The sequence below is a fragment of the Cyprinus carpio genome, chromosome A24, assembly GCF_018340385.1.
Source record: "Cyprinus carpio isolate SPL01 chromosome A24, ASM1834038v1, whole genome shotgun sequence".
Classification (NCBI taxonomy): domain Eukaryota; kingdom Metazoa; phylum Chordata; class Actinopteri; order Cypriniformes; family Cyprinidae; genus Cyprinus; species Cyprinus carpio.
Genome location: NC_056595.1, coordinates 11,059,811 through 11,131,899, shown reverse-complemented (window position 1 = coordinate 11,131,899; position 72,089 = coordinate 11,059,811). Strand labels below are relative to the sequence as shown.

Genomic DNA, 72,089 nt, shown 5'->3' with positions numbered 1-72,089 from the left:
GTTGAAAAGTTCAGTTTATTTCTGAGTCACAGTTCAAACTGTCCATTTCAACAATTCTTTTGCACCATCACTCAAAAATGATCATGTGTAGCATTTTTCATATATTAAAATGTCTTATTTAAATATATTTATTATTACTATACAGAATATTATTATTTTGGTGAAAATGTATTTAAATAACTTTTTTTATTTTATTAGAAACCAGCATGTAAATATGCTAGAAAATCTATCATTTTAAATATATATGTTAATTTTACGTTAAGCATCTGGAATCTACTTGAGTAAAAGAGTTTGAGTTGTTTGATGACTTTTAAGCCATTTCAGAGTAAATACACAAAATATTAAGAAAACTGTTATATATCGTCATTCATAACACATAGACACACACACACACACACACACACATGTTACAATATTATATATATATGTGTGTGTGTGTGTGTGTGTGTGTATGTATGTATTAAGCAACACTGAAACTTGAGTAACTGCTGCTGAAAATTCAGCTTTGCATTTGAAAATGTATTAAAATAGAAAACTTTTTTTTTACTTTTTTAAATAAATGTAACATTTTAAATTCTAATATTTCACAATATTACTGTTTTTACTGTTTCAAATTAAATGATTGGTGAGCATAAGAGGTTCTTTCAAAAAACACAACCACAAACTTTTGAATGTAAATATGTATATCTATATTGTTTTTACTATATTGCTCAGCCTAACATGGAACATGGAAGCAACAGAAAGAAGACAGAAGAAGAGATCAGAATGTGAATGAATGACTACAAACAGCAGAGAGAGTGTGTGGTAATATGGTTATAGGCAGAGTGAAGAGTGATGTCAGCAGGAAGTGATGTCGTGTTACAGGGGCCAGAGTTGGGGGGGGTGGTTAAAGAGGGAGACGGCGAGGACAAAGACAGACAGTCCTGTAGTGTCGGCTCAGATCTCGCCGCAGTGGCGACCTCCATTCCAAACTGGGGAGGGATTACATAACCACATGGAAAAACCATCCAAAGGACGAAAACAGGCTGGCCTCTGTGTTGCCAAAGGAGCTTGTTCAACCCTCTCTCACAGCCTTATAACACAGCTGATGGATCCAATTTATGTAAACTGCAGTTTAACAGAGTTCTTAGAGACCGATCTCAGAAGTTACATACAAAAGTTATACACAGAACACATGTTTAATAAAGGCTTTGTTACCCCTGAAACTGTGTTTACAATAAAGATCAACATAAAGTTTTCAATTCAAGTAGCAGTTACCCCATGCAAAATGAGCCAACACAATGAGACTTTTTGCCCGTCAAATTTTGCTCATGTGAACACCCCTTATATATACCCAATATATACAGTATGTTTTATTTATTCATTCTTCGCTTAGGGGTAAAAATAGGTATGAAATACCTGAGAAACGGTATACCTGTTGTGAACATCTGCTTGGAGCATTACTTAGATGAATATGAAAATGTGTACAACATGCTTTTCTCTCAATAACACAATTGATGGAAGTGTAGATGTTTTCTGGTCACTTAGCTGGTCATAGCAATGTGGATGTTTGCACCAGCTCTGCAGTTCCAGTCACGTCATGTTTAGTTATATAGCACTTTATACAATAAATTACTTTAAAGCAAGAAGCTGTACAGTATTAAACATGACAAAACATTGTCACTGTTAAACTAGAATTACAAATTCAGTTTCTGCTATCAAGCAGCTCTTCAGTGTGTTCATGCTTCTATTCAAGTCTGACGATGACAAAGAAAATGAATTCTGAGAGCACAGCTACGAATTCATCATGGACCAATGATATTTTGAAGATGTTTATGAGCCAGAGTGGACTTTTTCCATTTAGTTTTCTTTGGAAAGCTGTTTGGAACTCCTGAAATTGTAACAGTCAGTCTGAACAAATAGAATAGTAATGGCACACCTTTCCTCAAGAAGCTACAGGATTCGCGCCATCATTAATGTCCATATAGCCCAAAGCATTTTTAGTTAGGTTTGTTTAAAGTTTGAAAAAAAAATAATAGTGCAAGTACTACTCTTCACTACATAAACAAAGAGAGTTTAACAAGACAGGAAGATATTCAAGTGACGCACCAATACACTCTAAATGTGCCAAGTAAAGCAGGTCACTTGATAAACAGTGTCTGCCAAGAGGACAAAGTGTAATATCCACTACTTAGAAGGTCTATTAGTGATTACTGGTTTCATTTGTGGGTTGTGATAATTATATAATAATTATATTATATATTATATTAATTATAATATTAGATAATTATATAATAGCTTACTATTTCAGTCCTATACCCTAAACCCTAACTGCATCATATACCTTTGTCTAAGACCAACCCTGAAGCCGAGACAGACCTTGACTGTGTTGTTAGTGTGTGGTCTACCTCCCTCAGTCAGACTTGTGCTGTCACTGCCAAAGGAGCACCATGTGAACCTGGAGAAGGATGGGCCAGGCCAGGGGAACCAATTTATTTTTTCTGCTTACATTCAACTGCTTACTTTTACTGTAATAGAATGCTTATGAAAGAGCCTTAAATGTATTAGACATGGTTTTGCTCTTGCAGTCAACTTGCACGTACACACCCAGTTGTTTAATATTGCATACATTGAATATTGCATATTAAAATGTGTTGTACATACCAATCTGAGCCGACCTGTGCACCACACCTTAGCAATGTTAGGCAACTTTGCAAAGTCTCTGCATACATTTGTCAGGTGACAATACAAATTAAAAATGAAAAAGCTAGCCTGTTCAAGTTCATGCTATATGTTCTGCAGAAATAGTATACCCTGGGCTGGAGACAAAACATGCTTTGTTAATACCTTATAAGAAATCTGGAACCATTGCAGAATGCTTTCAACCATTTCTTGCGATATTTGTTAGGAAGATTTTTTTTTAAGAAATTAAAATGTTAATCAGCCTATTGAGATGCTATTGGAATAATATTTTAAGAAAGGGTGGTCCTATTATATAAAACAATTAAGGTGTATTTGGAGCAATGTGGCTGCACACAATCTCTTTGTGAAATACAGACAAAAGGAACCCAGTCTGAGCAAACTCATTGCAGCTGTTTTCTTAAGAACAATGGGTGCATGCATGAATTAAGGCCAGTTAAAAGATACAAAAGTACTTTTAACAATCTATAATATAGACCAGATGATATGTAATGAATTATAAATGTAACTCATCAAATAGATGATTAGCAGACATAAGATAACATAAAATGCAAACTAATAAGAGAAACTAAAATCAAAATACTGCTACAAGAAAAACTTATTTTATATTTGGCAGGTGGGAATATAAAATTGTTCTTTGTTTCTATTCAAGCAGATTGACATACATTAGATTAATTACAAGATGCATTCCTAGTTACATATTGTGAATAGGCATTATAAAACCATTAACGTCAGCATATATGTAATATATCTAATACCATGCACATATGCCCTATTGTTAAAGCATCAATTTTATGCTTCAGTAATAAGATGAACACATGTGTTCTTCTAAAATAAAATCAAATTATAACGCAAGGTAAGGGGGAAATAATGCAACACCTACCCCTTTACTCCAGATGTGAATAATTTGTTACTGATATTCCATTTCAGGTTTGGAGTATTTCTTTGGGCACTTCGTCTCGAGCCCTTTTCCATGTGCTCAGAGCACGCGCTCCGCGGCACGCGCTGCGTACAGTCACATACAGTTCATGACGTCATATTGCCCTAATACAGCGGCGTCGGGAAAAATCACAGCTTTGTTTAGTCTGCATGGAAATAGATTCGTGCAAAAGCCAATCAATGCATTTAATCGCGCTCAGCACTGAGCATTTTGAGTAGAGATAAAGCATGCAAAATGTTTAAATGCAAGAATTGTCGTTTGAATTGGCAAAACAAATAATAATCACATATCTGTCTATCTATTAAGTTATGCACATATGCATGACCTATTTTACCATGCACATATGCCCTATTTTCAAAGCATCAGTTACAACGCAGGGTAATGTAAAATAATACCAGAATCCGATTTCTGTTCGTGATTTAGGCTAAAGTTTACAAAATGTTAAATACAATAACTGACAACTAATCTAACTTTCGATCTAAAGTCGATCTATTTTTTATTTATTTGCATATATATATATATAGTAATTACAATAACTGACAACTAATCTAACTTTCGATCTTTTTTTATTTATTTGCAATTTATTACATGATGTGTCGATTAACCAATCTAATTAATCATAAATTAAATTTGGCTGTGAAAATACCCACAAAAGATAATTTAAAGGTATTATTGTGCTAAATGAGAAAGTATCAAGTAGGCATTAAAGATTACACATAAATGTTTAGCCTACAAGATGATACTTACATCTCTGTTCATGCAATGATGTGTGACATTGAATCAAGTGATGTGTGGGGTCCCATACTTGGAATTTGTGCTCTGCATTTAACCCATCAAAGTGCGCACACACAGCAGTGAGTAGTGAACACACACACACATCATGAACACACACCCAAAGCAGTGGGCAGACCTGCTCAAGGGTCTCAACTCAGTAGTGGTATAGAGGGTGGAAGAAAGTGCTGCTCATTCACTCCACCGATTTCTAACAATTTCTGCTGGACCTGAGACTCGAACCCACAACCTTTGGGTTACAAGTCCGACACTCTAACCATTGTTAGAGTTGTGTGTGCCTCTGTATGGTGCTGTGAACCCAGACATGTCTGCTTTGGCTTTCCGGCGTTTTGTGGGACTTTCCCCAACAGGTACAATGCAGCGATCATATTTATCCTCACCATGGTTATACTCCCGGGATGTTTTTTGATTCACTCGCGCGAATAAAAACATAGAGCAAGTGATGCTAAAAACATACCACAAGTAATCTACAGCGAAGGACACTATGGGCATATTCGCCTCACGTTTGGTGTGAACACACCATAAGAGTCGTTCATTCATTCGATTCGTTCAAACGGCTGATTCATTCAGGAATTAAGTAAATGGCTCTCTCAATGAATGTGACATTGAATCATTGGTTCAGAAGATTCGTTCAAAACGCAAATTCATTCAGAAACTACTGCTGCGTTCCAATGTGCCTACTTTTACTACGCCCTTAAAGTATGTATTTTTTTTGGTGAAGAAAAAGTACACACTTTTGAGTGTATAGTAGAAGAGTATGCAAGCTTTGGGACATACTATAACGTCATACAGTTTCGTCTTTAACGGACGTTCTGTCGCATAGTTACAGCAACCTGTCACTGTAAACTGGCCTGTCAATCATCTTGTCAGTTAACATCATCCACATTTAATTTCACATACCATATCGGAGAGAAAAGAAGTAGCACGTTGATCTGCGAGCCATGGGTCTTCACGCAGAGAACTCTGCTAATATTTTCTGCATAATGATGCATTTAAAAGTTAACGAACAAACAGATGTTCATAAAAGTTAATTGCTATTGCAGATGAAATATATAACACAGATAACATTAAATAAATATTTTTTACCAGGTTAAATGTTGATTATTAGTAACTCAAACCCATTTATCTAAATCTCTCTACTTAACGGTCAGTCACGTGCATCCACCATGTTATGCTTTTTATTCACATTTCTTTTTTTCGAATCATTTGTCAAAGCACAATGGATTGTGAGTAATATTAACCATTAGAGTGTGCACGGATCCACTCTTCGAAAATAGACCTGAAATAGTAGACCATCCGGGGTCTTTTGGCATACTTTTTTCAACATTCTATGCTTTGGGACACACTAATGGACCCTTTTCACAAGACTATGACGCGTTTTTAACGGTCATCAGCAACATAATCCCCTGAAGTTTTTCATATTTGTATTATTTTTATAAATTGTATGTACATTTATAACACTATTCTTTGTATTATATTACCTTTGCATCAAATGACAAAAAAACTAGTTTACGCTAATGCGAGGGTGTTTCTAATGCATGCAGCGTCTATGGGATGGATGATAAATCTGACATTGTTCTCTCTTCTGACTGCCATTATCAGTCTCTCTGAAAGTTTTTTTCCCTTTTATTGAAAGTCAGGAAAACACTATTGTGGAGTTTTTCGTTTGCTATTTGAGCAAATGGGAATGCAAAAAATATATTTGTGGTACTCTCCCATTCACCTCTTCAAGTTAACCCAACTATGACGACTTCCACTGCTGAGAAACACGAAAATGTGAAAAAAGGTCCATTCACATACTATTTAGTATATATAGTATGAACACTGGGATGCAAGGTAAAACACCGCCCGCCGTGCTGCTCGTAGATTCAAAACAGGCTTTATAGCTAATATTTTCGTTGACAAAATTGAGCAAAAAACAGACAATACTATGTTAACAATATAACACAATATTAACATCTTATTTACTAAACTGTTGTAAAAAATCACATTTAAACTCTTGATATTCAGGGACAAATACAGCAGACAGACACGTTGCTCTCACTGCTCATGTGATATCGCTTATGATACATACATACACATATTATATATATATATATATATATATATATATATATATATATATATACCTGATGCTGCACCGATTTCTGAGTGATTTGCAGCTAGGTAAACACAACAGATGCTCTATGAGCAACATGAGCCCTGCATCTAGACTAGATTGAGAACTGTGAGTCATCGCTTGTAAAATCTTTGGTGAATCACCTTAAAGTGGATTCTCTTGCTGTCAAAATCCCCTTTGTGGGTTTTCCAGCAGCGGTCCTCACAGTAACTTTAATAAGCCACTGTTGGTTATTATTTCAATGCCAAATATGAAGGAGTTCAACTTTCATCTAGATGGGCGGGGATGCAGTTGAGCCTTTTTGTCTTTTGTAAGCTTTTCTATACTGATATCATGAGAGAAAATGAAAAAAACAAACAGGTGAAAACTTAAACTGAAATTAACTGGGAAAATCCCTGAAATAAGTACCAGTTTTGTCACTGAAAAAGTAACAGTATCATGCTTGCTGGACTAACAAGCAAAATATCAGATTTCTCTGAATATTCCCCAAAATTCTTTCTAAAGTGTCTAATCTATATGTGTGAGGAGCTCAGTGCAAAGAAACCAAAAGAGACCAGAGTCAAGGTCAGAAAGAATTTCATTGATGATTAAGTGAAAACATGAGGAAAACCATATGAAACAGAATATGGTTTATGAGAACATGTAGCTGATACAGATCCAAAAATACCTTTCTTAGGAAATATTAATTCATTATATACAAAAACATACAAAAATTTTTTTACTTCAGGGTTGTGCAGCCCTATTTTTTCTAATTTTATTAATAAAAATAAATGACTTAAATACAAATTATTTTAACCACCTTAAATTTTAAACTGTGGCAGTTTCAAACATGAAAAAAACTGGCAGTATTCAAAAGGAAAAAAAATGCATTGGACATGCAACATCAACTATATACAGCATCAGTCTTTAACTTGCATAAAAAAGCAGGGGGAGGGGGTTTCTTAAAAAGTTTTTCACTTTGACTCTTGTGTCACAGATCCATTAATGTGAACTTCGCAGCAGCTGCAGCCTGTGTTTTAACTGTTCGCTCTTTCGCCTCAGCTGTTCTTTGATGGACAGCAGCCTTTGCTCATCCAACTGCATGCTGTGGATGCACTCTGTCGCCTTTTTTAGGATAACCACTTTAGCGGCTTTCTCATTATTTGCAACATCAGGGATCTCATCCCGTAATGCAAAAAGCTGAGTTTGAGTTCATTTCTGCGTTGGCGCTCCAGCACATTGTGAGTCCTGCGTTTGTCATTGTCCTCAGAATCCGATGTCCGGGGACTCGTGCACTTGCGTTGTTTCACATGCCTGCTGCTGTTGTTGCTGCTTGCCTCCAGTCGTAGCCTCTTGACAGCCGGTTGGTCATGCCGTGTGGAGGGGTGGGCAGCGTAGTTTGTGGGGTGGGTGGAGACGTGACAGCGCTTCAACACGAGGGGACTGGGGTACCTTGAATCTGACACTGCCGTCTCGTTCTTTTTCTGTCGCTTTTTTTTTCCACAGTCACCACATCAATTTCTTCCTCTTCCTCTTCCTCCTCCTCCCCTCTTCCTCCTCCTCCTCTTCTTCTTCTGCAATTGAATTAAAACCAGAAAAATAATTAACTTAGAACATCAGGTCATTTAAAACCTCATACAACAGCGCAGTGGGAATTTAATGGAATTTGACAATTGGCTTTCCACAAAGGGTGGGATGTGGGGGGGGGGGGTGTCTCTGCATTCCAGTCCCCGCCTACTTTCCTTATCGGCTGATATTTGAACACTGCAGTTTTTCCTACAGATCTGACTTGGGTCTAGCAGATGGGAGGTGGAGGGATCTTATACAACTACCACTTGCACCAATCATTGCATCAAGTGTATGAGGATAAAGTCCCGTGACTGGCACACCCCCTCACCGGTGACAAGTAAAGGTCACTTAAATAAAGCAAGAACTTGCACATGTAGTAACTAGATAAATCAAGATTATGCATGTCATAAATAACAAGATAATGCATAACATACCAGAATCACTGCCACTGCTGCTGGAGCTGTTAGGTGGAGTGTCCAGGACAGGCATGGGTTCGGATGGAGCAACCTTGCTAGATTTGCCAGACTCCGGGAGGGGATACGGGAAGACCACAGAAGGGTCGATGCATTCTGATGCAGAGGTGCTCACATCCTGCAAATAACTTGCATTGAGTCGATTTGAGCTGCTGTCAGACATCAGTTCCTTCCTAGCAGCGTGCAGGGACGCTAATCTCTCAGAAACCACTTTCTCCAACTTGGCAGCAGCGGAAAAGCCGCTCCACATGCAGTCCTGGATAATGATGGACTTGATGAAGGACTGGGAATAGTCCGCGTCGCAAATGAAGCTCTGATTGACCACGTCGTCTCCCAGAAACTCGCTGACCATCTCCAGCTGCTCGGCAGTGGAGAGCGACTGTCTCCGGCTCGGAGAGAGGGGCGGTGTGGGCAGCAGCTCGAATTTTCCAAATGTCCTCGCTGGGAGCTGGAGGTTGAGTCTGTCCTTGCTGATGGTGATAGAAATCTTCATCGTCGTTGTCGAAGTAGAAGTAGGGCTGGATGGAGTCGTAGTCGTAATCGTAGTTTTTATATGCCAAACTCGCACTCACCGGCATTGTGACACTTGTGAAAAAATACACATCGGAATTATTATCGTGCATATGCAACGTCTAACTAAACATCACAACGCTTTACCTAAAATGCACATATTTAGACTATGCATAACATGCATGGGGTGGATAAAATAGCTAAATAAAGGAACTAAGTTATATGACAGTATGTGTAAAAACGGAGCGATTAAACCTCAAAGCGGGGTTGCTATCAAAACATTAAAAAACAGCCCTGCTTCTAGTGTATTCTTTGAACGTGCAACATGCAAACTCCCATTTAACAACAAAGATATTTGCATTCATATTAAGGCTAAAAGATGCATGCAGCATCAAATGTCGGATCCTTACCGTGTATTTAACAAATGCAGTTTCAGAATGATTTTGTTCGAGACGCAATGCAATGAAAAGAGAGCAAAAAAATAAGGAACAAAACGTAAGATCCAATAGTTTACTCCGGTCTTTTGCAGCATAAGTGGAATCAGAGTCCTGGCCAAATAGAAAGTGATGGAAACCGTAATCGACGCTACGCACTCGAGCACCCCTCTGGTGCTGGACAGACTGATAGCCTGGGTGTCAGTGGCAGGATGAATAAGTTCTGTAGCTCCCGCGAGCTGAAGCAGCGCCCACTGACTTTATGACTGCGCCACTAACGTTTCCCGCCAAACGAAAACACCGTTGTTTGCGTATTAAATGTCACCGCCAGGCTCACACATAAGAACTAAAAACACAACGACGTATTTGAAAACTATAATTAGTCTTTAGTGACTTAGAGGACATGTTACATCTATTTTTGAATTCGATAAATGTGGAACTATTTTTTCTCGCGGAAGCATAAGCTGGTGGGCGGGGATTTGACGTCATTGTGACGGCTTACTTTTTTGAAAAAAGGATGAATTTTCATTTTAGTAAACACCGATACAACAAAATCAGACCGTTCCTGTTTATTTCTGTCTTATTCTGTTTAAATAGGACAAAGATAAGCAAATTAGGTTAAAAGAAATCACCCTTTTGTTGTTTTAAATAGAAATAACATTGTGCAAAGCACTGAGCACTCTCTTAATGTGAAATTAGATATCTTGTTTGTTTGTTTGTTTGTTTGTTTGTTTGTTTGTTTTTATTTCATTTATTTGTTTATTTTTTATCTTATATTTTGTGTGCTGACTAGAAAGTGTTTCTAGAATTTGTATGACTGTGACAAAGCATATAAAAAAAAAACTAGTGACAGCATTGATTATAGAAACCATGTTCATAGAAATCAATAAGTTTATAAGAATGCAGACATGTAGGCTATGGAGTATGTTGTTGCAACAAAACAATCAAGAAATGTAACCATCATCAACTACCACCTCAGCATGTCACAAAATGCAAGTTATCCAGAGCAGTGTCTCTCAACCAGGGGCCCGGGATCCACTAGGGGGCCTCCGCAAACATCCAAGGATGTTGCACAATGAATTAAATTATTAAGTTATATCATAAGAATATAAAACAATCCATAACTGTCATAGAAAATGTGTGTCCTTTTAGACAAAAAGTTAAAAACCAATGCACTAGATACAGCACGAGTGAAATTTGTTTTAAATAAATGAAGTAACTGAAATAAAATTAAGTCAGTAATAGGAAATAACTTCTGGGTTTATGCCTAACAATTATAAAGGTAAATAATGCAAAGGATAAAATGCAAGACTTTGGTGATTTCTAGGTTATACATTCAGACTGATTTATGAAAAATTTAAATAAATGATAGGATTTATAAAACCATGATCATGATATTTATTTTACAAGCCATGATCATTTAGGGAAAAAATACAGATGTTTTCACTTCTAACATCAGCGAAACTAATTTAATATTAAAAAGTTTTAGTTTGGTATTGTGATCTGTGAATAGAATTACCAGGAGGCTATAATCGGGCTACTGAAGGTGCTTCGGATTTTAAAGACCCCACAACAGGACGCTTGGTATAATACGTTGGTATGTGGCGCCCCTCTGCTGTCAAGTACTATTATGAACACGGTGCTCAATTTAATAATTAAATAAATAAATAGTCTCCTTTTGTTTATATAGCGCTTTATTCAATGCAGATCGTGTCAACGCAGCTTTACAGTGTTAAACAGGAAAATAATGTTTCAATGTTGCAAACAAAATTCAATTTTTGCTGTAAAGGAGCTCTAAAAAGAGGATAATAGTAAACGGTCCGTTTTTCAATTAAAGTCAGTGCATTGTTGAGTCAGTTCAGTTTAATAACTGTGTCAAGTTAATCAATTATGGACTGATTTCAATTCATCTATAAAGCAGCTGTGTAGAAAACAGTGATGTCGTCATCCAGCTAATTTTAGTTTTCATTTAATGGTCTCTGTGCAGTCAAGTCAATAATATTACCAAATGTTAAGTAATATTAAGTACCCAAATAAGCAAGCCAAAAGGCACCCAAACTCCATTAGTGACAGAAATTGAGAAAAAAAAAACCTTGGCAGAAACAAGGGCCAGGTCTTGTCTGGTTCCTGTGGTCTTTGCTGAGGATTTGTGCCAATGACCATCTAGTTGATAAATATATACAATCTATAAATACTCTTTTGTTGTTGTTGTTTTTTCTGAAATATTGTTAATATTCATTGCTTAAAATTTGAAGGAATATTAGCTGTAGGTATAGCTACCACTGATCCAATAACATGTGTGACAATATAACCAAGGCATTTTTAACAAAAACCTTTATTTTGTGAAAAAACACAGTGATCAAAATTAGAGAACAGTAACCACTGTAGCACGAAAGATGATTACAACTAAAACTTTAGAGGGTTATAGCTGTCAGAAATGATTAGGAAATGTAGAGGCCCTCGCTTTGAACGACTTCAGCACATCTGCAGCCACTGGACATCACTAGTTTCTTACATTGTGCTGGTGTGATCTAGGTCCACTTTTCTTCCAGTCTCTTCCATAGTTCGGTAACTCTAATGAGTTTCTTAGCCATAACTTTGTCACCCAAAGAATTTTCCAGAGATTTTCAGTTGGGTTTAGATCAGGACTCTGAGCTGGCCATTTCATTATTTCAATATTCTTGACTTCAAGGAACTGCTTTATCCGTTTTGCAGTGTGACCTAAGTACCTGTATAAGAGGCCCAACTCCTGCTGCAGAAACATCCCCCAAACAATGACCCTTTCTCCTCCATATTTCATGGGCTTCAGTCTTTCCCCAGTTTGATGCCGAACAAAATGTTTCCTATCAGATCCAAATAAATTAATCTTGCTCTCCTCACTAAAGTGAACTGTGGATCAGTCCTCCTCTCTCCACACAACATGCTCCTCAGCAAATGTGAGCCTAGCCTTTTGATTATTTCTGCTAATGAGTGCTGGGTCACTGCAGAACGCGCTTTCAGTCCGACTTCTCTTAAACGTGCTGAGACATATCCATACCCTGTTCATTGCTGATCCAGCTGCAGTGTTGAACCTGCATTATTCTGTCCTCTTGTGCACTTGTCTAACATGAACAATCAGCCCTTTGGGGCGACTTGAATTAGTGTCATTGTAAAGCTGCAATATATGAAATCACAGATTTGGAACGACCAACTTCTCTTGCAATGACTGACAAGATCATACCTTTGGCCTTCATCTGGACCACCTTCTGTTGCACGCTTTTAGTCACCTTAAAGCAGCCTGCAATCTTGCATTCTCAGTGAAAAATGGAGGAATGCTTCAAGTTAAATAGGTTTTGTCATATAATTAAGGAAATCAGCACCAGGTGCCAGATTAACACCAATAACTTGGAGGTATCTGTAAGTGTTCTTTTATTTTGATCAGAGTGGGAGGGCTGAGCTCTTGTGCCTCCGTTGGTAAAAAAAAAAAAAAAAATAGCCAATCAGTATCGAGTGTTGACTTTCAGTGCTGAGGAGTGTTGAGAAAAGAAAACCTCGTAGAGTAGGCTAGCCTCCCTTCTGGTATACCAACCAATCATCATAGGCACATAAATTACGTGCTATTAGTTTATACACTGCGGGGATAATGTACCAAGTGCTTATGATAAGTTTACCAAGCTGTCATTCAAACGGTATATATACAAATTAAAAATAAAGGGAGAACATGCCTAAGCTGGATATAGGCTACAGCAGTCGGCCTGATTAAATAGCACAACAGGCAGCTCTCTTTTAACACAGACTTTTAAGAAAGGATGGATGTTTGCTTCAAGTGACAGACCAGGTAAGTGAAGTTATATTATCTTGCTTTATGTGTGTTGTTTTGAAGCCATTTTGAAGTGGTTAAGCAAATACTAATAATAATAATAATCGGCAGGGACCCCCCAGACCAATACAATTGGTCAAACAAAAAGTGTGCCTCCTCTATTTTAAAACCCACGAGCCGCTACTGTTAAAGAGATGTGCGAATTCCAGTGGTGGGCCATCATGGCCAGCAAGGCCTTCTCTCCTGACCTTCTCTCCTTCTCTCTAATTGGAATTATTACTAGTAAAAATGTATTTAGAGAGCTCTCTAATTGGCATTGTTACTAGTACAAATTTTACTGTAGAGCTCTCTTATTGAATAGTTACTAGTAAAAATGTACGAGTAACGCTTGGAATATTTTAAGCTAAAACAGCTTGACATACCAATTGAGTCCTATGCACAATGTGACTTTGCTGCAGCCTGGAATTTAACTGCTGGTTCGACTGGCCAGAGGAGAACTGGCTCCCCTACTGAGCCTGGTTTCTCCCAAAGTTTTTTTTTCCATTCTGTCACCGATGGAGTTCAGGTTCCTTGCTGCTGTCACCTCTTGGCTTGCTTAGTCGGGGACACTTCATTTCCAGCGATATCGTTGACTTGATTGCACAGATACTTCACATGCTACCCTTGGGGGATATCAACAGCTTTCACTGTTATGCTGATGATACTCAGCTCTATATTTCTTTGCGGCATGACAAAACATACCAATTCGCAAAACTAACAGAATGCATAGTTGATATAAAAAACTGGATGACTAGTAATTTCCTACTGCTAAATTCTAAAAAAAAAAAAAAAAAAAAAAAGATGTGTTAATTATCAGACCAAAAACCTCTGTGTGTAATAATCTAGAACACTGTCTAACACTTGATGGCTGTGCTGTTCATTCTTCATCATCAGTTAGCAACCTAGATGTGCTATTTGATAGCAACCTTTCCTTTGAAAGTCGCGTTTCTAGCATTTGTAAAACCGCATCTTTCCATCTTAAAAATACATCTAAATCACGACCTATGCTCTCAGTGTCAAATGCAGAAGCGTTTAGATTATTGTAATTATTTTATTGGGTGGTTGTTCTGCGCACTTGATAAACAACAACTCCAGCTAGTCCAAAATGCAGCAGCTAGAGTTCTTACTAGAATCAGGAAGTATGACCATATCAGCCCGGTTCTGTCAACTCTGATCTCAAAACTCTGGCCATTTGATACTACCTAGAATATCAAAATCAACTGCAGGCGGCAAAAACTTTTTACCATTTAGTGTCCAACCTGGAACAAACTACCTAGCATTGTTTGGGAGGCACACACACTCTGTCAGTTTAAATCTAGATTAAAGACGCATTTCTTTAACCTGGCATACACATAACACACGATCACTTTTCTATAATTCAGATCCAATAAAGGATTGTTAAGCTGCATTAATTAGGTCAGCCAGATCCAGGAACACTTCCCATAAACATCCGGTGTACTTATTTCATTGTAAGAAGAATGGCATCTACGCTAATATCAGTCTGTTTTATGTTTATTCTGAGGTCACCATAGCCACCCAGATCCAGTCCGTATCCAGATCAGATGGTCACTGCAGTCACCTGGATTTAGTATCATCCAGTCCAGATGGTGGATCAGCACCTACAGATGACCTCTACAGCCCTGAATCTCAGCGGAGACCATGTCAACTAGACAAACCCTAGAAACAGATCCCCTGTGAAGACCTCATCATCCATTGACACAAGACCACGAGAACCAGATGAGTCCTCTGCTCAATCTGATGTGCGTTGCAGCCTGGAATTAAACCACACCATGCTTCATCTGGCCAGAGAAGAACTGGCCCCCAGACTGAGCCTGGTTTCTAACAAGATTTTTTGACACATAAATAAAAGTGACTTGACTTGACACATCAGTTACACACCTGATCCAACATTTTTAGTAATATCAATGGTTTCTTAATGAGGCATACTCTTATTTAAGATACATTGGCTTAATTAACATACTTGCAAATGCTCCTGTAACAAGGGCACTATATACTGCATTAATTCACTTCTATGATCTAGTCTTTCTCAGTGAAAATATTTAGGCTACTGACAACCTTACTTCTAGAACATCTAGGCTGTGTTTGTTTACACTGAAGATGGCAGGTTGATTTATAGTTGTCTAGTTGCCCCCGGTCTGTCTCTCCACATACTGTAACTTCCAGCAGATGGAAGCAGAGATTAAAAAAATATATACACGTGACTTTCCATTGTAACTTAATATATCATTTCCGTTGACATTTTATTCTAACAGCATGTGTTAAGACAAAGACAAACTGATGTTCCATAAGAAACAATGAATCAATCCTCATCATTATTGTTTCCACCCCAGTAGACTGACGCGAACAGCTGGAGAAGGAAGAAGAGTTTGATGTTGTGAAGCCCCACGTGTTCTGTGTTCTGCACGAGAATAAATAGCACACACGGGCGAACAGACACAGCCGAAAGGACTTCAGCCTGTTAGACACCAAAATGCTGAATTTCAGCGGTTTCCTGCATCAGCACCTCGTGACAGTGAGATTTAATTCGCGGGCGACTGACATGATGATATAGTGCGAAATGTCTGGATGACCTTCTCATCAGGAGCGCTGGGAATGACAAGGTCTCCAGTTTTTCTCCGTTTTACTTCAGGCCGCTGGAAGCCGCAAAGCATAAAGCGACTCTTCGGTACAAAGCGACACGGACGAATGCCTTAAACATTATTGTCATCATTTGGTATGATGGACTGTCTATCACGCAGTGCGTACTGGCCTCTTATTCGCTTTCTGCTGCCGCTAGCCATTACTAATATAGCCATCGACTTCGGAGAACAGGTGAGATATGATGTCTTTGAACCTGAACACTGCTATTTTGACATGCAACGCTTTTTACGGCACGAACACCAGTGTAAATAAACAATTCGGGCTTGTTTGGGTGCATGAATGTCAGGTTGAGTCCAGGGTTAGTACTGATCATAAATCTTAGGGTGGCGTGGCGTAGTGGTGAGCTAGTAGGCTCATCTAAAGGTTTTAGGTTCGAATCTTACAAGGTTTGATCCGTGACGTGCCCTTGTTCTCTTGAGCAAGGACACCTTACAATGAAAGTAGATTTTCAAAGTTGAACTGTGTTGGTGGTTTTGTTGTTTTTGTATATCTTGTACATTTGTATTATTTCGTTAATTGGTTTGTCTTTGATAATTTAGCTGAAAATATTACAATCTAGAATTTTGCAAATCTAGAATTCCCCTGAATGCAACTGGTTTCAAGTCTATTGGTCTTTTCCCTGACACTAATAGTGGAAATGGTCAACAGTTAGGCAGGGTTTTTTTTTTTTTGGTGCATATTTTAAGGTATGCATCAAAACTGACTTTAAAAACCTACCCTGAGAAATATGAACTTGTTTAAAAGTGTGACAGCTAGCCCAGGCCTCCCCTAGGTGTAAGTTGCTTTGAAGCATCAGCCAAATTATTAACCAAATTAATGTTGTCCAGATGCCGTTTGTCAAGCATCACTGCAAATAAAACTATGTTCTATCTCTGGCACTTACTGCATGGATAACAATTTGCTTTGAATTATTGATTGAATTTCCCTGAATGCAATGGGTTTTAAGTCATTTATCGAGCATGTCATCTCTCTGTGTATGAGTATTCCCTTTGCTTAACATGCTACCAAGACTGCCACTCTTTCTTAAAGTAAAACAATGTCTAAATTACAGGTTACAATCTGATTATTGAGTCAGAGGAAACTTCAAAATACGTCTGCTTAGAATAAAAGCCAGTTACAGTAGATTTCATAAGTGAAATATGGGGTCAAGACCTCCTTTTATCTTTAAGGGGACTGTTTTTTACATGCATTGATTACACAGGAAAAATTCAGGTAGCAACATACATATTGCACAAAAATTATACATGCATAGATATACGTACATACAAACTTGCATACATACGTACATTATGCGTAGCCTTTACCCCTTTCATACTACATTTAACCTGATAACATCTTTTTGAACCTGTTGTTAGGTCCATAAATGGCACAAACTGTCCTTGCACAATGTCACTACTGTTAAACCACCATGGAAATATGTGGAAAGGCATGTTAGGAGCTCTGTTATGTCTTTGTTGTTTGAATATATATATATGCCACAACTAGATGCTTTTACACTTGTCATACAGTAATTCACAGTGGGGAAAGATTCACTGTGAAGATAATCTCTGGAGTTTTTTAAGGACGACCCAGTCATTCAGTATTAGAGGATATTATTTTTATGCTATCAGGACGTTCTGCAGATATGCACTGAATGATTAGTAATCAAAGGATGGTTTATCAAGTTCATTTGGGTGCATAGCTCAACCAAGTTGGGTTTGATAAATAGTTTCAGGCGATATTTTACTTTTGCTCTTTCAGTCTGTGGTACACATTGAAGTTTGCCATGTGTCTAGGTTTGTGTCCTTTAGTGTTAGCAAAGTGACAGTCTTATTATTAAGTACTGTCGTGTTTTCATTAGAGCGAGAAGTAGACAGGGTAAGGATTAGTCTTATGTAACTAACGTGTGAGTGTATTAATAGCAGCACTTGTTATCTCTTTTGATTCTTTTGTTCTTGCTCCGCTATAGGCAGCTACACAGATAGAACTGGAGAGAAACTGGAGTTTTCCATGTAGTCTATACAAGTTGAATTTTTATATATACAGTACACTGCTCAAAAAAAAAGGGAACACTTAAATCACATATTGAATCTTCATAAACAAGGTAATCAAGTTGAAAATATTTACTTGTACACATTGTGTAATTTGTTTAAATTGTGACAATAGTCAGTGAAAGCCAAAATCATTAACCCATTGAGGGATGGATTTAAAATCACACTGAAAATCAAAGTAAAAAGTTACAGACTGATCCAACTTTCTTGAATTTAATCATGGCAACTCATAATGGTAAGTCTGTAGTGTTTATGTGCCCATGTGTCTGTATGCACTCCTGAGGATGGCTGGGCATGCTCCTGATGAGATAGTGGATTGTTTCCTGCAGGATCTCCTGCCAGACACGGATCAGGGCATCACTAAACTCCTGGACAGTCTGTCATGCTAATTAGCAGATTTGGATGCTCCAATATGTAACATCCCAGAGGTTCTCAATTGGATTCAGGTTTTAATGTGAGGGTCAGTCAATGCCTTCGTCATCCAGGAGCTGCACACTCTTGCCACATGAGGCCACATAAGATCTGACAGTGGCTCTGAGGATTTCATTCTGGCAGTTTGGTCAAAAACATGCACACAAGTGAGGGTCAGTCAATGCCTTCGTCTAGATTAAAGTCTTAATATTTAGCCATGTTATATTGCGTGTATAAAGTTAATTAATGTGGAAAAAAAGTCTGTGCCAACTAACCTTGCATTCTTCACATGGATTCAACGTGAAAAACAGCAATAAAAATGTTAAAGTTATAAAAGTCTGAAGTATGTGCCAACTAACAAAAAATTAGCCTATTGTGATAAAAGTTCATTATTTTCCATAATGTAATGATAAAAATTAAACTTTCATATATTTTAGATTCATTGCACACCAACTGAAATATTTCAGGTCTTTTATTGTTTTAATACTGATGATTTTGGCATACAGCTCATGAAAACCCAAAATCTCAAAAAATTAGCATATCATGAAAAGGTTCTCTAAACGAGCTATTAAACCTAATCATCTGAATCAACTAATTAACTCTAAACACCTGCAAAAGATTCCTGAGGCTTTTAAAAACTCACAGCCTGGTTCATTACTCAAAACCGCAATCATGGGTAAGACTGCCGACCTGACTGCTGTCCAGAAGGCCATCATTGACACCCTCAAGCGAGAGGGTAAGACTCAGAAAGAAATTTCTGAACGAATAGGCTGTTCCCAGAGTGCTGTATCAAGGCACCTCAGTGGGAAGTCTGTGGGAAGGAAAAAGTGTGGCAAAAAACGCTGCACAACGAGAAGAGGTGACCGGACCCCAAGGAAGATTGTGGAGAAGGACCGATTCCAGACCTCGGGGGAACTGCGGAAGCAGTGGACTGAGTCTGGAGTAGAAACATCCAGAGCCACCGTGCACAGGCGTGTGCAGGAAATGGGCTACAGGTGCCGCATTCCCCAGGTCAAGCCACTTTTGAACCAGAAACAGCGGCAGAAGCGCCTGTTGCTCAGTGGTCCAAAGTACTTTTTTCGGATGAAAGCAGATTTTGCATGTCATTCGGAAATCAAGGTACCAGAGTCTGGAGGAAGACTGGGGAGAAGGAAATGCCAAAATGCCTGAAGTCCAGTGTCAAGTACCCACAGTCAGTGATGGTCTGGGGTGCCATGTCAGCTGCTGGTGTTGGTCCCACTGTGTTTTATCAATGGCAGGGTCAATGCAGCTAGCTATCAGGAGATTTTGGAGCACTTCATGCTTCCATCTGCTGAAAAGCTTTATGGAGATGAAGATTTCGTTTTTCAGCACGACCTGGCACCTGCTCACAGTGCCAAAACCACTGGTAAATGGTTTCCTGGGCCTCCATAACACCTCGGCAGTGCCACAGGCTGATTGCCTCCATGCCACGCCGCATTGAAGCAGTCATTTCTGCAAAAGGATTCCCGACCAAGTATTGAGTGCATAACTGAACATAATTATTTGAAGGTTGACTTTTTTTGTATTAAAAACACTTTTCTTTTATTGGTCGGATGAAATATGCTAATTTTTTGAGATAGGAATTTTGGGTTTTCATGAGCTGTATGCCAAAATCATCAGTATTAAAACAATAAAAAGACCTGAAATATTTCAGTTGGTGTGCAATGAATCTAAAATAATTGAAAGTTTAATTTTTATCATTACATTATGGAAAATAATGAACTTTTATCACAATACGCTAATTTTTTTTGAGAAGGACCTGTATGTACATTGTTGGCTTTTCTGAGGTGAATGTTTTGTAATTGTTTTTCCAAAACATTGATTGATTGATTATATGAGACTTGATTACATTCATTTTATTAAATTGTTCTGATTATTGTCAACATGCCTGATATTCATTAATGTTTATTTAGTGCTATAACTAGTAGAAAAGAGGAAAAGGTGATTGATTCACTGCTTGAACTGAGGTGAATAAAATGATCTCATGCCACATTAAAGAGCATAAACACACATTAAGTGTTTGTAGTCTGTGATAAAATTTGACAGAATTTAAAGGCTGAGACTTTGTGTTATATGATTTTTGGGTGGCTGACGCGCTACTAATAATAAATGGATTTGAAAAACGTTAAGTATTATTTCCACAATCACATCTTCTTCCTATCCCTTTTTAATTGTCTGGTGTTATACTGTGATAAGATATTCTCTTCATTTTTTTAAACCGTCTTTTATACATGTGTACACACACAGCAATGAAATGTGCCCTTTCTCTTTCTCATGCCTAATTCAGGCACTAAACAGGGGCATCGCTTCTGTGAAAGAGGACAGGGTTGAGATGTTGGCCAGCTATGGTCTGGCATACTCGCTTATGAAGTTTTCTTCACTGGACCCATGAGCGACTTCAAAAATGTGGGACTCGTGTTTGTCAACAGTAAGAAGGAGAGAACCAAGGCGGTCCTCTGTATGGTTGTGGCTGGGGTCATTGCCATCATCCTCCACATCCTAATAGGTGTGTCTGTCTTGTGAATACAATTTCTAGATTACTAGATTTCTTCAATGGAAAGCCTTTATTAAAAATTGTCACATTTCCCCAGCTTACACAGATCTGGGCTATTACATCATAAATAAGCTCCACCATGTGGATGATTCTGTAGGAAACAAGACGAGAAAGGCATTCCTGTACCTCGCTGTATTTCCATTATTAGATGCAATGGTGAGTATGAACTTCATATTATAACTTTAATATAAGATTCAAGATCATCTTTTGGATTAGAATTCGGATAGTTTTTGCTGCATACTTTGCTTACAGACAATTGTTTAGTATTGTAGCATGTGCTATGCAAAGAAAATTATTTGTTTGATTTGTGTAAAATGCAGTAAATCTTGCCACCAGAAGTGTAAACAAGAAATGTAAAAATGGCAGCTAATTTTACTTTTTTAATTATAAAATGCAAACGGATGGTCACATTAAGTGCATTGCATTATGGTATAAAGAATTTTAAGAACTATATTCTGTATACTGCAATTGTTGGCAATTTTATTATAGTATAGTTTTTCATGTGGTATTCCATGCATGCAGATAATGCATTAGCTATGCAAAGAAAATTATTTGTTTGATTTGTGTAAAATGCTGTACTCTACTGTACACAGTGTGCATACTGCAGAATTTTTCTAAATAGGATTGTGTTAATGTTTTTTTATTCGTGAAGCACAAGTACAGCCTGCTAGTGGGATCTGCCTCCATCTCTGATGTTGTTGCACAGGTTGTAAACTCTATAAACTGTTGTATGCTAAGTTCCTGTCATCAACCCTTGTGCCACAATTGAAAAAAAAAAAAAAAAAAAAAAAAGGGTTGTATTGAATTTTTTAATTGTCAAATTTTGGTCTGATGTTCAAATGTTAAACGTTTATTAAGTCTCCTATCAGAAAAGAGGCAGAGAAAAAGCAGGAAGCAGGAGATAACGTGATCAGAGTTTATTAAATAATCTTAGTTGTGCATTTCTTGATGTTTAATTGTCCTTCTGATTAGCACAAACAAGCAAAGGAAAAATTACTGCTCCCAAACATTGTCATTGTCTTTGACCTTAAATGGACAGTTTGCCTTATTTATAACAAATTGTCTTATTTCTTTATTTATAGCCCACAAAGATATGATTAAAATAAACAATAACATCAAAACAATGGCAAATGGTACATACACTACTGTTCAAAATTTGAGGTCGGTATGATTCTTTGGAAATGTTTTTGAAAGAGGTATGTAATGATTACTAGGGGTGCATAAATAATAAAATTGAATCGTGATTACAGTTACGGATGCCACAATGACATAATCATTCAAAGCAGCAATTGATAGTTCAAAGTCAACTTATGTTATTCTACGTGCTTAAGATGTTTTTTTTTCTTTCTACAGGTTAGCCTAAAGGTTTTTCCATTGTTTAAATTTTAGTTTTAGTATAACATTATAATACCTTGCAAATTTTTACTTTTTAATTAATTTATTTATTTAAAGAAGAAACCAATCCAGTTAATGTATAGCTGACATTTGAGACTTAAAGGTGGGGTAAGTGATTTCTAGTAGCCAGTGTTGATATTTCAAATCACCAAACAAACACGCCCCTACCCCAAAAGGGTCTCGCCCCTATTTTGATAGCTCCGCGCCCCACACATACGTACGCAACCCAAGCAAGGATTATGGCGTAATCTGCTGTATTATTATCTCCTGTTTTAAACATATTATCTTACTTTTCGGACACATATTGGGAGCTGATGCTTGAAACAGACGCTCCAGGAGGAGGTTTAGACGCTCCAGAATTATAGGGTGTGGAAATGAATGTGTCTTTATCATAACTGAAGGGAAGGACAATACGAGTGCTGATGAACAAACGAGTGAACATGACACACAAGCATATTAAAGCAAAAGCCAGCATATATACGTTCTGTGAAACAAAGCACAACCAATGTTACTCATCTATCGAGAAGAAACAAAACAACCTCGGAGTCCAATCACAAGCCTTCCCGGTCCTTGAGTTCTCTCCAGCACTGGAAAGCTGATCTGAAATTTACACGGGTCCTACTTCTTGCCTTATAGTAAGCTTTATTTTTTATTCCGCAGACGTTTTTTTTATCCGCCATCTCTTTCTTTCTGTCGTCGCTCGGCTAGGCTAATGTCCGTCCTGTGCACTGAGCGCTCTCTCCTCCACATCATGAGTAGACACGCCCCTCACTGCTGATTGGCTACAAGTTTGTTTTGGTACTCGACCGACTCATTTTTTTAAAAAAGCGCTTTTGAAAAAATGCCTACCCTACTTTTAGTACTATAGAAAAGCAATAAAAGTTTTTTTAATTAGAGTGTTTTTAGCTTGTATATTTTCATATAAAAAATATATGACATGCAGTTGCTTCCAACAATGGTATAAACATTATTCAATGTAAATTGTGGTAATTGTAATTAATAATTGCAATTACAATTTCAAGAGAAAAATCGACAATTATAATTTTTGTTTCAGAGTAGGTTTAAATTTGACAAAACCAAACAATATCCCACTTGGTTTGGATCAGGTTCAGCAGGCTCACAGCGCTCGATATAAACATCCTCTGTCAACTCAGGGTTTGATCCAGAGTTTCTGTTTAACTCTGGAGCACGTGCACCTGAAAGTGTGACACGTGCAGCAAACAGCCAATCACACAGAAAATGGAAAGCGTCAGTTTGATTCATTTTTGTGAGAGTTGGCGCATTGGAATTATATGCTTATGTTTTGGAGATTTTGTTTTGTTGTTTTTTAAAAAATAATTTTTTTTGATTTTTTTATGAATGAATAAATAATGCTGCTGCAAAAGTTTGATAAGGCAACAGAAATAAAAATATCTGACTATGCAAATGAATCAACTGAATTTAAGAATTTACAGTTGATATACAGAAGAATCACCCCCTTTAAAATAATCACATTTTGTTGCTTTGCAGCCTGAAATGAAGACGGATGGTTTTTGTTTTAACATCCAAATGAAAGATATAACACCAACATGTCAGAAAGAACAAAAAACAAAAAAAACAATCACTTAGGCTGCATTCAAAAACTTGCCTCGCTGCCGTATTTGCGCACAAAGTCACCTCATGAAACTGATTTTGGACAGGCTTCTGAGGCAGCGCAATGATTTAATGCTCTACAGAAAAATATAGAAAGCTTTGGTGATAACTAAATGAAAAATTACTATAATACTGATTTCTCACTAGAAATAACATCAAAAGTGCAAAAAAGTTAGTCAGAATATACATTTACACACAAACTGACCTCCAAACGCAACTTTTCACACGCCATCTTTATTTTTAGCTCAACCGTCACCAGAATGGAACGCACAGGATTGTGGGATATCAAAGGTAGCGAAGGATACATCTATGCTGCCTTCAAAATTTGATCAGAAGAAGGTACCTCCGGAGACAGGAAGTGAAGCAGAATTTGGATTAGGACGTGCCATGATGCCTTGCATTTTAGAGCTTGCGGACCCCGAAAACTGAAAGGACTGCGCATGTGCAATAATGCATAAATATCATAATAGCGTATGACGCACAGAACGAGCGGTTCTTCCTTTTGAACAAAGTGTCATATAAATGCTTGTCATGTCATTGTAAAACTCTCCTTTCACTCTGCAAATGTGAAGTGGAGTGGGACAACCTCCCACCAGTCCTTGTTTTGGACTCTCATCCTCAGGCAGCCCATTTTGGGGGTGGGGAGGGGCTTTTTTACTGCATGATAAATATGAGCAGTGCAGCACAGCAGTTTATATGTATAATTATCCATAAATGGATAAATATTGATTCTGCTGTTTAAAACAAATAAAGAAACTGTGTAGGAGAGTGGTTATTATGTGCAAACAGTGAGAAACTCTATATTTGTACAGTGTGCGCATGTAAAAAAAAAAATATATCAATTCCGATTTGAAGCTTGTGACATGTAAACACACTCATCAACCCGATCACTTTATTTAGTGTTCATGTAAACACTACATTCAGATTTATCAATCAGAATGACTTCAGTCCGATTGAACCAAAAATTGTGCATATAAATGTAGCGACTGTCAAAAGATCTCAAAGGCTTTATCAATGCCTAGAAGCACAGTGAAGTCTATTATTAAGAGGTGGAAGGAATTTGGTACAACACAGACCCCTCCCTGGATCAGGACGTCACTCCAAACTGGATGAAAGAGCCAGGAGGAAACTGGTCAGAGAGGCGACCAAGAGGCCAACAGCAACTCTGAAGCAGTTGCAAGGAATTTATGATAAAGAGTGGTCATTGTGTGCATGTGATGACAGTATCACAAATTCTCCACAAATCTGGCTTGTATGGGAGGGCGGTTGCACTAAAAAAAAGTCATTCCTCAAAAAAAGCCACATGCAGTCAAGAATGAGCTTTGCCAACACATACCTTGAAGATTCTGAGGCAGATGAGACTAAAACTGAATTATTTGACCTCGACACCAAGCAATATATATGGCGGAAATCCCAATACAGCTCACCATCCAAATAACATCATTCATACAGTTTAAGCGGACTCGTGTATGGTTCGTGAGTGCGCACCCGAGTTCGGAAGACAGCGTTCACATCATCCAAACGAACTGAACCTGCTCAAAACCAACCCACCTTTTTGAGCCTGAAAGCTCAGAGTTTGCTCAAACTAAATGCAAACTTCCTGGGTAAAAAAAACACAAAACTGGCTTCGTGCAACAGGCCTCAAGTCTGAATTTATTTGATATAGTAAAACAGTAATATTGTGTAAAATATTGCGACTGTTTTCTATTTGAATACATTTTAAATATAATTTTTCCTTTGATAGCTAAAAAAAAAAAATAATCTTCCAAAATAATTATAATATGCTGATTTGGTGCTCAAGAAACATTACTGTTATTCATTTTATGCATTCTTGCTGAACAAAAGTATTAATTAAAAAAAAAAATGTTCTGACCAAGCTTTTGAATGGTAGTATAAATAAGTAAAAATTCAAATATGAAATTAGTTTTTAAAAATTAGTAATTGTAAAAAGAAAATAGTCATACGACAGCACAATAAGCACAACAAAAAAACAAAACAAAAAACAAAAAAAAAGATATGACATTTTAAAACATTTTAATGTAATGTAGCATAGCTTAAAGATAAAGATTATCATTATTTAAAATATTATTTAACTAACATGATTTAATTAAACTAATATTAAATAGTTTAACATATATACAATTTCTGGCACATTATGTATATGCAAATGTTGGAGTGTATTTTTTTTGTTTTTTTTTTTGCTACCTGCCAAAGGGCTATTTTGAGCACTCAGTTTGCATTGCAAATTTGCATACGCTTGTAGCAGCAACAGGGTATCTCTATTTTTAAATATTGGATGCATAAATATTTTTGCAGGTTTGTCATGCATTAAAACATGTACTTAAACTTGCCAAATATTTAATTGATTTTTTACTCTTCTGTTCGCCTACAGATAATATTGTGGCGATTTTCTTCTCCAGAGTAACCTGGCATGTTTAGAGCCTCTTCTTATTCCCATTCTGTCTCGGTATATGGGAGCTCTGGTTGCGGTTCACTATCGTGGGACTGGGTTACTACGTGTGTATGTCCATGACAACATTCCTGAATCAAGCAGCCTCGAACAGGGGGTATGTTTATCAAAAAGATTTTTGCAGACAGATCAGAAAGTTGCTTCCTATATTCAGAGTACTTTTGGTCACTTCCAGGGCGATGTCACCGTAAGGAAGATGCTTAGTTTCTGGTGGCCGCTTGCCCTCATCCTTTTGGCCACTCAGCGCATCAGCAGGCCCATTGTCAATCTGTTTGTCTCTCGGGACCTCAAAGGCAGCGCCGCATCAACTGAAGTGAGTACTCATGAATAATAGTATGCACTACAACACACAGCAGCCAGTTCTAACCAAATTGTGTGTGTTTGCTAGGCAGTAGCAGTACTCACAGCAACATATCCGGTTGGTCATATGCCCTACGGGTGGTTAACAGAACTGCGTGCTGTCTATCCAGCTTTCGATAAGGTAGGTGAAGGTTTTGACTAGCAACTGCATAGCAGCTCCCTGGCAACCATCATGAATGTCACAGCATGTTTTTTCAGACAAAAAAAAATAAATAAAAGAGTATATAAAAATGTAGGACCTATTCAATTGTCTTTCTCTTTCATGGTTGGCTACTTTCTCTCCCTCATCTCCTGGGATGCTTGAGTACAGGAAAGTCTATCCGGTTAGTGAGCTGTGTCTTCCCCAAAGTTTTGTCCATGGCATTTCACTCTCACTCCAATGATTGCTAGCTGCAATCTCTTAATTTCACTGGCTAGTTGTGCGGTTTTTCCCAGTTGCGTACACGGGTCTGCACATTCCAAGTCCCGATCCAATTTGGTGTTGTTGGGGGTCAGCAACATCCGCTTTACTAGCTTCATTCTTTGCTCCCCTTAGTCGTGAATGGAGTTATTTCTTCCCTCCGAGGATTTTTACCTGAGGGCTATCCTCGTGGTCGGCTGATCGTTGAGTTTCCGTAAACATTTCCATAACCAAGGAAGCTGCAGCAGGACTGCTGGAGTGGGAACATGTTTCGGAAAAAGTCATCACCGTCAGATTTGATTGTAGGGTCTTCAAAGTGACCATCATCCAAGCGTATGCGCCCACAGATGATGCCGAAGACAAAGAAGCCTTCTACCATCAACTCCAAGCAATTCTGCAAAAGATAAAAAAAAGAGACATCAAAATTTCATTGGAGACTTCAATGCCAAAGTTCGGTACCGAAAATACAGGGGAAAAGAAGACGTTATTAGGGAAAAGGAACGGCTGGCGGGAACTTCAAATGAAAATGGAGAACGTTTGATAGAGATGTGCCAGGCAAATGGATTGTCAATAGGAGGAACCTGGTTCCCACATAAAGACCTGGTTACCTGGATTTCCCCAAATGGATTGACCGAAAACCAGATCAACCACTTCCTTGTGAGCAAGAGGTGGAGATCCTCACTTCAAGGATTGTATGGGGCCAGGAGAAGCGACAGATATAGGATTCACACCACCTCGTTAGTGGAGTGGTAGCGAGTGATGAAAGCTAAAACTAGCTAGCAGGCTCCAAGGCCCCGGAAGTAGACGGGAGGACGAAAAACTTTAATGTGAAAAAGTTGCAAAACCCGGAGACAAGACTGAGGTTCCAAATAAAAACCTGACATGGGCGGAAGCCAAGAGAACGGCCCCCAACAGGGTCAGATGGATGGACGGGTCATTGATGCCCTATCTCTTGCTAGAGGCGAAGAAGACTGACTAACTATTCAACTTCTTTAATGTACAGTGGGTACGGAAAGTATTCAGACCCCCTTAAATTTTTCACCTCTGTTGTTATATTGCAGCCATTGCTAAATTATTTTTAACAAAATCATTTAAGTAAATTTTTTTTCCTCATTAATGTACAAAACAGCAACCCATATTGACAAGAAAAAACACAGAATGTTGACATTTTTGACACATTTATTAAAAAAAGAAACAATGAAATATAACCAGGTCAGACGTCTTCAGAACCTTTGCTCAGTAGTTTAGTCAGACGATCCCTTTTACTATAATACAGCCATGAGTCTTTTTGGGAAAGATGTGTACAGCCATGAGGTCCACACCTGGGATTTGAAAGGAAAAGTGCAAAAACAAAAAAAAACTGAAAAGTCGTGACATTCTGCCAAAGTATGGTAAACCCTATACTCGGAATTGGTGCTCTGCACTTAACCCATCCATTACCATGCAGCACCACAGCAGCAGTTTGATAGTGGAAGTTGAAACACACACCGTGAACACACACACACCGGAGCAGTGGTCAGCTATATATCCAGCGACACGGGGGAGCAATCTCTGGGTGGTGCCTTGCTCAAGGGCACTCTCAGCATGAGGGTATTGAGGGAGGAAGAGAGCCTCTGCCATTTTGGGGATCCTCTGCCATCCTCCTCCAGTGCAGTATCACATCTCCAGTTTCTGTTTCAGGGTTGGGTTGGTTAAACGTTGGTGGACTAGCCATTTTCAGGTCTCTCCAGAGATGCTCAGGTTGGGTTTTTCATAGTCATGGGTTCTGGCGGGCCATTCAAAGAACAGTCACGGAGTTGTTGTTGAAGCCCATCACTCTCTAATTATTTTAGCTTGTGTGCTTAGGGGCATTGTCTTGTTGGATGGTGAACCATCGGTGCCCCGTCTGCGTCGGTCTGGAGCACTCTGGATCGTGTTTTCGTCCAGGATATTCCCCTGTATCTGTAACTTGCCGCGCAATTCATCTTTCCCTCGATTGTGCAACCGTCTCGTCCTGTCCCTGCAGACTGAAAAAAACACCCTCACAGCATGAGCTGCCACAATCCCATGCTCCAGGTCTTTGGGACTGTATTGGACAGGTGATGAGCAGTGCTGGTTTTCTCCACACGTTACGCTTAGAATTAAGGCCCAAAAAGTTCTATCTTGGTTGTTTCCCTCATGCAGACCAGAGAATCTTATAGGAGAGGCTTCCGTCGGGCCACTCTGCACTCTGCCATTAAGCCCCGATGGTGGCGAGGGCCTGCAGTGATGGTTGACTTTCTACAACTTTCTCCCATCTCCGACTGCATCTCTGGAGCTCAGCCACAGTGATCTTTGGGTTCTTCTTTACCTCTCTCTACCAGAAGGCTTCTTCTCCACACTGAATAGCTCAGTCTTTGGCCGGACGGCCAGCTCTTAGGAAGGTTGTCTGGTCACAACACCCAATGTCATCCATTTAAGGATTTATGGAGGCCACTGTGCGTCTTAGGAACCTTAAGTGCAGCAGAAATTTTTTTTGTAACTTGGGCCAGATCTGTTGACTGCCACAATTTCTTTCTCTGAGCTCTTCAGCCAGTTCCTTTGACCTCATGGATTCTCCTTTGCTCTGACTAGCCACTGAAGCTGGTAAAGGTTTATTATAGGACAGGTATGTGGCATTCCTAGTCAAGTCCAATCAGTATAATCAAACACAGCTGGACTCAAATGAAGGTGGAAATGGACAGCCCCTGAGTAAATATATGAGTGTCACAGCAAAGGGTCTGAATACTTAGGACCATGTGATATTAAGTTTCTTTTTTTAATAATATCTGCAAAAATGTGTCAACAATTCTGTGATTTTTTGTGTCAATATGGGGGTGCTGTTGTGTGTACATTAATGAGGAAAAACAAAAAAAAAAAATGAACTTAAATGATTTTAGCCAAATGGCTGCCGATATAACAAAGATCTGAGTGAAAAATATTAAGGGGGTTCTGAATACTTTCCGTACCCACTGTATATTGTTGTCTTTTGTTGTTTGTAAGAGATTTATGTAACGACTTTAGTAACTTTTATTAGTTTGGTTAGTCCTGAGGCTTTGGAATGTTTTTAGTCACACCCTATGACTAGGTTTCACAATAAAATGCCTTCGTCCTGCAGATAGATTATTGTACCATTCAAAGACCTACAGCTGTCAGACTGACATGTGCCTGATTAAACATGTTTAGGTTTTGCCCCTTTCGGATTAGAGAACAGTATCATCTTTCTGTTGTTTAATAGGCATTCGGTTTAAATTTTATGATTCGTTGGTGAGATTGAGTGAAAGATTTAGGTTGGGGAGAACTGTTTTGTATCTTCTAAATGATGGTTTTTGCCGTCGCTTAGCACTCATGTTTTCCTAGTTAGACAAGAAAGATTAGACAACATGGGTTTCATTTTTGATGCACATTGTTTCTGTCGTGGGTGTGATAACATCTTTCTTGTTTTTCGATGGTTTGTATGGATGGTGCCAAATAGTCTGTTTTTTTTAAATCTGCATTGAATGTATTACATGCTCTTATTTTTTAATTAAATTCATATCAAAAATAGTTTTTTTTCCACACAACAGCATAACCTGTATTCATTGGAAGATAAACAATAGTATCTGTATTCTTTTTTTAACAGGAATAACCCTACTAATAAGTTAGCCAGTGGTCTGACAGTCACCAAATCACATATCCCCCCCAAAAAAGAGGTTCACGCTCTTGCTTGTTTTCTCCTCTCCTTACAAGGTAAGATCTATTAATCATTTGTTAATTAGTCAGTACCAATATACACACACACACACGCATGCACCACACACACACACACACACACACACAACAAACACAAATTATTACATACATCTACATAATATATATATCTCAGTGTAATGTATTATATTACATAAATTGATTAAAAATTAAAGTGAGGACATTTATAATGTTAAAAAAAGATTTCTATTACAAATAAATGCTGTTATTTTGAACATTCTATTCATCAAAGTATCCTGAAAAAAAAATGTTTATGGATTTCACAAATATGTTAAGCAGTACAACAGTTTCAACAGTTATGTAATAGGAATAAGTTACACTTTAATAAATAATTTTAAATTGTAATATCATTATTATTACTGTTATCGCTGTATTTTTGATTGAGTAAATGCAAGCCGCTTGGTGTACATAAGACAATTGTTTCAAAAAAACGGAAATAAAGAGTCTTACCCAAAACTTTTAGATGGTAGTGTAGGGCTTTTTTAAACCTCAAGATTTAAATCATATTAATGCTGTTTAGCTTTAGGTATTTATATCTACCCTCTTAGATTTAATAATTTACACTATCTTTTATCATTTAATAATTTACAGTATCTTTTATCCAAAAAGTGTCAGAAATTCTGCATATATATATATGTGTGTGTGTGTGTGTGTGTGTGTGTGTGTGTGTGTAGAATACATATATACATATATATGCTGAACCTGAATTACATACATGTACCCAGAGGATATTTTCATAATGTTTTTAGTTTCAATTGGTATGTCAAGTCTGAGTCTGTTCAGATCAGCCACTCAAGTTCCAACCATAAAAAAACATGGATCCTCTCCTGCACATGAAAACGGGTGTGTGCATTTTTTCACATGCCATTAAAACCAGTAAACACTGTGTTTTTCAGTTCTCACGGTTTTGGTCGTAAAAAAAACCCATGTTTCTCTTCTGTTTACTTGTCCTGCTCTGACCTCAAGACCTTCAGAAGAAAACAACAGATTAAAAATGAGTCACAATTTTATACTGCAAGTCCAGGCTGTTTGTGTCTCAAAACACCACCCAGGGTTGTTGCGAAAATAGATGTCAGGGGCGCATATAGTAAAGGTTTTATTTTATCACGGACAAAAAATGATGTAAAAATCAAAATTATAAATATGCAATCAAGATGGAAAACAAATTTCTCGCGAGAAAAAAAGAAAACTAACAAAAGCTGGTTGGGGGGACGGGGTTGCAGTTTTTGTTTTTTACCATTTTGTTTTTGATTTCTGTCACATGATTTGTATGTGGGGTTGTGTTGTAATTATGGATTTAATGGGGAGGGGGAACGGAACAAAAAAAAAAAAAAAAAATAAAAATTAAGGGAACAAAATGTTTGGTAGATCTTACACCACGGCCACTTTTGTGATGGAGATGTTAAAACCTGTGCCACCAGTGAAAAAACAGATGGTTCTCAAAAACAGCTTTGAGGGGGGTCTTTGGCAGCTTTTCCTGGGCTATTCTTGTTTCATAATGACGGACGTGATGGGGGGGACTTGATGATGACATTTAAAAAAAAACAGATCAAATAATCTTGCAGAGAATATTTTTTAACAAACCATGATCTTGCAGAGAATATTTTTTAACAAACCATGTGATTGCAAAGTGCAATTTTGAAGTGGGCGAGAGGGAAAAAAAATACAAAAATGTTGCTGCTTCAATTGCACCAGGTCTACAGGGAATTTTCCTAGAATTTATCTTTTTACAGTTTTTTACCCATTTAGTCATTTAGCAGGGAGAAGCTTTTATCCCCAAAGCGACCTTACAAATGAGGACAATAAAAAAAAGCAGTCAAAACTAACAAAAGAGCAACAATAATTTCAAAAGTCTCGGTTAGCCTAACACAGTAGCAAGGTACACACACACACACACACACACACACACACAAAACAACACACACACACATATATATATATATATATATTCTATATCTACAATATTAAGATAAAACACACACACACACCACCCACCAACCACAAACACACAACAGAAAAACAAGGTTAGTAAAATAGGGAACAGAAAAAAAACTAGAGAAAGCTAGTTTTGTTTTTTTTTAAAGAAAAAATAAAGTAGAATTAAAATAGAAATAGCAAGTACTAGAGTTAAGAGGGTCAATAACAGATGGAAACAGATGTGTTTTTTTGGTCAGGTTGTTTTGGAAACCAAACAACATGGCTGGGGACCTCAAGGGGGCTGCTCGGATTGAGTTGGTTAAGGGTCAGTTCCACCCCAGGGGGGGGAGGGAAAACAGTTAATTGAAAAAAAAAGTCTGTGAAAAGTGATTTGTTGGCTCTTTGCGATGGCACAATAATATGCCCGTTCCAGTTGCAGAAAACGCAAGGCTTACTAGAGGGCACATAAACTCTGTTAAGTAAAGAAATTTAGGTAAAATGCGGTTTTTGGGCAGAAGCAGTTGAAAAAAAATAACAAACTTATATAACACTAATAACCACCAGTGGTGGTTTTGCAGGCAAACACCATTAATGCCTTGAATTTTTTAATGTGGTGCAGCTTACTGGTAGCCAGTGCAAATTGATGAAACTGGAGGGGTGTTGACAGCGGTTTATTTTTGGATCATTTTAAAGATTTAATTCTTGCAGCGGGGGGGCAATTTGGGGATTAATTTGTAGAGGTTTTTGATAGTAGTGGCTGGGAAAGACCTGCCAAGAGAGTATTGCAATAGTCCACCCTGGGATAGAATAAGAGCAGTTGAAAAAAACCAAGGAGTTGTTGTTGACATGTTTCTGAAAGAAAGGGCCTGATCTTCCTAATGTTGGTTTAAAGCAAATCTGCAGGGCAGGGACCGGGCAGTGAAGAGTTTTAGCAATGTGGGTTCATTTCTGAGAAATTTTCAGGCTTTTCATCAATCACAACTCCAAGGTTTCTAGCTGTTTTATTCTAGCTGAGTTATGGTTGATGAGCCTAAAAGGATGGTGAAATTTTGATAAAGTGATGGGTTTGGTTGTGAAACCGCCAAGGGGCCGGTTCCGTTTCTTAAGGCGCCAGGGTTGAGTTTGAATGTGATGGTCCATCATCTTGGGGGGGGGGACCAAGGAAAAAAGGGGGTCTGTTTTTTAGGGGGGGGGGGGACATGCTGAGATGCGAGCAAGCTTTATCGTCGGATCATCAGGATGGAAATGAGAGGGTAGAGTTTGGGGAGGTGTCATCAAGGGCATGGCATAGCAGTAATATGAAAAGCTGTTTCTGAATGACAGAACCTAGTTGATGCCATGTAAACAAGGAGAAGAGAAGTGGTCCAAGAAAACTGAGCCTTGAGGCACCCCAGTAGCTAAATGTTGCGACTTGGGACACCCACACCTCTCCAAGATACCTTAAAGGACCTATCTGAGAGGGTTAAGACTCAAAACGACCAGCGTGCGGTTCCTGAGATGTCCATTTTCCAATAGGGGGTTGACAGGAAAAAAAATATGGTGATTAATCTTTAATTCTTAAAGATTTAAAACCTCTTTGATATTAAAAATACTGCCAAAACTCATAATGTTTGCCGTTTGTCTTTATAGCCCAGGTTGAGCATGCATTGATGTGCTGGTCCTTGTCACATTGCACATCCATCGTCAGTCCATTTTTTTCATTACTATTGGTTTGGGATTTTAGTATAAAAAAGGCAGCGGAAAAAATAAAAGTACTAAAGTGTTCATGGGGGTAGGGACCTGTGGTGAGGAGTGAGCAGTGAAGGCCCCAAATCAAGTGGCACATTATATGACATCAAGCCCATGGCCTTTAAACTTGGTAGATGTGGAGGATCTTTCACTGTAAACAGGCATGTCAGGCCTTTATCAGACTCTATTGTGCACAGAAAAAGAGGAATGTCCGTAGGCAGGGGGGGGGCGGTCAAAGCCTGAGACAATTACATAATCTGGTCTTTGCTGGGAATGTGAAGTGTCTCATAACAAAGACACAGTCATAAACTGACTGGCACATTTCAAGATTAAGGATAACGAGGAGGGGTGAAACTAAATGTACCACTAGATGATACTAGATATGGCATGATGATGGTGACCACACATATTATTTTTTTTTTTTTTTTAGTGGCACTACAGTAGGTTCACGATGTTTGGTTAATATTAGATATGCATTGCCATTCAAAAGTTTGAAAAATCAGTGTTTTATTTATTTATTTGTCTTACTTTATTTTTTAGTTTTAGTAAACAAAGGATGCATTAAAGCTGATCAGAAATGTGGGACCAGAAGGTGGGGGGGGGACAGTACTGTTAAACTTAAGCTCCAAAAATAAGCAAGTTATATATATAGTTAAATTTTTCACGATTAAGTTTTGTTTTTACATTATATATGGGTGTGTAACTGGGTATATGAGGTTAGTATGTATATATAAATACACACACCATACAGCATATAAATTTTTGAACAAAAAAATATTTTACTGGGGTATGTATATCTATTTTATATTCATATAATTTATATATATAAATTATATATTTAATTAATATAAACATATTTTTCTTAAATACATAATGCAGGTATTTGTATTATATTACATAATAAATATATATATTACTATATATATTATTAATATAATATATATGATTATATATATATATTACACCACACATAATAAATAAATGAAAATATAATTATATATATATATATACTATAGTAATATATATATATATATATAATAATATATATATATATATTGATGTCAAAACATTTTGACACACAAAACTTGCTTAAAATTAAGTTAAATTAGTGCACATGCCTGTGTGGGGTCTGTTTTCCAGATGTGTTTTTTCATTGTATTCTGGACCCCTCATGTTTCCCGAAAAAACGCAAATCACTGGGTAGATGTCCATTGGTGTGGATATGGGCTTTTGCAACAAGCTTTCTGGCATCATTCCAACTGAGAGTCATTTTTTTTCCTTCTTCCCTGTGCCTGGGTACCATAAAGTATTTTCTTTTCCTATGACTTTTATATTGAAATTTACAGGGTGCCATTATATTTTATGTGGGACCTTGTGGTCTGATGTTTGCTATCAGTACAGTTCGAGCTTCATCTGACGGGGGGGTGGGCTGGTTAATGACGTTGAAGGGGAGAAAAAAAACCTTTGTGCTTTTGATGGTACCTAGTTCAGTTCTGCGGGCATCGCTGTGCCTCATCACCAGACTTCTCGTGGCGGCCTTACATGAGGGTTAGTAGTATTACAGGAGGAACTATACAAATATGCTAAAATGCATGCTCTTTTAATCATCTTCTGAATGTGCTGCGCTTCTCAGTATGTGATCTGTGAAGTAATTAGCTCTCAATGCGGCATCGGAATTTTAGTAGTGAGTCTAAAAATAAACAATGTCAAATCCCTGTCGGCATTCTGTGAATTAATTAATGATTCCGCTCCTCAGCTAATGCAAGGACTTTGAATATAAGGCTGAGATTGTTCTTTTATGGGGTTTTTTGTTTATCATCGCAACACTGGGCTACAACTGTACAGCATTACAATTCAGGGTATTATTTTAAAACCAGTTTTACCATGTTGAGGGTTTTGTCTTTGTGCAGAGTGCATGGTGCCACACTGGGAGTGGGGGTCTTTAATTAGCAGGATTCATGGGGGAGTCCACCATGGTCGCAGTGGCTGCCTGTTACGTATACCGAAAACAGGTGAGGAACCATCGGACTGCAAAAGTCAACGGTTGTGCAGAAATATTACAGCTAGTGTCCAGTGCACCTTATTATTCAGTGTGAAAGTAAGCTATGTTTCTGTGGATGTGCAAAACTTCAGATTCATTAGGCTCTATAGATAGATAAACTATAAGAATAAGTGTAGTGAACTAATGTTGCTGTTTGCTGTTTACATGTTTATGATAATAACAAATCAGTTTGCGCTAGCAGCATAATGGACTGTTGTACCAGTTTAAAATATCTGGACGCAGATGATGCCGGACACCTTACACATCAAGTTTAAAAAATTCCAACTAGTGTTGTGTGAATTTAGCTACAGTATTATTTAATTCTAGAACAATTATTAAAATGGGAAACACTTTAGATTACACCACCACATTCGCTATGACTAAGAGTTTTCCCTCGGTAGACTCCTAATTTGCTGCTAATTGATAGGAAGTAAGGTAGTTGTTGTAATAATTGTGTTTAAGGTTAAGGGATCTAGAATATGGTCATGCAGAATAAGTAGTAATAACCAGCCAATATACTAGAAATATGCATGCTTATAAAGCAAACTAGTTAATAGTGAATAGTGATCCCTAATCTAAAGTGTTACCAAAACATGCCTTTTGACTTTTAAATGCTTCGTATCTATTCTGCAATATTTATCAGTCTTGCGGTCTGTTTTCAGAAGAAAACCCCAGAAGCAGAAATGGTTGTGGAGGACAACTCTTCCCCGATGACCCCGATGAATGAAGTCACCTCCAGGACAGAGTTTGATGTCATTGAAGAATGAGCAGATGGAAACAGAAGATGAATGAATCTAGGCATGGGAAGAAAAACAAGGGTGGAAGATACATGTTTTCCTTTCTTGGATTTTTGACGACAAGAGCCTAACTAGTACTAGTACTTTATTATTATATAATTATTATTTTTTTTTTTACATTTCTACAATCTCTCCATTACCCCAGTGGGACTGTCAGATTGATTGATGCTTGTTTGGGGTAGGATAAGCAGATTTGCATGTCTACATAAAATGCACTCCTGCACTTTTTTGCACTGAGGCATATTTACACAGATGTCTTCCAAAGGTTCCTGTTCTGCAGCCTGTAAACATTTTTTGCCAAAAATAGACCCTTACAGTCAGAAAATAAATAAATAAATAAATAAAATAATAAATCCTAGGAGAAAGAATGCATCAAGAATGGGCTTGAAAGATGTTTTAATAACTGTACTGTTATCTTGAATTTTTACCCTGGGAAATACCGTGTTTCCTCTTGCCTTGAGACGCACAATGAATAGTTACACTTTGAGTGTATTATAACTTGTTCAAGAGGAATTTATTTTACTGACTTGGGGCACTGAATAGATTTGATTGTAAATGTCAGTTGATTTATTTTTGTATTCACTGCACAAATTCAGGTTTTGTATACTTTGCGAATGTCATTATGGAGACATTTAGATCTGAAGATAACTTCTATATAAAAAGGCTATTTATTTTATCTTTTGTGAAAGCATGAACAGATCAATTCTGATCAGATCTGATGTGATCCAGTATTTTGTACTGGGACCACATTATAGAATTTTTTTTTTTTTTTTTCTCCAGATCTTAGAAATTTATGGTATGCTTCACTTTCAATATCTGTTTTGCAAATTACTAAATGGAATGTAGTTTTGGCAGTTTTTAGGTCCTGTTTATTTTAGGTGCTCATGTTACTCAGTGCTTGTTGTCTAACTGAATGTCAGCACATGCACATAAACCAAGCACATATGAATACATCATTGCTATTAAACAAATGTTGTGCTAAGCTGTTCTTTTAAGTATTTCTTGTTTTTGTGCATATTAAAGTGAGAGGCTGAATTGAGTCATAGAATATTTTATTCATATTTCCTCAAAAGATTTTGTCTTCCAGTTCTTGAAAAAAGGTATTATACATAACCAATACTGTATAGCATTGTATGTTTGGCAATAATGTTACTCAGTGTTAATCTGTCAGTCATAAAAAAAAAAAAAAAACTTATGGACAGAAAAAACAAAACAAAACAAAACACCAGAATAAAAACTCCAAGTACTTTCGCTTCACTCCACAATGAGCTAAATATTAAGCCATCTTGAACTCTTCTTGGCATCTATATCACCAGTATGTTACTCTGACTTCATGAGTCTAAGTCAGGGGTGCCCAAACTCAGTCCTGGAGGGACGGTGCCAGAGTTTCCTGCAGAGTTTAGCTCCCACCCTAATCAAACACTCCTGAACCAGCTAATCAAGCTAGGCATGCTAAAAAACTTCCCAGAAGGTGTGTTGAGGCAAGTTGGAGCTAAATTCTTGCAGGACACTGGCCCTCCAGGACTGAGTTTGGGCACCCCTGGTCTAAGTGCTCTAATTTTAAAACTGATAATATTGTATGTAGACCCTCATTTAAATATTATGGCCAAAAAGAAAGAAAGAAAGAAATCTAACCAGTACCTTTCCATTTAATGTTTAGAAAACTGACCAGACATATCTGACGTATCCATATTTGTAAAAAAAAAAAAAAATGCTTCAATCAGTGCCCATGGCTATTTTCTAGATGTTTTATATTTTGAAACAACATAAATTTGATGTAACGAATGAACTTACAGTGAGTAGACCACTACCTCATTTTCCCATACTATGTCCACAATACATTCTTTTGAATTAAAAATTCTCTAAAATTATTGTTGTAAACCCTTTAGTATTTTTTTTTTTACATTGACAATGTAAATCAATAACTCTTTTGTAACAGTGCATAATACAAAAAAAAAAAAATCACAGGATTATGTAAAAAGGCAGTAAGGTGTTTTTTTTTTTTTTTTTTTTTTTTTTTTTTTTTTAAACAGTGTTAATCACAGCATCTCCTGACAGTCTGATGTTAGCTCTGTGATTCATTCAGGGGAAAAACCTGAGCACTTCTGCTTGCAATTTGATCTTGGTAGATTGCTGTAAATTCCCTTCATCTTTATTCACAGGATGACCAACAGATCGTTATCAAAAAACAAACATCATGCCACTTTGTAGATCAGATTTGTCCTCTGAGGTCTCTGTTAGGTCATCGTAATATCTTCTCTGTGCTGGTGTTGAATGCTCCTCCTGACGGGGACGTTGTAATGGCGATCGTCCTCTGTGACGATACACACGCAGGGCCACTCCTGCTTGTGGTCGTCTGGGTAATGTGTCACAAATTCCTCTGTGTCAGTCATATATAGACGGAAGGCTTGAATGGTGTGCTTTAAGGCATAGCCCAATAGAAACATCTCTACCTAAAACAAACAAAGCAAATTTTGCCAGTATATATTAAACCAGGAGTCTTCAAATTGAAGAATAGAGAAACAGAGCTTTAAGTTTGTCAATGTCATCATACTTGCCTGTTCTACCCCTCCACTGAAGCCGATCTGGCTCAGGTGATTGGCCAGAAGGGTTTGGGGGTTTTCTGATGTGTCGCGGGCAAAAAGAAGCCAACAGAACACAGGCACTTCTTGATCTACCATCATGTTTTGATGAAGCTCAACAGCTTTGGCCAGCATTAGAAACTTTAGTGCTTCCAGAAGACCATACTCCTCTTCCCCACCCTGAAACACAGACTCGCACAAATCGTGCTTCTCCTCTGGGCTCTCACAGGCCACTGCTGCCTGCCACTGAATAAAAGGCAAATAAAATATACAAATGCATGAAAACGCAGAAATTATCATGATATTTTCTCTAATTAAACTAAAAAGACACTGAATTTTACTTGGTAGAGGATAATGTACATTAATTGTTGTAACTGACCAATCACTTCCAGCTGTGTAATACTGTAGTGTATATGTACTGTAATACACTACTGTTTATTTTCATTTATTTACTGTTAAATTAATATTTTTTATTATTGTCTGTCAGATGCAACCAAGTGATGTCTGAAATCTACATATAATACTAAATAATGAATCAATTTTGACTTGACTTTAAATAACAATAGGGATTGTATCAATCACAAAATCCATTTCATGAACGAAATATTCATTTTGTGAAAGTAATATGAGATTGCGTGTATTCCATTTATGAATACAACATGAAATGGAATGTACAAAATGTCCAAAAACTATTCTTGGCCAAAATGCATTTGTGATAAAGACAGACCCCTTTTCCATGAAATCAGGCACCCTTAAAAATATATAAACAAAATTTTTTAGAATTGCCGGATGTTAACTCACAATGGTGACCAATATAAATTCAGAATTGTGAGTTAGAGGCTGTAATTGCCTTCATTTTTTTTTCCATGGTAAAAACTGGCTTCCATAATAAAGTTTAATACGTTCAAAACAGCATTTATTTAAAAATAAATTATTTTTATTACAATTATTTTAAATGTCTTTCCTGTCACTTTTGATTAATTTAATAGATGACGATTAATTTCTTTAAAAAAAAAAAAAAACACTTATTCAAACTATTTTATGTCTGAATAATATATATGGAATGCACAGCAGAAAAAAAGAGATTCACCTTCTTCTTAAGGAGATCCAAATAACATTTCAGTCTCTCCACAGAACTTTCCTTCTCATTTCCTGACTTGCATTCTGATGGAAACACCCATGTAGCAATCAAATGCTCCTGAGCTTCAATCTTCTCTGGTAACTGTGAGAATAACCAGCAGCTGTTAATCTGAGCTAGAAAACAACACATACATTAGCTCCGTTTACACACATCCAAACAATCTGTTTCTAATAAGACTGATGGCTATACTACATCAAAAAAATATAGTACCTGTGTCATGATGTGTATGTTTACATCCCTTTTATGTCATACAAATGTGGTTATTTATGTCTTGTGAACTGCTCAAGTCCATGAAACTGAATATTTACTAAACATTTGTTTAAAAAAAAAAAAGTCTTCTCATATATGGCAGCTTTTTTTTTTTTTTTTTTTTTTTGCAGTGTCAAGGGAAAAGCTTTAATTATGCTCACGTTTGCTCTGGTGACATTATATGGTGACCTTCTCTGTTTCTGCATGCAACGACTGGGCAATATGCATGTAATGAAGTTTGGTATGAAATACAAGTAATGTACGTTGCTATGTTTACAGTTCATATAATCAGAACTTTAATAATGTGAAATCACACTGGATTCATTCTGACTGATGAAATTTGCATGTTAACATACCTACTGTCAGCTTATAAACCTTAGTCTGGGTAGAAGCCATATGTTATCTGATGCAAATGAACAATCAGTACTCTTTCTCCATGTTACTAGCTGTTTATTTGTCAACTAAAATCTATAGAATGATAGCTCCAGCTTTTGACAGCTCCAGGGTTTTAAAGTTACTTTAAAGTCGACTTACATATGGTGCCTACCCTGACTGAAGTTATTACGAGTACAGAGGTCTCCTCACCAATAGAAAGCCTTCATCCTGCAGCCAGGTGGGCATATTTGTGCTGTTTGCCAGCACCTGATACAATGTGGCTCGTAGGGCACAGTAGTTATCGCCTCTGACTCTCCTCAGACCGCTAAAGCTACTGGACATCTCGCTGTAGCCCTTAAAGAAACACACTGAAGCAAGTCAGAATTCTTAAACAATCACAGTCACGTCAATCAAAATTCCAATAGCATACTTTAAATACATTTCGGGAAAAAAATATTACAAAGTTAGTTAGGTCACCTTTCTGATGAGAGAGCTTTTGGCCGTGTTTCCCCTCCATTCTCTCTCACTGTAGGCCAGTATGTCCACAGCTGGTGCTAAGCTACATCGGGTCTCTACACCAGGAACTAGACAAGAAGAAAAATAAATCATGACAAATACCCATCGAGATGGATGTAGAAAACCTTTGGACCTTTCACATTTTCACAATGATTTGATTGTCTGTAATACAACTCCTTAAAGGGATAATTTACCCAAGAATGAAATGTGACACCCGCCATATATTGCAAGTGTTCTGAGGGTATTTTGCAACTGTTTCTGTTGCTGATTGAGTTTGGGTTCCTTGCCATTGTAGCCTTTTGGTTTGAAAATTGACTGTTTACTCTTATTAGAGCTGCTTTACAGCAGAATAGCTTGTTTGCAATCATGTGATTCTGATGACGCGTGCAATTCAGATGGAGGGCAGGAAGTGAAAAGCAGAATGGATGAGATGGAGTAAAGTACTGTACTGGTTTAGACACTATTACAAGAGAAAGGTATAAACAGAAAGTCACGACATATGTTGGACGAGATGTTATGAAGAGGAGCGATTTTTCAACTAAACTGAAATACTCACTTGCCATCGAGGCGGTGGATATAGGCTAAGCAACTAACCTTGATAGCAAACAAGTTATTTTGAAAGTGAGTCCCGCATTTATATGAAGTATGCGGGATATATGTCACTCCTGAAACTTTGCTGCATGTACAGGTATGTGGTCGTTGGTCTGGTTAGAAGCACGTAAAACAAAACTTTTATTCAAATTCTGAATTGATTATAGCATAGAAAGCAAGCAAATGAAGCAAGTATTTTATTAATTTTATTAATTTTTTATATCGATTATAGCGAGGAAATATAGCTTATTTTGTTTATTTCTTATAGTGAAGTTTAGCATTGAGTGAATTCTAACTGTCTCATGTTGAATGCCTGAGAGTTGACAGCCGAGTATCTATTTATATATTTCTTTATTAATATCTTATATTAACCATTTGCACACACTAGCATTATCCTACTCGGCTCCTCCCAACCGCACATGCAGGTTTAAAAGCCACTTTCTCCTGCATTTTTCAGTCATTTTCTATTGAATTTTGATTGCATTATCAAAAATAATTTACCGTTTAAAACTGTAAAGCTGCTTTAGCACCATCCGTATTGTATAAAGCACTATATGAATAAAAGTGACTTGACTTGAAAATTAAACGTTAAGGTGAAAATCAAACCACAATGTAATGCATTATTTTTGAAAAACCGGACCCTGGAAATACAATGCCAAGTAATGTTGAAAAAAAAAAAAAAAAAAAAAAAATAAAAAAATAAAAAATATTATTATATATATATATTTATATATATATATATATATATATATATATACACATACATACATACATATATATATATATATATATATATATATATATATATATATATATCTGTAAAGTACAGATAAGAGCATATGGACCAGAACTCCATTTGTCAGATAAGTCTGAATTACAGTTGACATGGGAACACAATGTGCTTTTTGTGGGCGAGTTAGAGTGAACTGCAGTGCTAATAAGAGTTATATGGACAAGCCCATTTTTAAAAAATTCTGCTTTTTTTTTTGCTTTTTTTTTTGTGGTCCAAAAAATAAAGAAGGTTATATGGCATTAGAATAACACCAGGGTGAATAAATGATGACTTCATTTTCATTTTTAGGTATACGAACCCTTCAACTGCAATTAGATGCTATTAGATGGTATTGATACCATGATATAAACAAAAAAAATCATTAATACTTATGAGCTCCAGCAGTGGTTTGGGTGGCTTGTTATTGCTGGCTCCCATTTCAATCTCCTCAGCTCCCAGATATAGGTCTGCGCTCCTATGGGATTAAGAGGAACTATCATGCATATGATGTTAAGTATGACGAGTAGTCATGAGGAGTCTAGCTGGAAGAGCTAAAACTGTTATATTAAAGTACAACATCCCAGATGATAATGATTCATCATCCAGGGCAAGTCTAACTGGATATAAAGAGGCTCTGTGATCATTCTTCAGCTCTTTTATGTCAGTTGTTCACATATTGTTTGTGAAAATCACACTATTATAAATTGGATAGTTCCATTATTGTAAACATAATTCTGGTTGAAGGAGTTGCAAGACTAAGCATAATCTTGTCTTGTAATTAATTTGTCTAATTATCAACAGATTCTGGTGTCCAAATGCCTTGACCACCTGCTTTCCAATCTAAAGGTATTGCTGGAAAACAGAATAAAAAAAGAGACACATACTCATCCAATGCCTCGTGCGCTTCCTCCACACTCTCTTCTGTATCTTTCTGTATCAGCTTCACTTCTACTGTGCCACTGCTGAAAAGGATCTCTGATTTTGGGGTGGCAGAAGTGTCTTCTTTTCCTTCGTCTTTCTGTGCAACACTAGCTTCCTTTTCCGGTTTCTCCTTTTCATCTTCTGTTTGTTGAGGTCCAGTTTCTGCATCATTTACAACTTCCTCCACTAATTTCGCCTCGCTCAACACTGGAACCTCACCTATGGCCTCAGTGTCTTCTACAGCAACTGAATCACTGTAAATGAGAAATAGTGCTTATATGATTACAGATTACAGCATGCTCTGTGATTACAAAATGAACACCAGCCTTAGAAACCTTTACTGAATGAGTGTAGAGGCATCATCAACCTAGAAACTCATCGATGACGTTGATGGTTTCATGCTTAATGATGAAACTATGAGGATAAAAAGCTGAATTCAGTCGTTATAAAAATAATATGGCGTAATGTGGATCTGTGAAAATATCTTGCAAACTCTCCAGTTGATCTGACACATCCTGTAGCAAACTCCGATCTCTATCGTTAGTTTGAGCTGATGCTTCTGCATGAGCTCTAAATGAATAAATAAATCTGAAAATAAATACATATTAGGAATAAATAAATTAAATAAATACATTTAAACATAAATAAATACATAAAATAATCAATTAAATAAATATAAAAATAAATGACACAATAAGTAAATACATTTCAAAAGAATAAAAATAAATGTAAAAATAAATACATAAAATAATATATTAAATAAAGGAAAAAAGTAATAAAAATAAACTCAGGGTCAAATTTTATTACAAATGAACTATATTTGTTTTTTATGAAGTCATTTATTTATTTATTTATTTTCCTGTTATTTTATTTATTTATCTACATATTTTTTTTTTTTTTTCTGCAGGTTTTATCCTCCATAAAATAAAATATTGGCAGGGCAAATGAAAATTTTAACCACTGGCAAGAAAAATCCTTAGCGTTGAGCCCTGTAAACTATGCCAAAGTCACTATAATCTACAATCATAAAAAATGTTCCCAAAATAAAGTTGAAAGGAATGCTGTTCAGATAACAATTGTCTTGAGGAATTGCTTGAATAGCTTTGGAATTGCTTGACCTGATACACCATGTGTCCTAATCACACATTAAAACATATATATATACACACACACACACATTATTACCCACAGGAAGTAGACAAAGCCATGAAAACAATTAATATATGGTGTTTAAATTAACAGTGGCTCATTTAAAACAATTACGGCAACTAATGTTGACATTGTTGCTACATTGTATTTTACTGGAGTCTGTACTTTATTGACAGTTGTTTGCCTTAGCGCCACACATAAACTTCCCTTTTTGAAATTTAACTATTTCTATTTTGGCAAATTTGATAACACTCTTAGTGTGTTCACACAGCAAACTATAGCCACTGAACACTGTTATGAACTCTGTGATTAACACAGAGTTTTGCACCATCTAATGGTAATAATAATGAACAGCAGGAAGTACTAACCTTGGTTCAGTGAGTCTAGTTTTCTCAGTGGGGCTTGATGACACTGAGGCACATGTGGAGTCCAGGCCATTCTGAACGGGTTCTGTAGTCTCGCGCTCTTGCTCTGCAAACTTTTCACTCTTCTCTAGAGCTTTCACAGAATCCATGACTTCAGGTTTGTCCATATCAATAGTGCTATAAAAGAATAGAGAAATGAACTAGGGTTATTAGTCAACTAACACTAAAACCATAAAAAAAAAACAACAAAAAAAAACATTTTTGTTACTTAAAATAAATAATAACTAAAATACAATAAATATAAAAACCTAAACTTATTTTAATTCACTTAGTTGTCAAAGTAACATCTATCATTTTCATTTAGATTATTAATAAAATAAATTAAAATATCCAAATAAAAAATAATTACAAATATAAAACTACAACTATAATAGTAATTCGATTATAGTAAAATAAAACAGTTTAAAGACAGTAAAAAGTAAGACATTAACATATGCCATATAAATATATTCTGACCCGACTCGACTGCATTTATTTTCGAACCCGACTTCACTGGACCCGAACATTAACAGCAACATGTGCACGGCCTGCAGCCCCGCAGTCAGTAAAGAAAAATCCTGGTGTCTTGCTGACTGATTTGGCTGCTTCTCCATTAATTTTATTATTTAAAATTTATTTAATTTATTATTACTTTCCATTATTGCCTCTCTGAAGCCACCTTTCCACTATCTCCGACAAATGATCGACCGGAAGTCATTCATTTCCAGTGGAGAGTAGCTCAAGCTCAAATTGGATATGATCGGAACTCCACGCAGCTCCCGCACTACTTTCCATTGGAAATGAATGACTTCTGGTCTGTCACTTGTGTTTCGTCTGAGATAGTGGAAAGGTAGCTTTAGAATATTTGAACTTCTTCGGCTAGACCGTATGCGACCGCCCGGATTTGATGTATTCCAATCTTAACTGTGAGCGCGAGGTCAGAATTACAATTTTTTTTTCCACTTTAACATTATTCTGTAAACTCTATTTCTGGTGCTTTAGAATAATTATAGCAGAAATAATTATTTTATAATTATTAAATCATTATGTATGTTGATTATTTTTTGTGTTTATTTTTTTTTTAATAATTATTTTATAATTATTAAATCATTATGTATGTTGATTAGCCCCATATTTTTACCATGGTGAATAAGCCGAGGGACCAGTTTAAAAGTTCCGGCGAAGGGATTGTGCACACAAAAAAGAAAAGCCTTGCCCTCATGAACACAACATAATGAAGCGAGTGGCTTTTCATGATGGATCTCATATCTATAAGATGGATTTCTGTGTGCGTGGTTACAAACGAATGTTAATTTTTCTACGTGCATTTCTCAAAAAAATGCACTTAACACCAACGTGCAAGAAGTACATTAAAGGGATTGAGTCTTATGGGGTCCATTTGGGGAAAAAAAAAACATTTATTTTAAATTACCCGAGACACGAGGCAACTATGCAGTACTACAGTGTAACATGATCTAAAATTTCTACTGGTTGCCAAATTTCTACTAGCTTATTGTGTCTATCTGTATATAGCCCACCCCTAATATGGACACTCAATTCCAGATCTATAGGAAATAAATTATGTGGAATTTTCCAATTTTATTTATATTTTAATTCAATTTGCATTTTAATTAATTTATTTACTCATTAATTACCTGTCAATTTGTGTAGAGGGTTTAGATGACAGTTGCTCTTGACTCTCAGTTTCCAAGGCTTCTTCATTCGCTTCCTGGACTATGTCTTCTTTTTGAGGCAGCTCTTCCACCTCCATGACATCAGCATTCATTTCATTCTCAACTTTCAGACTCCCAGAGTCCTCCACTAGACCATTGTCTATGGCAGGAGGGAGTCCATTGGTAATATCCACACCTGGAGATGAAGCTTCCTGTGAATGTTCCTGAGTTTGAGAAACTTCAGATGTCACTTGCTTCTGTTCTGCCATCTCAGAATGAGTATCCTCTGAACGTTTGTCCTTTACTTCATCTGTTTGCTCAATGATGGGTTCCTCAGCAATCACTCCTGCTACGCTTTTCTCAATAACATCCGACTCATTAGACTGACCTAAAATGCATGGGTCAGATTCTGTGCTGCTGTTGTCCATCAGTGAAATATCCCCAGTGTCATTAAGACCAGCCACTTCATGTGTCACTTCATTGGTGTCATTCAGATTTAGTTCCTCAGTTTTGATAATTTCCTTCTCATCTACAACCATCTTCACAAGTGTTTCTGGCTCTGGTTGGGAGGAGTTCTTCTCAGATTCTACCTGAGCAAGTGCAGTTGCCTCTTGAACAGGTGCTTTCTTAACAGGTGTTTCCATAGCAGGTGCGACTGTTGACTCTGAACTTGTTGCGGTAGCACCTGCATCATCTGTCAGAGCAGCTGTGATGTCTACCTCTTCAACTGACCTGTGCTGAGCCTCTATCTCCCCTTTCACTGAGGCAACATTCTCCGCAAGTGCTTCATCTGGAGATGCTTCTGAGACTTTATCTGCAATGTTTTGGATTTCTTCAGTGATTTCAGAGTCTGTTTTTGGTGGTTCTATAGCTAAGTTTATAGTTTCTGTTGGAGCAGTTTCAGGAGAAATATTGTGATTCATTTCGGCAGCAGGAGGGACTTCAGTATGCAACAGTGATATTGTAGGGTAAGAGCTCAATGGTTCAAGAATTTGAGCCTTTGCATTTGGCTGTTTGGTTATAACTGATTCACCCAGCTGTGGTTTTGTTTCATCTTCATGCCTGTTGAGAGATTTAAAATGCATTCATAAGTAAAATGTGGATGTTATGGAAAGAACATGAAAAACAGGATTTACTAGTTTGATGTACAGCACTCAAGCATTCTCTTTAGCCCATTTATGTAAAATAAGGTGAAAAATAAGTTGCAAATGTAAATAATTCAGAATTTATTGGTACCGTCATCAGTATTGTGAGGACATAACCACATGTCTTTTGCGTTTGCATATAAATAAATACCTATTCGGAATTAAACAACTTGGCCCATCCAAATGAACAACAGTCCAAACTGCACCAAGTATGTTAAGCTTAGCCAATTAAAACAAAAGTCAATGTCTTAAAGCTACAGTACAAAAGCACCCTGCTTAATTCAAGGTGTCAAAGTGACATTGTAAGAGGGCTGCAGTCAAATGTGTGATCCGGGATGTTTTTAAAAATAAGCCATCCACTTGTTCCTGAAGCTGAGGTCTTTCTGAAGACTGTACAAACATGTTGTTTAAATCGGATGCATCAACAAGAAAATTTTTTCCTCTTCCATTTGTCCTGTTGTTAGCTGACTCAAGCACGTGGAGTACTCCAGAAATTGATGGGCATCTGTATACTGTATCAAGTGTACACAGTGTCAGTGATTATAGGTTCTATTTGCTTTTGAAGTAACGTGCTGCTTGTGTCCAGTGTATACAGCTGACATTACAAATTCCACAACATCCAAACGAGCCATTTTGGGAGCTTGGTTAAATAAGTGGGGGGGGGGGGGGGGGGGGTTGTGTGTGTTTGTTTGTTTTTTTACTGGAGAGGATGTTTTACGCTATGAAACTCATAACAGATATGAATTAAAATTCCCAAAATTTAAATTCCGAATCTATTGGGACTTTCACTGTCACTCATAAGAGATAGCTGCAGTTAGCAAACAACTAATGATCCAAAGATACAATCAATTTCAGATGGATAAAATCAGGTCCCACACTTCATTTAGTCTCGCCCAAGAAGTCGTTTCATTCAGAGATAAGTCACAGTAGTTCTGTTTCATGCCACGTTAGTTAAAAAGTCAATCATTACCTGTGCTCTTCATCTGAAGTTGGACTAGTGCAGACATCCGTTCCTGCCTTAGTTGATGTCTTTGATTCAGAGCTGTGCAGTAAACCTTTAGTCTCATCCTCTGTATGGTGACAAGGGTTTTTTCGTCCACAACAATCCCAAACGTTCCCCATGTTGGCACAGGCTGCAGTGATAGCTTTCAATAAATCCACTTCTCTGGGTTTAAGTTCAGACCAAAGGATGTGCAGTTATCTAAAGCAAGCCGCTTCCACTTCCAGAGAGCTAGCCATATACAAATATTATTTCTCCAGACAAGATTCTACATGCCCCGTACCAATACATTTGAGCAGTGTCTGTAAATAATGTCTATCTGTAATAACGTGTATCTACAGGAGCTGACCATAAACTGCACTTCTGAGTATCTGGTCATCTGCTCAAACCTGCAGATTGAAAACAAACACAAAGTCCCACATGAGTACTGAACATGCCATTTCTAATCATCTAAAGACACAAGTTGCAGGAAAATCAAAAAATGTGTAAAACTCTAAAAGCTTCTTACATTTAGGGGATCTTGTATTAACAAATTGTAATTTTACAGTATTAACAATAACTGTAGTAAATATAGAGACTATGTTTTGGTCGAACAGGTGTTGTTGAAAAAATCTTTTAAGTGAACAAATCCTTGTTGCTCAATTCCATGCATTGATTCCTTTTTCATTCACAGAATTCTATTAATTTTGACATGCTTACCCGTTTTATGAGCCAACTATTATGAATTGTTTCATTAGCTTAGCCTATAGCAATAGCAAATAGCATTCATAGCATATACCTCTTTAAAATCCCTATTGGAATTTTTTTCCCAAAACCAAGGCAACTGAAAAAGTTGGCAGGCACTGTCGTACTCTGTAAAACTTGTTTCCGTTGACTCTGTGCCCTAATTGAGTGGTAAGCCATTTGTAGTGTTTTCCAAAAACATAGTGGACATTATCGAGGCACCCTCAGTGAATTTGCTGACTCACACTCATTTCCAAAACATTAGTACTCCTCTTGCTGGATCTGTCTGTTGCTTTTGACAGTTAACCACCAGGCCCTTCAGGGTGTCTTGGAGGGGTGAGATGTCTAAGCCGCAACATCTAACTACTGGGATGCCTCAAGGCTCAGTACTTGGACCACTTTTCTTCTTCATCTACATGTCATCACTACAATCTGTAATCCAGAAACATTTATTTTCGTATCACTGGTATGGTGATGACAGAACTTTTCATTCCAGCCCAGGTGATCCAAGAGTAGCTGCTCGCTCCTCAGCCTGCCTGACAGACATTTCTTGCTGGATGAAGTGCCATAACCCTCAACTCAAATTTAGCATTAAGCATATCCGCCAACCCAACACTTTACCACAACTTCTTCCAACTAGACGCATCAACCATAACCCCTTCCAGGACAACCCGGAACCTTGTAGTTGTAACTGGTGATCATTTAACTCCTTGTCCAAGCTCTTGTTCTATCGAGGCTGGACTATTGTAACTCTGTTTTGGTCATGACTTCCAGCATGCACTTTAAAACCTCTGGAACTGATCCATAATGCAGCAGCAAGAGTGGCCTTCAATGAGCCGAAGAGAGCGCATATCACACCTCATTTTGCATTGGTTGCCAATAGCATCAAATTCAAGGCACTGATGTTTGCCAACAGAACAACCACGGGCTCTGCACCCCTATACCTAAACACACTACTTGAAACTTACAGTATGTGCCTTCCACCTGTAACCTTTACCTTGACTGTTCCCTGCTGGTGGAATGACCTACCTAACTAAACTTTATATTTGATGTTTACTGTTTGTGGGTTCCACATGTATTGTTCATCTTCAGCCCATGCCCACATAGATCCCATGAAGGCCCCATATGTTCAAACCTATATGGGACCCACATTGTGAAAAACACATGGGACCCATATAAATTGCCCATCTTCAGCCCATGCCCACATGGAACCCACGCTCAGGTATAACCCATATGGGGCCCACATATCAATGTTGGCTGGTCCCTGCTGGTGGAATGACCTACCTAATTAATAGTAGCGCCTTCTGTGTTAGTCAAACCTGGACTTGTAACAGCACTTACATATTGTTGTCCTTTCTTTTTTTTAATTGCTTCTATTATCCTCATTTGTAAGTTGCTTGAGATAAAAGTGTCTGCTAAATAATTACATGTAAATGTCAATGTAAATGAGTCAGTGGAATTAATTAAAATCCCTAGTAAGGTACATTTTTGTTAGGGAGTTTCCATTCTTTGTTGAATTTCTTTGAAATACAGAAAAATAACCCAAGAGCTTAAAAAAAAACTTAAGTTATTAGCTAAAATACATATCACAAAATACTTCACAATGTACTTCACAATGTACTTTCTTAAATAACTTCAGTAGGTATATTATTTTTTATAACAGTAACTGTCATCCTTGCACAAATCAAGAGTCACTCCATGAGCCAGAATGACACACAAACATGCAACACAAACTGACTTTCAATTTTACGGAGATTAAACACTAGATGTTTAGTTTTCCATGCTGTACAGTATATTAATCTTAGTGCATTGGCGAGTTTTAGTGTTTGTACATTACGCGTGTGACTGAAGTTGTTTTGCGGCGCAAGGCACAAGTGTACACAGCACTCAGAATGATGACATTGTTTACCACAGATACTACTGCTACACTGTCTGTCCTACATGTAACTATATCCAATAAAGCATTGTTATTTCCCTAAAACAAAGGTCTAAAATATTCCTTGACTTAGATTCCCAAGCTCCGCAATATTTAATACGAGCCAGCATAAGCACATGTGAACTGTCAACACCACCGCGTTAGATGAATCAATACTTCAGATCGCCAAAATTTATATGGCATGAATTTTGAAATAACTCAAACATCACAATTCCTACCTAAATGTGAAGAGTTCTCCACTTGCTTGCCAAGACAGACGACCACTTTTTGCGTCCAGGAAGATCGACGTGTATTAATGGCCGTCTGTAGTTTCACTTTCCGTCTATGAATACACTCCCCACAGGAAACCGTGAACGTCAAGGTTCTCTACTGATAATATCTTTTCTTGTCAAGTTTAATGAACCAAAAGAGGGGCGGAAAAGTCAAGCCAGTTCTTCCTTCATAGCACTTGAAGAGGGCAGTGCATGGTCTCAGATTAAAAGAATGTAGTGAAATCTGATTCTAGAGGTCTCCATATCCATTAGCCGCACATCCACACAGTCCACAACTATCTTGAACCTGCATTAACGCAGTCTGTGTAAACATAGCTAAGTTATGATAGCTGCTTTATCCACCCTTGTGAAAAAGTTCACATTTGCATACTCCTAAAAAGAATGCTTAGTACAGAATTAACATACTTAAAAAATAAATAAATATCAGTGTGGACACACACGTAATGTTTTTGGACACTTAAATACACTTAATTGTTTTTGGACATTTATATGCAATTAAATAAAAACGTATTATAGTTTAAATGTCAATGCAATTACTTAAATCACAACAAAAGATTAAAACAATTATTTAAAATGTACTTAACCTTTTTAAAATTTTTACATTTTTAAAAGTGTGCTCAAGTACACTTATGCTGTCTTTTATTTCATTAATATTATTTGCAAGTATATTTTTAAATATACTTTTAAGATTTGAAGTACACTACAAGTGCAAATTCAATACAATTACGCACACTTTTTCATCAGGGCAGCCCACTTGCTCTGATTACAGTTCTCAAAGTTTACTGGTTGGTAGTTTACTCATGATTTTAACAGAGATAAGAGATAAATCTATTACAACAATAAACACATTAGAAACTGTGTGCCTACTTAGTGCCATAACATCCAAATCATGCCAAGCTAAAGCTACTTTTTATATAGCTAAAGCTCTGTTATGTTTACATTAATAAATTGTATTTATCCAAATGGCTCAAATTAAATTCAGATAAATAAGTAGTTACATAAACGGATTACATAAATAACTTTTATTCGGTGATAAATGGTAAACTCACTCAATTAGGTTACAGCTCATTATACACAGTGGTCACTATACAAAAGTTAATGCATTTCATTACAAAACATATGTTAAATGTGTGAAAAAGTTTGATTAATCAAAAACAGGTGCATTTGGATTCAGTAAGTGGGATAGGTACACTTTAAATCACATATTATATAAAAGGGTATTAATATGTACAGTGTTGTGGTACTAGTCCAGCAAAAGTGCAGTTCAATAGAATCACAGCAATGATATAAAAAAAAATAAAAAAATCCCCTTCAACAGGCTATTTTCTTTCTTGGAATTTGCTTGTTTCCTGCCCACACAGGATGTTATTCAGACACTCTGCTGCAGTGGATCCTCTTCAAGTGTGTGTGAGCTGCTGAATGTGAAGTTTTAGTTCTTCAGGAAGCCCCAGTTCTGTTATCAAGTCCAAGCAGCACTTCAGCAGCTGTTTCAGACTCTCTGCTGTACAGAAAGAACCCTGGCAAAGAGTTCTTGGTGAATCTTCACTCACACCTCTGACATTTCCACAGCAGTCATTATTCGCTCCATCTCTCCCACAACAGTCCCCATTGTCTGAGCACCTAGATTCTCCCCCTTGGTTCCTGTTCTCGACATTTAGGTTCTCCATGTCATCCACCATCTCAGTCACACTAGGTGGAGGCCTCTGCTGGGCTTTCCTCATGGCCTCCACCAGCTCGTCCTCATGTGTCTCCAATCTCTGAAGCAGATTGGTAACTGATGCTAAAGCTGGGCTTCCAGGCAGCTGGACCTGACACCAGCATCGAACGGCACTGCGGAAGGAGAAGACAATATGACGATGGTCAAAAAGAAGATAGGACACAAAAGCTTTAGGATTGTGAGCAGGTACAGTGGCCCAAAAAGAGACATTTTTAGATTTCATTTAAACTGCACGGTCCTTTTTAATATGAGTGAATGTATCATGCGAGTTTTTCTGGAGCTCACACAGGTATCCTAGCAGAGTAAACACAGGTGTAAAGCAGTGCTTTTTAAATATTATTTAATAGTTTATAACTATTATAGTTTTTATTAATATTTTGAATTCTCTATTATTTTTATTTTTCAGTTTTCATTTTAGTTAAATGCTTTAGTTATTTTAATATAATTTAATTATTAATTAATATAATTTAAATATTAATATAGTTTTATTTAATTTCAGTTTTAATTCAATTAACAAAAATATTTTTATTAGCATTAAGTTAACTAAAACTAAAATATTATTTCTAAACTAAACAACTGTTTATTATTATGTATAGGCTATTATAGTATTTATTACATTTGCATTAGCTTTCATTAATACATTTTCAAGTTTCTAGGTTTCAGTAGTTTTGTTTTGTGCTTATGTCAGTTGTACTTGTTTTGTTTTTAAATATTTCTATTTAGCTTCAATACAGTACATACAGTTAATCCTAACAACACTGCTTGACAAGCAATAAGAATTAAAAATGATTGTCTTATTTGTGCCATTTTTGTTTAAAACAAATGCCACTTCTTTTGATGTTTTGTTGTCTAATGCCATAAAAGCCATTCTTTTTATTACCAGAACGTTCAGATACTGTTAGTTTATGTTGTAAAAATAACCTACACAGAACAATCCTAGAAAGCTAGGAATTGGTTTCCAAACAGTACCAAATAGAAACCATATATTACATACAAACCATCAGTGGAACATTCTGTGTTTACTAGTACTGTAGTTTAATTATATTATCATATTATAGTATGCATGGAGCAATCACGTGATTGTCCATAAACTCTGTACATATAAGGCATAATTATGAAGACTGTGCGTGTTATACCCACAAAATACCTATATAAATGTGGTTAAGTGTGTATATATATACAATTTGTTCTTATTGTTGGCCGTATTTTGCAAGGGTTTCTAATAGTGGTCAACCGTTATATCACCAAGGCCGATATTTGACATTTTTCAATTATCGGCATTGGCCGATATGTTTTTCTTTTTGGCCGATGCGTTCGAGGCAGGACTTTTATTTTGACTGAGAGAGGCAGCGTCTGAGCACACAGTGCTCACATTCGCCCTCTTTTTTGCTGTCGTCGTTAACAGTTCTGTCTAATACGAATAGAAGTCTGTCTAATAATCCAATAGAACTGTTAAACAAAGAAATTAAAATGTATACAAAAAGTATTATAATGATTGCTTTTATATTATTAGTAGTAGAAAAGCAAACATTATAATACTTTCTCGTTTGCCGTCAGCATCCAGCAAATACGTATTTACATCATTTAAACAAATCTCTGAATGGCTGATTAAAATTAATTTCACAAACCTTGTCAACTTAGTCGAATCCAGTAGTGAGATCTTGTGAAGCGTGCATGTGACCTGCATGACCGCGTGTTCTCTGCGTTTGTTTTGTTTTGTGAAGTGTGAATGCTTTAGTGATTAAATTTGTGATTTGTGATTATTTTGCGCTTTATGCATTTGCCCACTGTCATATTCATGTCATTTTCACTGTGTGCTGTGTAAAATTAGTGTTAGCTTGGTTTTATTTGAAACAAATATAATGCAATGCACATAAACTTCCCAGAGTGCACTGTTGGTTACAGTTACAGCTTTAATTATATTTTTATTAAATAATTATTTATTTGTGAAAAATTCCTTGTCTTCTAAATTATAAGTATGTTTATTTTACAAATTATTTTTAATACATTTTCAAATGATTTCAAATTTCTTAAATATTGATTTAAAATAAATAAAATTATATCGGCCACCCTGCTTTCCAAGATATCGGCATCAGCTGTCAAAAAAAACCCCACATATCGGTGGACCACTAGTTTCTACTACTAAAAAGGCCATAAAATTATGACAGATAAGACAAAATGCACCTGCTTACCTCATGATTCCTTTAAGCTGACCGATGATCGTCATTCTAGTGGCTCCTTCTGTGTATCCCATGTTGAAACCAGCCTGTAGTGACGCTTCTTTCCCTGCATCACTGCCATCTCTGAAACCATCCTGACAGAAAACCACATGGCAGTCGTTTCTAGACTGCGCTGCTTTCACTAACTATATACCCATGATTGTGTCTTTTGCACCGGTGTTTTTTTTACAAACTCATACAGTGCATGAACAATTGAACAATCTAAAGCTCATTTTAGATTGGAAAAAAAAAAAAATAAAAAAAAAAAAAAAAATATATATATATTTATTATATATATATATATATATATATATATATATATATATATATTTCCGCTGAAGCATGTATATGCATGTGAATGAAAGGTTCAGCATTAATTAATGACTGTTCAGGTACCTTTGCGCGTTTTTCCATGTTGTATTTCCATTCTTTGTTCTGCAGACTAATATCATCCACATCCTCGTCGAACACATTCTCACTAGACGCCACTGATTTCACCCACGACATGATGTTTCCAAGCTATAATCTCACCGAGTGTGAATTCAACGTGGAAACGTATCTGATGAGTAAAAGACGCTCGTTTCGGCCTTTGACAGGATACATAAAACACATTCACATCCACGTGCTCATGTGACTGACGTCATCAGAATGCATATGAAGCGCTTTTCTTCATCTGGTTGCTTCTGGGCGTATTTACACATCATATCGCCACCTGCTGGTCTACATGTAACCTAAACTTGATATATAACAATGTCCTATAATTACATTAAGTAAAGCATATTAACATTTCATTACCTTAAAAAATTGGGAATTTGTTTGACTAAATTATGCATACTAGCCAGTGAAGACGAGCCTGTACCTACGTACGTAAGGTACCTATTTTGAAAGAAAATGTTTCAAATTTAATTTAAAATAATGTAGTTCATTATTATTATTATTATTATTATTATTATTATTATTATTATTACTTCTTTTTTTTTAGTAGCTAGAACATTCTATGTGTCTTTCTTCCAGTTTTGGTGTATTTTTTTGGCACAATAAAAAAACACCTTTCCAGAGTTTCAACTGAATTTTATCAAACGGAATCAACTGAATTTTGCAAGCTGAAAATAGTAAAATAACAAAAGTCGAAACAAACAAGCAAAATATTAATGATAAAATGAAACGCTAACTTGATTTGATATTAATAATATAAAATATGAATACTGCACATTCATAGTACAAGTATGTGTACTATAGAGTAAATCACCGCTAGATGCCGCTAGATTCACATTAAACTGTGTCTGGATTCAACAGACTGATTTGAGTTGATCCTCGTACGAACAGAGATATTTATTAATGTGATGTAATTGCACTTTTGCAGGGATATTGATACAAATAGTCCGATAAAGGAATTATATATGGAATCTTATTGAGTTTAAACGGCTCAAGTTACTGTCAATAAAGACTACTGTCAGGCAATAATATTTAGAGTAAACACTTAAATGGAAATTAAAGGAGCTGACAGTGATTGTTTCCCCCGGTATTCTTGAACAATAAGACAAAGTGAAAGATGGAACAATTTTTAGATTACTGAAAGCCTTATAAGAGCAATGCATTAATTAGAATTCCAACATCACTTAAGAAACATGACTTTATTTCTCAAAAAGTGCTATGTTTAATGAAGAGTCTAATTAATTTTACTAGTCTAATTCAAAGTATTATGTTACATATGCTAAATAGAGCAGTATTGTAATGTGAAGAGGATGAATCCACTTCAACAGAAGAGTGACCTTTATAATTATGCTAATTAAAACACCTCATTTATCTTCACTGTTATTTCGGAAAAGGAATCATTTTTAGGTATGCAACTTTTAAAATGAGCTCTACGTGAGTCATTTGTCATCCTCAAAGGTGCTTTGCACGATGGTGAGTAGTGCTTGATCCTGGTAATAAATTATGTCTTATAATGAGCCCAATTTTTACAAGCTTGTGTGATGTTCAAACGGTGAAGTGGCGCAGCAGGTGAGAGATTTATGAGAAGAGAATCATCCTCTATTTGCCCAATGGGTAGAAATGTATCCATTGAATGTTCTTTCCTCACCGTTACTACTTTGTTCAGTGCTGATATCAGTGTGGAAAATCCAAATTCATCACAGGTTCTGGAAACCTCAGGAATCCATGGTGAAATTTAATTGAAAAACCAACATACAGTGATTTTACTGCTTAGACTCAATAGAAAAGTTAAACAGCTAAGCAAGTTTCAGCTTACAGTAGACTTTCACAACTGAAAACGTACTGACATTTCAGCAAACATCTAAGGTGAAATAATTATGAATTTTACTGCTTAGACTCAATAGAAAAGGCATCCATCTATATTTTACAGTAAACATACAAAACATACAGTTAAACAGTTATATAATGTACAAGAACAATAACTTCTAAATGAATAAATAAATATTTATTCAATATTGCTAACAGAAGACTTTTAGAACCGTAAGCATCTAAGGTGAAATAATTATGAACATGCATTTAAGTACAGTAATTATGAATGTAAAACATAGATAGATAGATAGATAGATAGATAGATAGATAGATAGATGGGAGGACTTTTGGAACCGTAGGTTGGTTGGTTGGTTGGATTTTTTAATTATTAAATTTAAAATAATATATATTTTTAAAGTTTTAAAAGAAATATATGTCTTTAAGTGTTAGTACGGCACTTTCTCTCTCTCTCTCTATTTAACTGATATATAAATAACTGGTTTAAAACATATAAATATAAATTAAAATAAAGAAATAAAATAAATATAACTGAAATAAATATAACTGTTTTTCTATTGGCTTATTTCATTTTAACTCTCACTTTATACTGCTTTTAAAGCATGTTATCTTAGCGAATAGTGTTTTGATTTTTCATTTCTTGTACTCAGGTGCTGGAGATATGCTACAAGTGATGACAAACACATTACTCTCATCAATATTGCATTTTCTCTTTCTTTCATCCGCACCACAGAGACAAAGAAAAGAGGTCCCTGCTTTATTTTAAGATGGGCTATTCTTCATCTTGTGATTTGTGGGAACACACAGGAGAGACGCAGCCAGTGGACAAATGCATTTCACCTTGCACAGAGTGCATTTGCAGGAGCCGGACAACAATGGCCAGAGAGAATACTCCGGAGGGATGCGGCGAAGGCCTGAAAATGGATTCCGAGGGGCCTGCGGATCCGAGGCTTTTTGCCTCCACACCTTCCTCCAGAGCCGCGCTTTCCCCCTCACGCGCTCTCCCTTCCTCTCTCGCTCTCCAGGAGAGCAAAACAAGCAGCCGGGGCAATCACCTGACACATTTCCATCCAATTTCCACTGCCGAATGTGTTCATTTTCGGCCCTAATGGCATGTCATTTCAGCGGAGCCTTTGGTCAAGAATTAATCCTGGAATCAAAACAGATTTTCCGGGGAGCAATCTTCCATCAAGTATTGATTTTTTTACACTCACAGAGCCTGTACTCCCTAATTTAACCTGACAGCACACTGCACAATGGACTAGAGAGCACCTTGGCGACTCGCAGAGGGAACTCTCTTGCGTTTTCTCTTTCTCTCTTGCTCCCACTTTTCACCCTCACACTCCCCCCATCCCCTCCACCCACCTTCTTTAGAGCATCTTTTCAAAAAGTCAGGGAGAAAGAAAAGGAGAATTTTGAGGAGAGAGGTTTAAAAACAAAGGACTTTGTGATAGTCACGTAGAAGGATAATGGGAGATACAGTCACTGTTTTACCTCTAATTATGCTTTCAAGCGCATCACGTCCAAGGCGTGTAGGACAGAGAAGGGCTCTAGGAAAAGGAAAAGAGGGAAATTAAAAGAAAGAAGAAAAGGGGGAAAGAGACAGGAGTGTTTTCCAGGGGCTATCAGGTATCATTATGGGCCTGTTGACATCCAGGACTCTCTGTGCAATGCACCTCTAAGATTTTTTCCTCCTCCTGCCCCCCATTTTCTTTCCCTGAGTGAGTGAAAAAGGGTTTCATCAGGGCCTGGAGAGGAGGAGATGGGGGACAGGAGAGTCTGAATGTTCAGGGTGCAGCTGACCACTAATGAGTGGACCCTACTGAAAGGGCTTCCAAAAGCCCCTCAACCTGTTTCCTGGCAGAGGGTTTCCAGCTCTTATTGTCTCTCGTAGAACAGAAAAAGACGAGTTGCCATTGAGTCTTTTAAGTCAAGCCTCTGTCTTAAACAATTAAAAATGTATATTTTGTAAATTTTGAAAACAAAGAGATGCATGGGAAATTTACTTAAAGTAGTATTCAAATAAAATGAAAAAGGACTTTCTAATTATATTATCTTATTGAGCTTATTGTGAACAATACATCCATGCCTCTGTTTCTTATATATATATATATAAAACAGGGTGCGATTTGCCGGGGGATGGGATGGGCAAATATGCGATCCGATTGGAGCTCTTCGAAACAGTGAATCATTTTGCGATGCAATGGTTTAAACTGATATTCGAGTTTCAAAAAAGCTCTGTTGTGTTCTTTGCTTGCTTTCTCTATATAATTTGTTATGGGTGTGTACTGTAAATTTTTGTTACATTTTGATTATATATAGGCTATATATATATATATATATATATATGTTCTGTTTTTTTTTTTTTTTTTTTTTGTGTGTGTGTTTTTTTGTGTGTGTGTGTGTGTGTGTAAAGTGATTCCTATATCCCAGGATATGCAGGGGGTAATCTAAAAAGATTTATAAAACACTAAATAAAGGGACAGTAGGACTGTTAAAAGGTTAAAATAATTGTTGCAGATTTATTTAGTTTGTAAGTTAGTATTTACTACATTTCTATTTTGTTTAATTGTATTAATGTACTTTTAATTTGATTTATTTATTTGAAGCTCTTTCTGATTGGTTTGTTTTGTTTGTAGTGAACAATAATTTTTAAGCGAAATCCAGCAACTGACCACTAACTGATGGGCCTGTGAGGGAACATGAAACGGTAATAGGATTATTCATTAGGGCACATTTCTGTGATTTATTTATTTATTTTAGCAGCCATATATAATATAAATATAATATAATATAATATAATATAATATAAATATAATATAATATAATATAATATAAATATAATATAATATAATATAGTGTACATTTATGCACTATTCTCCATTGCAATCCCAGAGCCCGTGCGGTTTGTTGTTAGTCTCTCACCTCAGAGTTCTCCTAAACGCTAAAACGCCACTTTAACTGCTAAAGATAAATGGAGCGGAGGGCAATTGGATCTGTTGTCCCAGTCACATCTCCATCCGCATCAGAGATAGGGGCATTATTTACCCTGCTGATAATGGAGAGGAGAGATGGACAGAGGGAGAGGATTGGGATGGGAGCCCATCCACTGACACCTCAGACAGGTTGTGAGCATCGGTAATTGCCCCTCCGGATGCAACAAGGTGTGCACAAACAGCAGAGATGCCCTGAGTGGCTATATATTTGTGTATGCGCCTCAGAGTGTGTGATGGAGATGCGTTTGAGGGAGTACGGCGACAGTTCATTTTCCTAGAACATCGTCCCGCCACACGTCCACTGCTGAGGAGATAAGCCAAGAGAGCACCTCAGCGCTGATGGAAAAAACAAAAAGAACAATTTTAAAAGCATCGGCATCGTGCAAACACGCGCATATTCACCCACAGCTGAATATTCTCTCTCACTTTCCTTTTCGAGTGTCTTGACTGATATTGAACAGTAATCCATTTGAGCTGCTGACATTTCATAATGTTTTCTCTTCTCTTGTCTTCCTTCTCTCTTTCTGTCTCAGGGCAATTTCTGACACTTGGAAGTTGAGCAGAAATGTGTTCCATTGAAGCAAGCAGTAAATATGAGAGGATTCTGCTTTTGAAAAGCAGCGTGAAGTCTAGCGTGAGGATAATTATTGCTTTCATTGACCTGAACAAATCGATCGAGATATGCTGCATTATCGAGACTTCTGTTTTTAAGAGAAGTTGGTCCACAACCAGGATGCACCTCTATTTTTCATAACAGATGAGAAAACATTAAGAAAGCAGAATGAAATTGGTGCATTCATCTACCTCATCTTGTTGCTGAAGTTCTTAGAAATCAACTAGAAAAAATACAGCTCGCAGTCACAGCTTTGTTTCATAAAATGTTTGGCAAAAACACTACAGAAGTGTTTTGTAGGTATAGGCTATCTGTATTGCATTAGACAGGATTTACGTTCATTTAACTAAGGTTTGTTTAGATGACAGTTATTGTGATGTAAACAAATAAATGGAATTTGAAGATCTGAATAAACAATTCAATTTAATATCTTATGTTATTAGGTGGACTAGAACCAGAAACTAGAGACATAGAAACATGACGTGTACTTTCACATGTTCCTGGGACACAAAGTTTAGTGGTTATTATACAAAACGACTTTGACCACAGAATACTGCATTGGACCAATCAGAGACCAGTATTCTATGAAAACTTTCATGTACATTGTTAATAGTGCAGTGAAGTACAAGTCACACCACCTGCACAAAGGCCCAAACCAAGCAACTTCCAAGTGTCCAACAAGGAAATGTGTGCTAAGATTCACAAAATCATCAGTGTGTATTAAAATTCAACAAACTTGAACATAAAGTAAATCTGGAAGGGGAATTTTGAAAGTGAACATTTAATTCCTATTGAGATGACAGCATGTCACCAGTGGATTTTTTTTTTTTTTTTTTCATTGGAAGGTAAATGACTGCACCAACCTGATAACATAAGAAAATGTAACTATTTTACAAGTTGGTATTTTCATATTAATTTTTTATTTGATTCATACAAAAAAGTAAATAAGCATGAAGTTTTCACCCCTGACCCTTCCACTAAAACCAAACCTCAGTGGGCTGTAAGTAGATTGAACAACTGATATGATTTTGCCACAGATTTACCAAATTGGTAAATAGTTACTGATTTATGATTTGTTGAACCATGGCTTTCCATGTAGTTTTTGATCAAAGCCCCCCCCCCCCCCCCAATGCTTTGGTCAGGATGAATCACTGGTGGTGAAAACAACAGCAAAATCCCAAAAAGCCTGATATTCTATGAGTGTTTCAAAATCTAACCTACATCCAGAAATAAATTGAAGGCATATCGGATTATGAAATTGTGAAATAATATAAATGTTATTACATTTACTAAAAATATTTAAGACACTTTTTTTCTCTACACTCTAAAAACTGCTGGGTTGAAAACAACCCAATTGGGTTATTTTGGCAACCCAGGGCTGGGTCAAAAAGGGATAAACCCAGTGCTGGGTTATTTTAACCCAACAAGTTGGGTTATTATGTTTAACCCAGCATGCTGGGTTGCTTTTTTATGGTTTTTAAATTACTACATTGCTAGGCTAAAATGAACCCAAATCGAGCTAGGCATTAAACCTACAAATCTTGTTAATTTTAAAATCACTTTTACACACAAATAATCAGCTATCAAAAGGTAAATATTTATTAAAAACAAGAGAAAACACAGTCAAAAAGTAACATGCATGTAAGAAGAAGAAATGCAGAAAAGGGGATGGCATTAACAGCTACAGAGTTTATAAATAAAGCATTGAACATTTGTTGAATATAACTTTTAAGATCAAATTTGACTTTTTGGTAAATTTTATATATTGTATAAAAATTATACAAAAACACTATTATACAAATGTACAATTAGTTAAGTTCTTTACAAACTATTCTGGCATACAGTACACAAATGAACCACAACATTAACACTGATATTATAACATTTAACAGATGCATGTGTGTGTGAAAGAATGTGAGCATGTGCATGAATGACAGTGTAAACTCCACTTCTACTAAACAACACAGAACAAGCATCCTCCTTTAAAACCACTGCTGCATCAGTTTTCGGGGAAAGGACATTCTCTTCTTTGACCATTCATTCATCCCATTTACCGCCTGGTCTTCATCAGTGGCCTCTAAAAAGGGGGAAAAAACCTTTGAAAAAAGAAAACCTTTAATTAAACTATCCATTGTCAGATAGAGGTGTATTCACATCAGTTAGTCTAGGTAAATAGTATGTTTTATAATTTCCAACACTTTGTGTGGTTGTTAATGTCTCCGTCTACCACCAGCGATATCTAGAATGATATAATGGCAGCACTAGTGTGAGGGCATGTAATATTGTTTGAATAAATATTGCTTTCAGAAAAGGTACTTTACTGAAACAATAAAAAAACAGACATGACCATTCACAGATACCTCACACTTTTCATGTATGTGGAGGGCTGATCTTTCAAGGGTTAGTTCACCAAAAATGAAAATGAATATTATCCTCCCCCATTGTTCGTCCAGACCATACAAACTTGCTAATTTTTGGAACACAAATAAATTGTTTCATACTCTTAATTTTTGTCTCATTGCTAGTTGGAGACAATATTTCTTTTGACCAGACCTGTTCGCACATATAATTTAAATTATTCAATCTAAATATCCGCATGAATTACTCCTAAATAACTATGTATTATGAGTCTTGAAAATATGATTATCTAACTTAAATCTCAAGGCATTAACACAATTATGAGGAAAATTAAAAATATACAGGTCCTTTCAAAAAATTAGCATAGTGTGATAAAAGTTCATTATTTTCCATAATTGTAATGCTAAAAATTAAACTGTCATATATTTAGATTCATTGCCACACCAAACTGAAATATTTCAGGTCTTTTATGTTGAATACTGAGAATTATTTGGCGCATTACACGCCCTATGAAAAGCCCAAATTCCATATCTCAAAAAATTTGAGCATATTTCATTCCTCCCGAGCCAAAATAAAAGAAAAGGTTTCGTAAATACAAAAAAAGCTCAACCTTCAAATACCAGTGGTTTTTGGCACTGTGAGCTGGGTGCCAGGTCGTGCTGAAAACGAAATCTTCATCTCAATAAAGCTTATTCAGCAGATGGAAGCATGAAGTGCTCCAAAATCTCCTGATAGCTAGCTGCATTGACCCTGCCCTTGATAAAAACACAGTGGACCAACACCAGCAGCTGACATGGCACCCCCAGACCATCACCACTGACTGTGGGTACTTGACACTGGACTTCAGGCATTTTGGCATTTCCTTCTCCCAGTATCTTCTCCAGAGACTCTGGCACCTTCCGATTTCAACAATGACATGCAAAAAATTTGCTTTCATCCCAAAAAGTACTTTTGACCACTGGAGCAACATGCCCAGTGCTGCAGCTCTGTAGCCCAGGTCTGGCGCTTGCCGCTGTTGCTTTGCTCCAAAGGCTAACACGCTTGTGCAGCACGGGTGTGGTTTCTGATGCCAATACTCCTGACTCAAGTCTCATTGCTTCCCGCAGGTCCCCAAGGTCTGGATTACCCATGATTGCGGTTTTGAGTAATGAACCAGGCTGGGAGTTTTTAAAAGCCTCAGGAATCTTTTGCAGGTGTTTAGAGTTAATTAGTTGATCAGATGATTAGGTTAATAGCTCGTTTAGGAAACTTTCATGAATATGCTAATTTTTGAGATAGGAATTTGGGTTTTCATGAGCTGTATGCCAAAATCATCAGTATTAAAACACTAAAAGACCTTGAAATATTTCCGTTGTGTGTGCAGGAATCTTAAAATATATGAAAGTTTACTTTTATCATACCATTATGGAAAATAATGAACTTTTATTACACAATATGCTAATTTTTTGAGAAGGACCTGTATTCATTTGTGTTGTAAAGACAGACAAAAGTCTTATAGGTTGGATATGACATGAAGGCAATAAAATATAGCACGTAATCACATGTTTTCCCCAAAAGGAAGTAAACAGGAGGAGCAACAAAAAAAATTTTTTTCTAAAAAAAACTTACTCATCCAAAAAAATGAATTTCTTGTCTCTGGCTTTCATCTTAAAAAAAAAAACTTTCTTTTAGTCTTAGTAAAAAAAAATGTAACTGAATTTGAATTTTAGACTTCCCTTAAAACCATTTTTCCCTCTCCTGAAAAACTGGAAAACCCCGCCTCCACCTCACGCGGGGTTCGTTAAGTTATTTAACCCCCGGCGCGGGCACAATGAAGACTAAGCCAACAGTCTGAAATTACATGCAAAACTTACTTTTAAAAATTTACCATTTCCAACAGCCTCAAAAAAATTTGCTTCTTTATTAATCCCTTTTCCCTTAAAGGAAACTACGTACTTTCAGTTTAACCGCAAAAAATAAGTAAAAAATTAAACAGATGAAACTTTTACCTATCCCTATAACACCTCAAAAGGCATTTTGGGTAAAATTTTTTAAAATGACTAAGACACTCACGGCATTTATTAAAAATCCTTTTCCGTTCTTTAAAAAAGAGGCCTTTAAAGTTTATGGGCAAACCGGTCCGCATATTAAATAAGCTTTTATTTCCGCCTTCATAAAACCTCAAAACACTTCGGACTAAACAATGAAGTAACTTAACATTTTTAATTTTTTACCCCCAAAAAGGCTTTCTCGCTTCTTCCACCTGAGAAAAATGGGGGTTTTGCACTGGAGTCGCCAATGTTAACGGACGGCGTGCTCTTTTTCACGCCCGCTTCCCCAAACCCCACCCGCTGATTTAAATATCAATTTTTAAACCCCAAAAAGGGGTTAAAAACAACCCCAGCTGTCTCAACCTAGCTTTGGGTTGAAAAAACCCAGCGTTTTTTAGAGTTAGCCACGTGTTGGCAGGTTCAACATCCTATATCCAAATTTAGAAAATGCTCAGCAAACGTGATTAAAAGAGAATTTATGAGACTGTGGGTTCCTAATGTGTTTGGTGAAATTGAGTACCCATGTGAGACTGGGGCTCCCCAGATACTTGCATTCATAAATTTTTTATCGAAAAATAAAAATTTTTGTTGCGAGACATCCCTCCAAAACATGGTAGGTATTGCACTCTGTCACATTTTGATTGTCTGGTTTTATTCCTGCCGGTTTGTGGCATGGGAGGGGACATGAGGTGCTTGGCTCTGACTGATCTGAAGAAAAAAAAAAAAAAAAAAAGGAAAACCCTCTGATCTGGTCTTAATAAGGGGAGATTTGGGCATAACAAATTTTGCATCGTGTTCCCCCCCGCCATTAGGCCGAGATTGAAGCCCCGGAACCGCTCTTCAGTTGGGTCAAAACAAGGCTGGGGTTGGCTGGGTTCTCCAGTCTGCGTGGTGCTCTTTTCGCCCCCTTCTTTGGGGGCGAATTTTAAACAACCCTTTTTTTTTTTAAATAAATGGAATAAAAACATTTTTTTGCCCACTAACACTGCAAAAAAAAAAGATCAATAATTAATGACAATATTTTTTACATTAACTCAAAAAAAAAGATTTTTTTTTCTCAACTTTTTTAAATACAAAAGTTATATGGATATTTACAAACATCATTTAAATTAAAAATAGAAAAAACCCCAGCTGGTTTTTTCGATCGCGACCCAAGCTGTTTACCCCGCGCAATCTGGCTCCCAAAAGCATTTTTTGACATTAAAATTTCTTTTCAAATCCCCAAAAACAATTGGGTTTATCTAACTTCTAAGATCTAAGTTCTATCTCTTGGGGCAAGAAGTTCCTTTTTTGGGCCCGGGTTATTTTTTTTTATGTATAAAATTTAGGGGTGAGGGTTCAAAAACATAATATTTAAGGGGGTGATATTTAAAAAACTTATTTTCAAGGGCCCCTTTTCAAAAACGATCATTGTAGATTTTGGGGTTGGCTGGGGCCCCAAATATTTTTGAAACGCAGGGGGAAACCCTTTTCGTAAGTTGTTTTTTCCGGTTGCACTCGTTGTAGATTTTGTAAAAGAGGCCCATGGTCCAATCGGCGCATGTTCATCCCAACTTCATTTAATGACGCAGCTTTTATTTGGGTGGAGAGCAGGCATTTTTTCTCTGAAAATAAGTTAAAATAATAATAAATATATTACTTTATAAAGTAAAATAAAGTACTGTTTAACACCTGCATGTTCATACAGACGTATTTAGAAGTACTGTAAGTTGTGTGTGAACGACATTTCGAGTCCAAATAGTAAATAAAAGCGACTGTTAACCCAAAAGCTACGGTGTGAATTAGCCTATGCATTCTAAAATCTGCCATTTTCAATTTTTTACGTATAGTGTTTCAATTTAAAAAAGTCATTTAAAAAAGCAAAATTTAGCGCCTGTCCCTCTCCATTTTTCTCATTAGAAAAAGAAAAAAAAACCCCTGTAATTTCTTAAAAAAATGGAGCTGTTGTACTCTATCCGTTGTCTTCCCACTTGGCAAAGTTTTTGAAAAGCTTCAGCTTGAACGCCGAAGACAGTGGTTGCAAAAATAGCACATCTCTGCACGGCATTACAGAGCTAATGGAAAATACGATGAAATGGAAGACAAAACAAAAGAATATCAAAATAGCACAGCTTTTAGCCTACAACTGAAAAATACATCTGCTACTTCTAAAACAAAGAGCAGGATGGGACGAAAGGACAGAACAAACATCTTCAACATCAGTTCTCAGCCTAATGTTAATAATTTATGTTTTGTTTGCTTCTTTATGATTAATATTTATTTATTTACACGCTCTTCAATTTGCCAGCCAGTCATGCTTCAAAGGCTTCATGGACAAAGAGAAGCCGTACAAGCACTTCAGGTTACTTTCAAAAAGACTTTCAGCGAGAATGTGCTTTCTCACTTAGAGCGGCTCATTATTGTTATCTGTTGCTGCAAAGAAATGAAATATTGATATGTAAATAACCCTGGCATAGATTCTTCTCTATTGACCCTATGGAAATCTAAATGAATGGCTGCTGACCCTGAAGCCGTGGGCGTCGGTTTGCTTTAAGGTGTGAATTCAGCATTGAAATCTGGTTCGGCTATAAGGAGAATAGCATTTCTGTGTGACTCTCACTTTTATATCAGCGATTACATGGAAGGACAGCATACAGAGGACAGAATGAAAGATGATATTGTTGCAGAGGAACAGACAAATCAGTGGGGAAATAAAGTGAGTTTAACATGGTTAAAATAGCTGAACTTAGCTTTTATGTCTTTTTAAAAAGTCTGAATGAGTTGTTTTGAAAGAATGAATGTGTTAAGCTCTTGTGGTTTCCACTTCTATAAGTGGCAGCAGTTTCTAGGCATCATTTTGAAATATGTGAAATTTAAGTTTTTACCATCACTACACAGCTATTATTCCCTGCATCATCATCATATAAGCTTTTAAGCTTTTGTCGTTGAAGTTAAGAGAGCCTGCACTAGAGATGTGCATGACTTTAGTGGCATTGGGGAATAAGATTTCTGCCAATGATCCAATTGGATACTAGCTTAGGCAGGATGAACTTGAATGCTGATCTTTGTTAATGGAAGAACTGAGAGATTACCCAGTTCTTCAACTTATGAAAGTTGACCATTGACTTGAAAAAATCAGCTGACCCGAATCAATTATTCCTCTTAACCCTCATAATATACTCAAAATATAAATTTTTGCATAAAGAATCTGGGTTTTATAAAACAGTCATAAATTAATATTTTTCAACTAAAACCATAGCATATGTAATCAGCAAGTTAATGAGTGAATGTGAAAATTTTTAAAGTTAGTTATCACATTTTACCTGTTATTACTGCATTTCCCCTTTTTTGATTAATTAAAAGAATTATATAAAAATTTCCCTTTGACATTCAAAATTACACATGAGCAACACACACAAAAAAAATGATGCAAAATTAATATACAGGTGTGTGTATACACACACACACCACACACAACACACAAACAACAATATATATATATATAAAATATATTTTTTTTTTTATATACACATATATATATATTTCAATATTGATGAGAAATTTTATTTGAATACACACAATACAATTCAATGTAGCTAATGTCCATAATAAATAAATGATAGCTATTAATAAGGCATTTGCATAACTACTGTAACTTGATGTATTGTAGTTTTGTCTGTTGATTACTCAAATTACAGATACATTGTTGGTATTAATACTATTGACAAAGAAAAACATAATTTTGATCAGATCCAAATAGAATGTCAATTGTTGTTGTTAGTTTTTAGTAGTTAAAAACAAGTTGTAAACACCCATAATATTAAATATCATTAATAGTATTCACTTGCTTGTATAATGCAGATGGAAAAAGAGACAAAATTGGATCTTTTATGAAATGTTAAAGGATACCCATAGTAAATATCAACATGCAGTTAAAGCTGCCAGAACCAAAACATTTTTTTTTTTCAGAGTTAATAAGCGAACTGCCCCAAAAGTTTTGTTTAGCACAATAAACCACTGTCAAATCCAGTAGTGGTGCCTCCTGCAGTTTCCATGCCAAATACACGTGGAAGACTTTTTTAAATTTAAATTTAATTTTTTTTTTGTAAGAAGGGTTGAGCTGATCAGAGAAGATATCATCCCTTGTTATTTATTGCGGTGTTCGATGCCAGTTCGTGTACATTTGAAAAATTTTATTTGTTTCTTTTTCAGTTCAACAGAAACATTTAAACCACATAAAATTTGATCTCTTTTTGGACCCCGATTCCCCCTTTTTTAAAGGTTTTGTTAAGGGGCCCGTATTTTTTTCAATTGTGAATACCCCTTTAATTAAGGTGCATCCCATTTTTTTTAAAAACAAGCAGTGATCTAACCCCTAAAAAAACCGGCTAGTTCTACTGATTTAACAACTTTTGTCTATTTTAATTTACCATTTTTATCTAAATTTTAGGAAAGAATTTCTCCCCCCAAAAAAAAACCCCCTTTTTATTAGAGAATGATGTCTCGTCAATTAAATCGGGTTTTTTTGGAAATTTAATTTGTTAAAAAAAATGAATCGTAATTTTAAAAACGTACTTTTTTCAAAAACTATAAAAAATATCCATTCAAAAGAAAAAAAAAATGAAATAAAAAAAAAAAAAAAAAAAAAACCTCAGTACACAAATTTAACAGGCCCCAAAATATGCTATTTTTTGTTTTTTTTTCAAAAATTCTTTTTCGCTAATCGTGTTTTCAAAAGCATTGCCAAAAATTTCGTTTACCTTTCTTTTTTCTTTTGGTTTTTTGACAAAAAACCTCTCGGGGGGGGGGCCCTTAGCAGTGATTACTCTGAGGGATAGGGCTTTGAGGGAAAACAGGTCTCTCGACCTGGAAGACAGACGTCACTCAGGGCGGCAATGGAAAAGCTTCGGGTGAAAAAAATCGGGTTTTTGCAGGGAAAAAGGGTTTTCAAAAATATACAGTTAGTTTT

The 72,089-nt window shown here is 36.6% G+C and overlaps 1 protein-coding gene and 2 pseudogenes across 4 annotated transcripts; 1 reads left to right on the top strand and 2 right to left on the bottom strand.

The window, feature by feature from the left end:
• Positions 1 to 7,089: 7,089 nt before the first annotated feature.
• LOC122135336 lies at positions 7,090 to 9,836 on the bottom strand (annotated as a pseudogene).
• A 5,638-nt stretch (positions 9,837 to 15,474) lies between these two features.
• Positions 15,475 to 27,046, top strand: LOC122135335 (annotated as a pseudogene).
• A 12,487-nt stretch (positions 27,047 to 39,533) lies between these two features.
• On the bottom strand, positions 39,534 to 57,548 carry otulina (OTU deubiquitinase with linear linkage specificity a). Of its 4 annotated transcripts, none has more exons than XM_042714176.1 (11): positions 57,279 to 57,548; positions 49,986 to 50,404; positions 47,853 to 48,932; positions 46,162 to 46,335; positions 44,608 to 44,898; positions 44,113 to 44,198; positions 42,322 to 42,428; positions 42,055 to 42,198; positions 41,170 to 41,301; positions 40,056 to 40,325; positions 39,534 to 39,950 (listed from the first exon to the last, which is right to left on the bottom strand). In XM_042714176.1, the coding sequence occupies exons 2-11, from the start codon at positions 50,135 to 50,137 to the stop codon at positions 39,735 to 39,737; spliced, it is 2,652 nt and encodes an 883-aa protein (XP_042570110.1). In that variant the 5' UTR covers positions 50,138 to 50,404; positions 57,279 to 57,548; the 3' UTR covers positions 39,534 to 39,734. The 4 variants fall into 4 exon arrangements, with proteins under 4 accessions (XP_042570110.1, XP_042570111.1, XP_042570112.1 ...); XM_042714177.1 differs by lacking the exon at positions 57,279 to 57,548 and adding an exon at positions 52,893 to 53,238; XM_042714178.1 differs by lacking the exon at positions 49,986 to 50,404.
• Positions 57,549 to 72,089: the final 14,541 nt, after the last annotated feature.

Coding starts and splice junctions, on each gene's coding strand:
- otulina (XM_042714176.1), bottom strand. CDS start 50,137: ATGGGGAACGTTTGGGATTGTTGTGGACGAAAAAACCCTTGTCACCAT. Junction 40,326..41,169: donor TGGATCTCCTTAAGAAGAAG/GTGAATCTCTTT, acceptor CCTTTTATTCAG/TGGCAGGCAGCAGTGGCCTG. Junction 39,951..40,055: donor TCAGTGGAGGGGTAGAACAG/GCAAGTATGATG, acceptor TGTTTGTTTTAG/GTAGAGATGTTTCTATTGGG.